Source organism: Balaenoptera ricei, chromosome 10 (assembly GCF_028023285.1).
Source record: "Balaenoptera ricei isolate mBalRic1 chromosome 10, mBalRic1.hap2, whole genome shotgun sequence".
NCBI classification, from domain to species: Eukaryota; Metazoa; Chordata; class Mammalia; order Artiodactyla; family Balaenopteridae; genus Balaenoptera; species Balaenoptera ricei.
In genome coordinates, this window is record NC_082648.1 from 3,831,642 (window position 1) to 3,903,730 (window position 72,089).

General features: G+C 43.3%; 1 protein-coding gene and 1 long non-coding RNA gene across 9 annotated transcripts; both read right to left on the bottom strand.

Moving 5' to 3' along the window:
- Positions 1 to 2,471: 2,471 nt before the first annotated feature.
- PARP11 (poly(ADP-ribose) polymerase family member 11) lies at positions 2,472 to 38,151 on the bottom strand. Of its 8 annotated transcripts, XM_059935130.1 has the most exons (10): positions 37,960 to 38,151; positions 37,354 to 37,409; positions 29,779 to 29,935; positions 20,868 to 20,996; positions 19,886 to 20,006; positions 17,490 to 17,565; positions 14,387 to 14,459; positions 14,177 to 14,307; positions 6,978 to 7,129; positions 4,982 to 5,453 (listed from the first exon to the last, which is right to left on the bottom strand). In XM_059935130.1, exons 4-10 carry the CDS (start codon positions 20,991 to 20,993, stop codon positions 5,137 to 5,139), a joined length of 996 nt encoding a protein of 331 aa, XP_059791113.1. In that variant the 5' UTR covers positions 20,994 to 20,996; positions 29,779 to 29,935; positions 37,354 to 37,409; positions 37,960 to 38,151; the 3' UTR covers positions 4,982 to 5,136. The 8 variants fall into 8 exon arrangements, with proteins under 8 accessions (XP_059791117.1, XP_059791115.1, XP_059791116.1 ...); XM_059935134.1 differs by lacking the exons at positions 4,982 to 5,453; positions 29,779 to 29,935; positions 37,354 to 37,409 and adding exons at positions 2,472 to 3,117; positions 4,817 to 4,917; XM_059935132.1 differs by lacking the exons at positions 4,982 to 5,453; positions 29,779 to 29,935; positions 37,354 to 37,409 and adding exons at positions 2,472 to 3,164; positions 4,817 to 4,917.
- A 23,712-nt stretch (positions 38,152 to 61,863) lies between these two features.
- On the bottom strand, positions 61,864 to 67,017 carry LOC132372359 (uncharacterized). Its single transcript, XR_009505178.1, has 4 exons — positions 66,794 to 67,017; positions 65,454 to 65,633; positions 65,068 to 65,133; positions 61,864 to 61,965 (listed from the first exon to the last, which is right to left on the bottom strand). It is a non-coding gene; the product is annotated as an uncharacterized LOC132372359 (long non-coding RNA).
- Positions 67,018 to 72,089: the final 5,072 nt, after the last annotated feature.

The window sequence follows — 72,089 nt, forward strand, 5'->3', positions numbered from 1 at the left end:
ACTGCCGGACGCACCCCGGGAACTCAGAGTCGTGAACTCAAGGAGGAACAGACTGAGTGGCGGGAGATTCGGGGAGAACCGGGTCAATCCCTTTCCCTTCCCATCCCAAACACTTGCCTCTTGGGCCTCAGTCAGGTCAGGTGTTGCCTAGAGAAATCCACCCACGGGCTTTTCTTCTAACAAGAGTCCAGTCAGTCTTTCACAAACTTCACCTTCTGAGAAGTGACCTTCCCCCTCTGGTGAGTTATCCAAGGTCACACGGAGCCAAACAGCAAAGCCAGAAAGAAAACTCAGATCAGCACTCTCAAGATGGGGCTTGATATGTATACGTACAGCTGATTCACTTTGTTATAAAGCAGAAACTAACACACCATTGTAAAGCAATTATACTCCAATAAAGATGTTAAAAAAAAAAAAGATGGGGCTTGATTTTTTTTTTTTTTTTTTTTTTTTTTTTTTTGGCTGCATGGCTTGCAGGAGTTTAGTTCCCAGACCAGGGATCAAACCCGTGCCCCTTGCAGTAGAAGCGTGGAGTCTTAACCTCTGGACCGCCAGGGAAGTTCCTTGATCTTTTTCTTAAAGGAATAAAGAGGAGGAACGGGGCCGGAACACTGACTCTCTCAGAATGCCATCGAGTGTGGACTTAGAATGCCTGCAGCTTCCACATGTGACCCAAGGAGATACTGAAGTGTAATGGGCCTCTCAGGACGAGGTGCTTCTTGAAAAGGACCGGGAAAAGACAAGAAGCACCAGCTGGATTTACGGTTATGATGGCAGCGACGATGTGCGCTCACTTCTGGATGCTGACTCTCCTGAGCTGGCTGAATAGTGAGGCGACAGTCGGAACCAGCTAGCTGTGCAGCCTCTCCACAGAAGGTACAGCGAAGCTAAAAAGCTGCAGGGAACACACATGTCTTTGGCAAGGCCCTATGCTCCCTTCTCACAAGAAGCCAGTGCTAACTTCTTAGATCCATAGCCACACAGGGAGAAAGTTCAAATAAAAGCCAAGTTCTTAGCCTGCAGGGCTGAGGAATGAAAGCCAGGAAATTAGAGTTGAGAAAACGCATTACATAATCTTACAGCAGGAGGCCGAGCTGAGTCACAGCAAGGAAGGGGCCGTCAGGTGTTAGGCATAAGCAAGACACCTTCCGACCTGGGATGGATGGAGCCCAGGGCAGCAGAGGAGGGGGGCGGGGGAAGAGAGGGACCAAAGCAGCTCCCCAGCCAGCTCCCAGCCTGGAGTCTGGGAAAACATGAGAAGAAAACTACTCCTGCGGAATAGTGAAGGTTAATGATGAACTATGAACATCTTTCCAAGACGTTTGGGGCTCACCTCTCCCTTATACATCACTCTCACTGACCAGGCAGCCCCCGAGAACCATGTACCTCATATTTCTTTAAAATGTTCCTTTCTTCCATCAGCGGTGCCCAAGCATCACGATCCAATTATTCACGGGGAGTGAAGCAGGGCGGCTTGTTTCACCAAACCTCTTCCTGCATTTAGTGCAAAGGGGTAAAATGAAGCAAAATCACTTTGCTAAAGCTTCTGATCAAAAATAATGTTTGACAAGCCTTTTGTTTTTCTTTTCCTTGCTATCTTTTCATTATCTTTCCTTTTTCTCTTTACAAGTACAGAACGTATACTTTCATTTAGAAGTGGACTGTTTTACGCAAAACAAAATGTTTGTTGAAAAATAAATAAAACATCCTTCCCTGGGGCCAAGAGGGCAGTCTGGGACGGAAGCACGACCAGGACCGCTCACTATTAAGACTGTTTTTAGCGCTGCTCCTGGTGACCCGGGAGGTGACCTCAAATACCTGGATGGCTTAGGCACAATTGTGTAAAGATGTCACTTTTCTACATCATCAAAGCTCAGGTGAATTTTCATCGTAATGAATCTCAATAATAGTCCAGCATTTAGACAGACTGGGACATGGTTTTAGCGAACGGAAAACTTGACTGTTTCCGTGGGTAGTAAGCCTTAGTCATTCTGCTTTGCATTTCTCCCAGCTCTACAATTAAGGTATCTTTGATACCTTCCTTTTTGGCCAACAGAAGCTTAAAAGATTAAGTGAAATGTCTAACGTTCTTCAAAAGGACATACCGGGAGTGGCTGGAGGTTGGTGGACTCAGGAAGCTTGCTCTTCGGGTGACCGCAGAACACCCTCCAGAACGCTCCTCTGGGCCAGGAGCCACCGAGACTAAAGGCGCCAGGCCTTGGTCTATTTCAGAATTTTCAGTTGCACGGAGTAAATGCTGTTCCCCACGGGTTATATGCTTAGCTAGTGCTCCTGATGATTCAAACTGAGAGCAAGGGTCTTCCCCCACCTGCAAGTCAGTTACATAAGAGTTACAGGAAACAAACACCTCCGGAGTCCATTAAGTTTGAGCTGAAAACTTGGGTTTAAATAATGCCAGGTGGAGACGAGACACAGAAATCACAGAAACAAATACATGGCACACACAGACCTCCAGGACCTGCTCCGGAAAGCTTTAATCACTCCATGTAGAAACAATACATTCATACATCCAAATAACTCCCAAGTCTTGACCAGCCTCACTGGAACAGTCTATTGTATTTTGTATTTGGCATTAATACAAAACCTTCCTGTTCATTACCGCCAAGATTTAGGAGACTGTTACTTATAAACACAGTTTTTTTTTTACCCTGAGGCTGATATTACCAAAGTGGAAAAGAAGAATTACTATCAGCTGGAGTGTATTTAATGCAGAATTTAAAAAATCATTTATTCATGACTCTGGAATGTTTCTCTCCCCACTCCCACCCCCAACACTATGTGATGACAAGAGAAAAGATGGCAAACGGCGGTGTCTGGTCTGATTACACTGATGACACGATTCTCAACTCGATCTACTGATGAAAACAAAGACACTAACATCGATGAACTCAACACTATCACGTTTAAAAAAGGGCATCACAATCAGCTCTTCCTTATAAAAGGGGAGCTGGTGTCGGTCTCAGACATGAATAACGGCACAGTTGTTACTTACAGTGTCTATGGCGGGGCACTCTGCCTACTAGAGATGAGCCAGGTAGCCACGTGCAGAGTTCACACCCGTTGCCTTGCAAGTTTCAACCTTGGGCTCTTAGTCTCCTGTAGATCAGATCGGCACGTGTCCAAAAGAGTAACAACCCCCAAAGCTACAACAGTTACCCCATTCAAGTGATGCAAGAGGCAATCATGTTAAATTGGAAAAAAAAAAAAAAAAGATAGCCGTGTTGAAGTGCGGACCATCTTAACATCATTTTGTATGCAAATAACAAGTAAGCAGAAGAGCGAGCGTTTCAGAATCTGACTCCCTGATGTCTCTACGGTCCTCTTTTGGGAGCGAGTCCGGAGCAGCAGTGTGCCACCTCCCACAAGGCAGCCTGGTGACTTTCCCGCCTGTATTTCCCTGATGACCTCAGCATGCTTCTAAGATGTGTCCTTTCTAAACACTAACAGCACTTGATCGAAACCGGCTGTTAGTCTGCACATCAGAATTGGGAAATCTTTTTTGTCACTTGACTGCAAAGTATTGGACGTGCAATTTCCTGAGTACTAGGTACTCCCTGTGCACGACTTACTTTCGGCTGCACAATCACGTGTATTCTGGGCTACGATGAGGATCTGGGGGTATGTGGCAGCTGAAGAATTACACACCTAATCATGCTCCCTACTCCTGATTTGTATTATTTCTAGATGCCTTCCCAGTTCAAGTGATGGAACAAGCGTCCCAGGCATAGACGTTTACTGGATTTTTCTTGAGAAGTTAAATTACGTTCACTACCTTTCAGCCCAAACTGACTGAAGATAATGGAGAGGGAATTTAGTATTAAACTGAGTTAGAAAAAGGTTTCCCAGAAAAGATACCAGTGTTCTTTTTTTTTCAGGTAGAATCATAGAAAATCAAGGTTGGAAAAACACTTAACAGTCATATGGCCAATTCCCCCACCTGACACCCAAACTCCTGTATAACATCTCTGCCTCGTTGTCGCCCAGCCTCTGCTAGAATAGTTTGAGGGGCAGGAAGCTGTTCCAACATCACTTAGCCCTCCTTAAAACAGAATAGCCAAACAGGTGCAGCAGGGAAACAAACTTCCACTGGGCATGAGTATGCATTATACCGAACTTTACAAGAGAGTTAGCAGATTGTCAATTGCTACTCAGAAGATTAAACCAGATTTGTTCCAAGCATCCCAGGCCTTCTGCAAATGATTCAAAATGGGGAGATACAATTTAGAAGTGTGAATTTTATAAATCATTGCTGAATAGCTGTGTGTTTGTGGGGGGCAGATAAAAAAATCTCTTAGAAGTAATCATTGTAGTGACCCCAAAACAAAGGGAAAGTATGTGTTTAAAATAATAAATAAAAGTTTCATTCTGAAGATGCAATAAAAACCTCGTGCAGTTAAGTCCTGGTACGAGAATTCAGGAGCGCAGGGGGATGACGCACGGGCTGATTACGGTCAGTTCAGCAGAAGAGAAGGAGAAGGGCAAGGCCGAGTGTGCGGCCTGCCGCCCGAAGGCATCGGGAGCAGGGCACCCTGTCTTGAGCCTCTCCTTCTGGCTTGTTTGGCAGCACTGCCAACGATTCTCTTGTTTCTATTTCTCTCAAGGTACTCAGGCTGCTTCAAGGTTTTAAATTCCACCCCCGCTTCGGAAGACTAACAAAGCAACACATAGATCGGTGGACAATCATTTCAGAACTCGTTTACAAAGGCTCAATTCCTCTGAAGGGACACCTTTATGTCTATGTTTTTATTTTTTGAACATACATATGAATAAGTCTATTTGAGCTGAAAACATTTACCCTGAAGACACGGATGTAAACTTTAAAGATGGAGGGACTCAGCTGATTGCGTTTTGAGCGCTGTCTTTCACCCCAGGTGTTAAAACAGCAATGGTATCGATCTGTAACAAACATGAGTAACAAACATGAGTAATGGACAAAAACAAAACAACAACAAACCAACCCTAAAGTCAGTATGTCTTTTTATAGGGAGGCCCCTTTCTTTCACATCTGCTTCAAAAGGATCAGATAATTAACATTGAGCAGCTAGGTGACCGGCAAGCAGATCTCCCTGCGAAAAAGAATAAAACTTCTCCGACCATGGAAGCTTGGAAATGAAATCAGTGAAAGTCTATCAAGTACTCGGGGTAGATCTGGTTGGCATCGAACACCACGAAGACCCTGGGATTCCAGGTGTCATCCACACAGCTGTCATACAAATTCACGTAGCTCCCGTCTTTGGAAGGAGGGCGCACGAATTTGGAGTCTCCGTTTATGTAATCTCCAATCAGCACTCGGGCAAGAAACATAGATTTGTACGTTCTAAACAGATGCTGCTGTTGCAGGTTTACGCCGTGAACCTGGAATGTGTTTCCGTGCTTTACGTCGTCTTTGCAGAAGCGGCTGGCATAAGCAGCATCTCGAGCAAAATAGGTTCCTTAAACGAAAAGGAGCCCGAAGAGCCAAGATTACTCCAAGGAGTGTATGAAACACAAGCAAAAAAAACACTGTGATTGTTAGGGGGAGAGACACACGGAATTGGGTAACAGGAATAGACATGGAATTTCCTCGCCAGTAGGTTTTAAAGAAAAGAACAGAAATCCGTCTGTTATGGACAGCTGTGATGCAGGCTGCCACTGGGATAGATCTGTTAGTACAGACCAGAATCCCCACCACCAACACCATCCCCGTGCCCACCAAAACGTAGCAACCAGACTTGTGTTTTCAAAAAGAGTCTTATAAAGAAATCCAATACGTAAGATGGATACAAATGGTTTCTGTGATTACAAGTGACAGGACCTGCCTTGTCACTGCTCGGACCTCCCTCCCACTTCTGTTTCCTTCCACCCTTTCCCCATCCACCACCCACCCATCTAAGCATCCACTGGAGAGCACAGTGAAACCATGGGTCTGCAGAGATGATTTCAAACCCCAAGAAACCACATTTCTGTGCTACAGGGTAACTGCTCAATAATATTTCTGGAGATGAGAGAACCCCATATCCAGGAAAAGATTTCTGGAGAGTGTGATGTTATTCACACCTGAACGTTCCAAAAGGACAAGCTCACTTGTCCGCTGCCTAAAGAGGAAACCTCCGTGAAGAATCCGACTCTTCCAAAATGGTAGGCCTAGGAGGCTGACATCATTAAGGGAATACTTAACCTAAAACATTTCGGAAATGAACTGCAAAGTCTATTACCCAAATCCGACGGGACTTAATGTAACACCTTTCTGATCCTCTTACAGTTAAATAAATGGGATGGCCTTTAAAGTCGTTATTTTTAAAATTAATTTACTCTTAAAAATGTAGCACCTCCTGATCCTGAGTGGTAGCCAGTTCTCTTGCTGGAGGTTAAGGTACAAAATAAGGACCAAGCAAAGAAATGTCCACCCCTTACCTTTTCCCCTCCCCTCTCTCCTTAATTTGCTTGAGTAGTGAGCACAAACTGGACAACTTAGACTTTCACAACATTAGAAAAAAGGTGAGGATTTCCCCCATTATTCCTTGATGCTCATTAATATTCCTACCTATCATTTTCTAAAAAACAAAACAAAACAAAAAATAGACCTATGTACAATGTACACATTAATTGATTTATTTTATAGTGCTCTATGTACTTGACATAAAACAGTTCAGTGTATGGGTTTATCCATGGAAGGGACTTATGCATGGAAAGTAAACGTCATAATGCAAAAATCAGCTAATCTGGACATGATGCCCCATCTGAGTGACTGGGACTTGGGGGGTTATCTAATCTGGTAGAGGTGTAAAAAGCTTTCCTTCCATCTTGCACACCCAGGAAGTGGCTTTTCGGTGTCTCAGAAACTCTGAGGGTGTGCCAGGAACCCAGTACAGTAACTTTTAACTTAGTGACTCTCAAGCCCCTGAGCTACAAACAGTCACTCCTCTCTCAGGAGAGGAGAGTCTCTTCTAGCGCTCCAACTGGATCCTGATAGTTACCTTTTCCAAAGAGAGCACCGTGTATACCATTGATTCTCCAATCAAAGTTATGAATGCAAATTGCTTCCACAAATTCACTGCTGGTGCCATGAAATAGCATCTGTTCATTAATCTGAGGCACGCCTCTTTTTTTCTTGAGCTGAACCTTTTTCCTAAAAACACAATACACAGACACAAAACACACAGATATCTACCATAAGTGGCATTATAAATTTTTCAAGGAGCAAACCTCAATAGAAAGGGTAAAACAGAACACAGTTCTTTAACATACATCATAAGTGGACAAATAGCACTGGAAAATAATAATCTCAAATGATCTTGCACACATAAATCATCTCATCAAAAATTATTAGTTAATATTGACACTGAATGTTGAAAATTATACCAAAAACTATAGGTATCCCAGACAATGCCCCATCATAGTAAAGTGACTGATCGCCTAAGCCAACCAAGCATTACAGATGCTTAAAAATGACACTACAAACAGTAAATAATACATAGTTCACAGAGTCTTTAAACAGTGAATTCCTCAAGCACGGACCATGCCTTAATCTTTTTATCCCCAGACTAGGACATGTTGGTTAAACTGAACTGAACTTTGCATCTTAGGGCTGGAAGGGACATGAAGCCATCCAGTTCAAACCTCTTGCCAATGGACAATTCTCTTCCAACACATAAAATGATATTCAATGTAGGACTTATTGTAATAGTAAAAAAACAAACAAACCGAAAACAGCCTAAAATTCTTTCACAGCAAAAGGAATAATTATATATTTATACATGAAAGTTAAAATAATGAACTAGATCTATATGTATTAACATAGATACCTCTTGAAAAATAATGTTTAATGTAAAAAGAATGATGCAAAAAGAGACCTATGTCTCAAAATAATAATGTGTATTGTAGAGGTATACAAACATAGGTAGTAAAAAATATAAAAACACGGATAAGAAGGTATCACAGCAACTTGAGGGGGAAAGAAGGAGGAGAGGATGGGGATGGGGGAAACATTCCACCTTGATCTCTAATGCTGTGTATCTTAAAAAAAAAAAAACCAAACAAAAAAACCCAGACACAAAGATGAAGAAAATGTCACAAATATTAAAATGTTAAATCTGATTGGGAGGTACATGGGTGTCTGTAAACTACTGGCTGCATTTTCATTTAAATATATTTCATTCAAAAGATGTCTTAAAGATTAGAAAGAACCCTCCCCTGTTAACTCCGTAACGAGAGCTGCCCCGTGCCTGCTCAGCTCACCCCGTGTCCGGCGCTCCCCGCTCCGCACGACAGCCGATATATTGGCCATCAGCTGTAATTGTGAGAAAGCCACCCCCCGACGGTGAACCAGAATCTGCCTCCCTGGTACTTCTACTCTCGGTCTTAGTTATTCCCTTCTGAACACAGAACAACCAAACGCTTAACACAAAACAACTCCAAATATCCAGGAATAACTCTGAACACCGATAGGCTTTTTTCCCCAGGTGAACAGACACCACTGTCTCAACTACTCCTCCCAGGGCACAGCTTCTAGGCCTTTCTCCACCCTGGACAGCCTTTAGTGGGCAGGAATCTGCTGGACACCTTCTATTCCGAAAATGCTGGGAAGAAAGAGAAACAGAGCCCAGATGTCGTGGGACGGCGCCCAGCTGAGCTCGCTCTGCACCAGGCGTCACGCTACTGATGGAAGCTTGTCGTCAGTTAAAGCTGCCGGGGCTTTCTCAAAGCAGGCTTCTCTCGGCTCGCTAGATTTGTGCAACTGATGTCTAAATCTCATGCAATAGGTTTATTTCAATTAAGCTTTATCTTGATATAGTAATTTTAAAAGTACAGAATTTATAAAGAGCAGGCAGCTTAGGGACTGTTCGGGGCTGGGGGGAAGGACACTTGCCCTTAAATGCCAAGAGAATGGAAATGTATATGGTCGTTCTCAGAGCCCTCTGGCAGCATGTATCAAAATTCAAATGCATATGCTTTCATCTACTGGAGACAGTCTTTTCAGACCATTAAGCATGACATTAGGAAGATGTGCATTAAACAAACATTTATTTCAGAAAAAGCCAGCATGTTTTCACAAAGAACAAATTATGCCAACTTTCTTTTTGGACCTTTATGTACTGTCTGCCTTGTTTTTTTTACAATGCACATTTGTTGCTTTTCTAACTAAGAAAGAAATCTTTTTAAGAGAAGATAATCATATTTGTTTAGACTCACTGTTTCAATCTTCCAAGGTCTTTCTGACTCCTGATTAATTCACCCTACAAGTAAGCTTCCCCTTCTAGTTTTGAATCTTCCACAAGTGTGATAAGCAAGCCTCCTACATTTTCATCCAAATTCCCGACAAGAGATGTGGAAGGGCTCAAGAAGAAAGCATGCATGCCATTCAAGTTACTCTTTGATAAGACTTTTAACCAGGTATTACTTTTTCCCTTTGTATGGTCACCCGGCACCCATCTCTCCATCTCGCCTCCATCGTAAGGGCCTTTCTCAACCACTCGTAGAAATCAAGTTACACTGTCTAAGGGGCTTATCCACCTACCACTATGGCAGTCCTCTTAGTTAGCGGAGCATCAGTGAATTCATTCTGGTTTTTTCTAAGTAAACATTTCTTTAACATACGTCCTTCAAATATTAAGCTTCACGGTCTATAATGACTAGAATCCACGCTATAATCAAGATATTCACTCATCACTACTTTGCAGGCACAGATTAGAATGAACTTTGGTTTCAAAATTCACTCGAGTCTCTCTTAGATAAGATAAATGAAGTGGTGGTTAGTGAAAGAGCCGGAAGTGTGGGCACCGAAATTCTGCTCAGCCACCGGATAGGTACAGCGTCTATGGGATGGGGTGGTCACAGCTCTGCACCCCCCATGGTGTGCACGGTTTACTTTAGTGCCCATCGCCAAGGCACCCAGGACACGCGGAGACTCACACTGTGACCTTGGTCTAGAAAGGCTAACATTGGGTTCCAGGGCCTCTTGGGCTCCAGTTAAACCTTCAGGGAAAGTCACAGGATTGAAACCAAACTAGGTTCTCCACCACCCTGCCCATCTTTGCCCAACCCCACATTCATCTCTGAACTTACTGAAAATGCTGTTGCACCCACTTCTCAAAGATGTCTTAAAAGTACCCTCCCCCCCAGGGACTAGGGTGCCAACCGGGCCAGGCTGGGTGTGCCCCACATTCCAAATGCAGCAGGAAGAGCTTCGCGCTCTGGACTGGAATAGGTTCGTCCAGTTTAGACCAGCGGTTCTCCCTCCTGGCTGAACACCGGAATCACTTGTAGACCTTTTTAAAGATAAAACTGTCAGAACGCAGAGGCTCTGATTCAGTGGCTCTGGGATGGGTGACAGATGCCCAGGTTAAAGAGCTTCCCCAGGTGATTTTGACAGGCAGCCAGGATGGAGAACCTCGCACCTAAATCAGCATTCTTAACAAAGCAGCAGCCTTCCCTGCTCTTATTTCCTGCTGCCTTATCCTTCCCCTCCCTGGACCAGTCCAACCGTCTCCCCTCACTGCTCTAGAATTGGGAGTGCTGGAATCAATCAAACATCGCCATGGTTCCCACCCCAAATCCGCACGTTCCCACGTCAGCTAAGCCCTCGACACTGATGGAGACCCCATGGTTCCCAGGTTAGCTCTTTCTCCCCGCCATGTTCCACAGCGGCTGTTTCCTGTCTCCCCTTTTCCTCTCTCTCCCTCACATGCCCCCCCTAGCACCTCATTCTCTGCAGGCGACCTCACTTCTTCCTTCCCCAAGGAAACAAAGTATCAGGAAGGAACTCCCTGACCTACCTCATCTCCGATCCCCTCCCCCTCCTCATCTGTAAATCTAACTGGACCACCCTGTCTCTCTCCTTCTGACCCACGTTCTCTGAGTCCCACCCCATTACCCTTCCCTCTCTCTGCTGTCTTTTAAACTCTCCCTCTGCGTAGGTTCTTTCCTATAATAATGTAAATATCCTCAGGTCTCTCCCATCTTTAAATTCGAAAAACAAAACCAAGCACCCTTCCCACGCCCACGTCACCATCTTCTCACATCTCTCACTCTCTTCACTGCCGAGCGCCTTGAAAGAGTTGTCAGCGTTTGCTGTACACACAGTATAGCATCTACCAACGTTGCTCTTGCCTAGGGTACCAAGGACATTTTATTGCAAAATCCAAAGGACGTTTTCAACATTCATCGTTCTTGGCATCTCTGCCGTATGTGACCCTGAGGACGACACATACTCGTGTCAACCACGTTCTTCCTTCGGCTCCTGTGATTCCACATTCTATGGGTTTTCTTCCACCTTATGTGGTTACTTCTCAGTTTCCTCCCTGGGCTTTCTCTTCCTCTGTTCATCCCTTCCAGAGTTTGGTCCTTACCCCCTTCTTTTCCTAATTGGCATAAAATACTTGGTCATCTTATCAATTCCTTTGGCTTCTATGACCTCACACTTCCCAGTAACTCCAAAACCTTTATCTCTGTCTACACTGCTCTCTTGAGCTCCCAACCCATGTATCAACTGCTAACCCCTCCCCGTCCTCCCCAGACCAAAACCTGTTCCTACCCATTTCCCTCAGTCGATTAGAACAAATAAGTCTGAATCCTTGGAGTTATCTTTCCCATCTCCCTTACCCACCCCATCATGCACATTAAATCAAGTACCAGGCAATATCATTCTATATCTCTAATATCTCAAAACAGTCCTCTTCACTGCAGTGGTACAGATAGCACCTTGGTTCAGGCCATCCCGTGTGTCACATTTGTAAAGACTGAAGCAATTTCCTAAGTCGGTCACCCTTCTGTGATCCCTTTAAGCCCGTTTCTCAGTCTCAGCACTGCTGACGCTTTGGGCTGGGGGGCGCTTTGTTGTGGGGCCCGTCCTGTGCACCGCAGGATGTTTAGCATACCTGCCCTCCGCCCCGCAGACGCAGTGGTACCCCCCAGCCTACACCGTGACGACCAAAAACAGCTCCAGTCATTGCCTAACATCCCCTAGTGGGCAAAATCACCCCTAACTGAGAACCGCTGCTTTAAACTCCTTCTCCACAGTGCAGCCTGATAAATTATTTTTCTAAAATGCAAATCAGCTCCATCACTCTCTTGCCTAAAGTCCTGCAATGGCTTTCCACTGTCCCAGGGAAAAAACCCAAACCCCTTAGTTTGTTTACAAGGCCCCGCGTGGCCTGGCCTGTGCCAACCCTCTGACCCAGACGCCAGGTCAGTCCAACTCATAAGGCTGATGGAGAAAATCACACGACCACCCAGTGGGTCTCCCACAAACCCCTGCATGCTCTACCTCCTGAGTACTTTTCTAGCACCTTCTCTCACCATCATCCTATCTTCTGTCCTATTTGAAACCCTCTCAATGTTCTGCATTCCCTCTTGTCATCGATCTCTGGCCCATGCTGCTCCCGATGCCTGGGGTGCCCTCCCCTCTCCTCCCGCATCCAGCCCAGACGACACCGGCTTAGGAAGTGCTCCGTGACACCCCACACACACCCTACTTCTGTCCAAGCTCTGGTCCTGTGCACTCTTACATCCCGAGCGCCTAGAACAGTGCCTGGCACAAAGCTGGTTCTGGAACATATTGCTGGAAGAAGGGAGGAAGGAAGGAAGGCCTGGACAACATGCAAACTGACATCTGCTGGACTCATGTGGGCTTCCCGCCTGTATAGTGAGTCACAGGTTACGTGACAATGGGGTGGACGACTTCATTTTCATCCTTCAGGCAGAGATCAGAATGACAGGCTGTCTTTAAAATGCGACTCAGTATTTTCTGCTGTCACGGCAGGTGGCAGGTTCATTTCCCATCACAGATTTCTATAGGCCGACCTCACATAACATCATGAATGGCATCTACAGAGTAAAAACATCTCCAGTGAGATTCTTAGTATATGATGTGTTGGGGATTCACTGGAACATTTCTACCACTAGGAATTAATTGAGGTCTCAAATTACGAGGAAGACTGATAGGAATTCCACCTCAGAGGCCCGATTAAGAAGAAGGAATTAAGTCTTCATCAGAACATTTTAGGAAAACTTACTTTATTCACTGAGAGAATAAGATCAAAGAAGACGGAGGCTTCCATCCTCCTCTACAAAAGAATCACCTAAACAAGACCTGAATAAAACCTAAACTCAGTTAAACTCAGTATTGTCAGAAATAAAAGTGGGCTGTGGCCAAAGACTCAAAATTACAAAGAATACAAGCTGAAAACCCTTATTTTATGATATAAACTATTATGAGAATAAAACCTGGAGTTTACTCAGGCTGTAGGAACTGACCTACCAGAAGCATGAAAGAATTCTGCATATTATCACCAAACAAAAGTCAGCCTGATTTTCAAGTATATGAGAATGAAATGAGTTAAGGCCTGGGATTCGCTTTAAAATACTTCAGCAACAACAATAGCATAGCAAAAGAGGAGATAGATTATGATGGTAAATCTAGATAAATGTTAAATCAGGATGATGGATACACAGGGTTCATGACATTAGACTCTATTATTTGAAATTTTCCTGACTAAACGTTAAATGCTTGTATTAAAAAATATTAGAAATCAAACCTTGAACACAGATTTAATAAAAGTATTTCAGAAAATCACTTAGTTTAAGTAATGCTTGTTATTCAGAAAAATACAGCACAATGTGTTCGTGTGGACAATACCTGTAAGTTTCTTGTAATGGGCTTTATTTTTAGGTTAAGTGCACACCAAGCAATCCAATGGGTCATTTCCAACCTAAATTGAGTAATGAATGGAGATTTTAAATCTAGAACATAAACTCCGGGCTAAGCAGGGAATTTGAAGGTACGTTTTACAATGTCCTTCAAAACTAAAAACAAGCAAATGACTCACAGGCTAGGAAGTCTGAGCCAACAAAGTCATAGTAACAGAACTAAACAGCTTCCCAGAAGCCCTGGTAATGCTGATTCAGCCACGACGCCCAGCTCGAAACTCTGAAAGCAGTGCAGAAGAGGCTGTCAGACAGTGTTGTACGGGACGCTGGTGCTGGCTTACGGAGCAGCTCTCCCTGAGGACGAGGAAGAGAGCTGAAAAACCAGGTCAAAACACGCACAGTGCGTCTACACAGCTCACGTGGTGGTGCCACTGACAATGAATACAATTAAACATTTGTGCTTCACTGTCTCTGAGACTGTAAAAGTCTCAGAGGCCAAGGAGGGGGTTCAGAGTAGAAACTGTCTCACCTGCAAAAGAACTCCCACAAGTCTAGGTTTTGAATTCTCTGAATTCTTTTAATTCTGTTGCGATCCACTGTTTTCCCAAAGAGACTAGCAACTCCATTGTATTCGTGTGTTTGATTGTGCAAAGGAATGAGCTGGAAAGAGAAGTTTGCACAGTTTTACTGGGGTCCTTTCCAATCTCTCCCACCTGCAGTTGGTCAGTGCGGCTCTCACCTGATAGGGCAGGTCGGTATTCACATTCTCCCAGTGGAGTGGCATGGGGATGGCCTCATTTTCACAGATATAACTTTAAATAGAAAAGACAAAACAAAATATTAGAAGCTGATTAGAATCACTGTCAATGACTTAGACGTTTTCTCCCAAGCTGAATTTTCATGCTGAGGTATTGTGACAAACGCAATTAAGTGTAGTCCTTGGTTTCTTTATTTTAAAATATTTATTGAATATCGGCTTGTGTGCAGCTTTTTAGGGGCTGAATTGAGAAATCTGATGGGAAACGTCTAATCCTACATAACATTAAGATTTCAAAAATAGTCGTTTAATTCAGTCTTGTTTTTCTTATTTTTTCAGAATTTCTTTTAAATGTAGGAAGATTTTAGGTGAAGAAAAGGAATTTCCAAGACGAAAATCAAAACTTCTTGATTAAAACAACAAACCTCTTTAACAGATGTATACTGACTATTAAATACCATCCAAAACCCTCGGCTGCACGTTCGACATCCTTCAAGATCTAATTCAAACCTAAACCCTTCTCTCCTTATTGTCCACTATCCCCCTGCACGGTCCGCATGAACTCACTCAGCGGAGAAGCCAGTAAAGTTATCCACCATGTTTAAGCCACTGGAAGTGAACACAGAAAAAGACAAGGATCTTGGGGAGCTTGATGGCAAAAGGCTGTAACTGATAATATTGATATGAATCCTTTCTGGTGACTGGAGGTTATGGAAGAAATTCATAAATTTCAAGTCTATCTTTAGCGTACTTTTTAACTCATTTCAACTTTGGGAAGATCACACAATCATATGATTTAAAGATGAATAGGTATAAAAAAGTGAACGGTGGACGGTTTCCCTCCCACTCCAGTCCTTGGTCTAGTTCTCACCTCTTGCCTCCATTCCAAGTAATCACTGTTTTTAGTCTCTTGGGTATTCTTCCAGAACTTCTCGAGGTTAACACAAGCCTTTTTTTTTTTTTTTTTTGCACACATGAATGGTAGCATAATCATGTGTCTTTTACAGCTGCTCTTTTTTTTCACTGACTATGTTCTTAGAGATCCTTCTATATCAGTAGGTAAGAGAGCATCCTAGCACAGAGCCTGGCACAGGGCAGACACTGCTGCATGGACACACCCCTACTGATGACAAGCCCCCTACTGATGACATTTAGCCTTTTTCAACTCTTTGCTACTGTTAAGGATGCTGCAAAGAACAAGTCTGTCCCTTTGTCATTGTACATGGCCACGTGCCAATTTTTAGGATAACATCTTTGAAATGGCATTTCTGAGTCAAAGAATATATTTATTCCTGATTTTGACAGAAACTGCCAAAGTGCCCTCCTCGAAGGCTATACTCATTGACATTTCCCCCAGAAATGTAGAGAATGCCTATTTGCCAACAACCTCTCCAAAGGAGTGTGTTGTCAAACTTGAGAATTTTTGTCAATCTGATGGTAAGAAATAATCTGGTATAATTTGTATTTCTCTTATTACGAGTGAGGTTGCATGAACTGTTCAAATTCTTCTAAGAATTCTTCTGTTCTCATCCTTCTAAGGGGTTGCTGGTCTTCTATTTAGAGATTCCGAAAAGTACTTCAAATACTATACAGATGAACCCTTTGACTGTGATACCGAGTAACAATACCTTTCCCAGGTTTTCTTTGTTTTTTTTGGTTTTTTACTTTGCCTGATGTATCTTTTAGCTATGGAAAAGATTTTTGTTTGTTTGTTTAATGTTTGTAGCCTTAGTTAACTGTAAATTCCTTGCCGATAGGAAATGTACTATTCACTTTGCATGTCAAAAAATGCTCAGTGTATTCCTGTAATAAATAAACATTTGTATATCAATACCTCGTCATCTTCATCACTCTTCTGTATCCTACCTAACTGTTCTTCCTCTTTTATTATCTTGCTTTTTGTCCTCTGTTGTGGTTAATTCCCTCCCTGTCCTATCTTTGTTCTATGGCTTGTATAGTCTGTGAGAGAACAAAGTGCTTGACCCCATTACGTGCTTCTCCCCACCAAAGGGTACCAGATATAATAACACACAGTTACAATAACAATTTTCCATTATTATGTCTCATTTTTCTCCCAGATTCCATACCCTTTGAAGATAAGTAATTCTTTTATTAAAACCCTTACACTTAAGAATGAGGATGTGATGTAGCTGGTAAGGAAGTAAGATTCTCTCCCTTCCACAGAAGTACTGGAGCATTCATTATATAAGTACTTGAGTAACTTTTAAATCATGACCCTAAAATGTAAGCCAAAAGTCTCAAGAAGCTAACTGACAGAAACTTTAAAAATTTCTGTCTTTAATCCTTTCAAAATATCTCCTTGAAAGGAACAAATGGGCATCTCCTACAATTCGCATGCTAGCATTGTTTCTGTTTCATTTTAAATTCTTTGAACAACAGGAATTTCAATACTTGATTGAGGAATTGTTCCAGAAAACAGGAGACATGCCCTTCAACTCCATTCATATGAATAACAAATATTTATTCTCTTGTGGCATTTATACCTCTCTTTTCAGGCTATAGACAGCAGGAGACAGAAAAAGGAAAACTTGCCACCCAGATCCAGGAAGCAGGAGGCTGTGCCCTTGTCCCACGCATCCCCATCTTCCCAGGTCCCCTTTAGTCACTACAGATTTGAAATTACTTCTAGGAGTTGCCCAATGGGGTTCAGTGGAGGTGAAGACAAAGTGGGTAATTACCTAGGATTTATGGCCCAAATAACTGGATGGTCCTGTGAGAGTCTTTCCAAGCTAATTAAAACTTACCTCAGTAGGTTATGTTAAGGATTTATAGCAGAGAGCATAAAGCATTTTGTAACTACCGTGCAAAGTGCTCTAAAGAATTGAAAAATACAAATATATAAGGGGAAATGAAAAGGACAACAGGAAAGGAAATGCCAGCAGAAAATAACAATACTGCTCTTGCATCAATGAATGTGAAATTCAGTACAGAAAAGATCAATATTAAGATTATTAAATAACCTACTGAAACATTTTCAGTTTATTTGTTCCTCTGTTAAATATTAAGGAAGAAAAGAGAGAGAAAAAGCCCACTCTTGCTTTCCACCCCATTCTCTCCACAATACCTGAAAGCACTGATAGAAAAAGGGGCTCTTTTTATTAAGCGCTGTTTTCCAGTGGTGAGATTCATCTGCTTCATTTCTGTGCAAAAAGACAAAGATGTTAGATAAGTCCACAGAAACACACTGTGCTGTAAATTGTCATGAAAATTTCTAGCCACACTACATGATGGTCAGGGAATCATGGAGCTTTGGGAGTAGCTACTAAGCACAGTATATTAGGGATACTTGACCAACATCTGTTTATCATGGCATAAAAATAAGCTTCATCGCTTGATCTAAGCTCACACAGGAGGAAGCTAACCTCATACACGGCTCAGTATGTAAGGTCTATCCCTTTCTGTACCATACTTGGGTTAAACTGACCTGAAAATAGGAGAGTTCTCAACTTAGGAAAATTAAGAGTACTAGAAAGAGAAAGAAATTACAGTACTGAATCTTCTGGTTGGCTTCTTAAGTGAAAAATGTTACTTTGATTTCTCCAAAAATTTTGGAAATGATAAAAAAGATATATTACCATGATAAAACGTGTACAATTCACAGAGTTTCAAAAATTTGTACATTTCTTGCCTTCTCTTTAAATTGTACACCTAAACCAAAAAAATAGAAAACCTAGCTAGACTCAACACAGACTTATATGGAAGATTCTAGTGATGAAAGACTAATGAACTAACTAAAGTATCATTTTCTTCTTTCCTCTGTTCCTCAGCTGTGGCAATATTTACTAGGCCCCCCTCTTCATTCCCACAAAGTTAGGTGCTAAGTCTTAATGTGAGATTCTTGTCAGTTTACCTTGCCTAACTGGCATCATTCCACGCCAAGGTAAAGGGGTTCACCCATCCAGGCCAATGCTGTGTGAAGTGTGTTTGCCCTTTCCGTATTCTCCTAGGCTCTGCACACACTGGCGTGACCACCGTGCAGGAAAAAAGAAAGGTCATCCCAGCACATGCAGTGAAGCCTGTGCTGCGTTCTTCTTATACTACCTCGTTTTGAGTTTGCTTTTCACCATTTTTATAGAGAAGCCGAGCTGGCTTGGGGCAGAACCATGGGGGCTAACTTTACAAGTGGTACATGGGAAATGCTAATACCTGTACCTCTGAAGCAGTGTCATCACACAGAGGAGCGGGAGCTGGTGCTATTATATGTGACCCCTATTCTTTGATGAAGACTTAAATAAACTGCACCGTCTGAGAGAAATCTTCCAAAAAATACAGCTTACGAGAAAATATTCTTTCAGAAAATGCGGCTTGCTGGGCTACTACCAAAAGCTCTGACAAACTCCGTCCTCTACATGAAGCTTGATGTCTGCACATTGTGATGTCTCAGTATGGCTTCAAAACTGACAGGTGTACACGAGACTGAAGTGTCTGCCGACACCTTCCGTCTAAGACAAATGTCAGGCCCCCTTAAAGGCAGCCTATTTGCCTAATGTCGTAAAATATGCTTAGTCAGGAGTAAGAATCTAATGGCTTTAACTCTTGATTTAAAAAAAATACTAACTCTGGGGGCACAACAGTCATTAGAGATCTGATTGCATCAGTGTCTTAGTGGACAAATCTCCTGCAGCATGTCTGGGCCTTGGCTCCTCCAAGGGAATCTCCTAGGGTTTCAACACCCTCCCTCACCACAGTATAGCACTGACTCTGTCATAACGACTCTACTCACAGAAAATAGGAAAGAACATCTACAGGACTGAGCTGTGTGGCAGCCCAAAGGCGCTTTTGTTAAGAAAGCCTCCCCTCCAGGTTTTGTTTGCCTCTAAGCGGTAAACAGCTGAGGCTGGCAGCTTGAAACTGCAGGGTGAGTCCAACAGGTTTCTCATAGGGTCCCTAAAAACATGCCCATGTATCATGGATGAAATACAAAGCGGGGCTGATTTCCAGATTAGCTGGTTAATCTGTGAAAGAGCCAACAAAATCAGAAAGTGGCAGGCGGCAATGTCCGTTGAAGAGTAGTTTTCTAGGAAAGACACCAAGAGATGGGTCATTCAGCTGAACTTTGGTCTTAAAACTCAATCCAGCTACCTATGACTCTGTCGTGTAACCTCTCTGATTGATCCTTAAAATATCTGACTGATCCTACCTATTTCAAAAGGCTGAGAGGATGATGAATAAAACAATGGCTTAGAGGTGTTCTGTGTTCCTTAGAAGAGAAGTATTACAGGAAAATACAGGACAATCTCCATATATGTTAGTATCTATAAGCATATAAATAACCTTTATAAAAGGAATGTTGCTCAAAAAGATTTTAAATCTTGAATTTTTGTACAGGTATTTTTATGTGTTACAAAAAGTATTTACTCTGCTGTCTGCAAGTATGTCAACTAATCCTGATTTTCAGAACTGCAGATTTCACCATATCAACATACTAAGAACACACAACTATTAGGGAAAAAAACATACCTGCAAAGTCTATCTTGTAGCTGAATTTGGAAGTAGTAAAAGAAATGGAGCCACAAGGGTTTGTTTTGAAGCTTTTTTCGATATCTTCACTGCTAACTGAACACTGAATGTTGGTATCCGGCTTTAAGACAAACCAGAAAGTTCATTTACCAGCTGTTCACAGGAATGGCTTGGCCACAAAGGCAGTAATGGGGGACGGAGACCAAGATTGGAGGGACAGAGGAAACTTACTAATCACCTGTTCTAGTTCCCAACACACGGGGAGAATCACAGCTAAGACAGCATATGGAAAATAGCTTAAGGATTTCCAGCAAAGAAACTTCAACAACTGGTTATAAGGACTTTTTCCAAAGTACTACAGTGTTTCCAAATTATTGCCAAAATTACACATCTTAAGTGGCTCAAATCAAATCTTCTTTAAGTAGCCTTGTAAGCAAAAAAAAAAAAAAAAAAAAAGTCCACAAGCTCTTGAGTATGGGTTCAAGTCTCAGCTTAACCGTTAACGAGCTGTGTGACTCAAGACCAATTACAGTAACTTTTCTGAGTTGCACTGTCTTTGGCTGTAAGACAGAGTGCTAGAATATGCTTTCAGGTTGCTGTGAGGCTGGAGGAGAAGACATCTCTACACCCCCTAACCTAATACCAGGAGCACAGAGGCGTTTAAGACCGGCTTGGTTGCTTCCCCTTCCCTTTGTCCACCAAACCAGGCCTGGCCTTGCTCACATGTGCCGAGACCATGTACCCCTCAGTCACACTTGCACTCTGGACACACCGAAAACACACACCATTTCTTCTAAGTAAACACTGTGAAAACCTGGGGAAAGGAAAAGGACCAGAAGAATTTCTGATTTTTCTTTTCGTTTCGCCCTCTGACTTCCCTGAGGTTTGATTTCTTTCGGGTGTTGCCCGTACTCCTTTTTCACACTGGCACAATGGTGCTCCGTGAGTCCAAACCCCGCCTGCTCCGCCGGAGGGGCGCTACCTGAAACATGTGCCACTTCCCGCACTCCGCCAGGTAAAACCAGCCCCACTGCGTGTCTGACGTGTCCATCTCATCCATCTCGCTGTTTGTAGTCTTGGATAAGAATTCTTCTGCTCTGTGAAACATCTCCTGAAATGCCGGGAAGAGGGAGAGGAAGAAATCGTTTTCTTAATAACCAGTGTGCTTTTCACATATCATTTTTCTTCTCACAAAGAGCTGTATTCCAACAGTGATGTTGACAAATAGCATTCTATCTCGCATACTGGCTCTGAAGATAAACATATTAAAATGTTAAATTATCACATCTGCACATCTTTCTTGGACATGGGCCATAACATTCCAGTTTTTTAGCAGCAACTGCTACAGAAACGATTTGGGTGTTTTGGGTTAATTGCTTATAAGAAAAATTCCATAGTGGACTGTTTAGAAAGAAAAAGGAAAGATTCAGTTTGGGATTATGAAATAAACCACAAATTTACTTTTTTGTTTAAACTGTCCACGATCTGATTAAAAAATCTGGTCTTTATTTTAAAAAATGTTCACTATCCTCACACTTAACAAATAACACAATCAGACACTTAGGTGGATATATCAATGTCCACACAACCACTTAAGTAAGCTGTATCAGCACCTATAAGCACTCCAGATTCTCAGTTTAGTGCCAAGAAATTTCTGTCTTATCAAATGTTCACGTATTTGGTCAAAAGGATCCACTATCACAACTAGTTAAGACCAAATACAACTGATTTTTGTTTTAAATATTCATATTCCGGGAATTCCCTGGCGGCCCAGGGGTTAGGACTAGGCGCTTTCACTGCCGGGGCCTGGGTTCAATCCCTCGTTGGGGAACTAAGATCCTGCAAGCCGTTCGGCACGGCCAAATAAATATTCATATTTCATTTAGTGGCACAGAAAGATGTTTATAGCATATAGTGTTGAGTACAAAGAAAGTTACGATAAATAGAAATAGTATGATCCGATTTTAATAAAAAATACATCTATATTTACCCACATGAATGTTTGTGTACGTGTCTGTATATGTATGTGTGGGTATACGCATATGTACATACACACAGAAAACGTCTGGATGGATACATAAACATTTATCATAGTTTTTCCTGAATATTAGGATAATAATAATATTAATCCTTATAGGGCTCTTACTATGTGCCAGGTGCTGTCCTCAGTACTGCACAAGTAATAAGTCACTTGGGCCTCACAACAACCCTTTAAGATATGTACTATTAATACCTCAAATTTATAAATGAGGAGGTCACACAACGGGGATGCCAGGATTCAAACCCAGGCAGTCTGGATCCAAGGTCTGTCCATGTAAGCACCATAGGCTACTACCTTATACTTCCTTATCAATGACTTTATAATCTTGCCTATATTATGTACACATTATTTTTGAAAAGTTTTAAACATTTTTGGGTGGAGACTGTGATGAAAAGGAGGTCATCAGAAAAGGGGCGAAGACGTTAGTCAAAGAAGATTCAACTTTATCTGGAATGTGGCTTTCTGTTCTCATTCTTTAAGGGTTTTTAAATTATTAATTTAAATTTGCACAGCTAACACATGAAAATCTCTCCTTGCAAAAAACCAGAACATTCAAGATAAAGCTAAAGACTCTTTTTGACTATCACTTCCATTCCTGGTACCTCTCACCTTCCTTCGCCAGGGTTAATCAATACTGTTTGCTTACTGTGCAATTTTCACGCTTTGCTCTGTGTGGGTGTGTTTCATCATATACACACATATAAACTTATATGGTTTCTGCTGATTTGTTAAAAATTTGATTTCCTATATCTCTTTTTCTTTAACAAAGAATATGTACTATACTTGGGTAATTTGGAAAATATTTGTTTTAAATTTCATTGTTTAAAGTGTACAGAGGTGGTGTAACCTGGGATAAGCTTCCATGGCCTTGTTAAGGCCACAGCTTCCTCCTCACAGAGCCTGGATGAAAGGCTCCTTCCTCCCGGGGCTGCTGGGAGAGGTGATGCTTGGTCCTGCAGCAAAGTACCAGGCACAGCACCTGAGCTCAGGGAATGGGGGCTTGTTATTTTCTCATTCACGTTTGGAAACTCTCTCCAAGGGATGCTTTGTGATTATGTTCGGGATTTTTCCTTCATGTTTTAAAGTGGACTGGTGACTAAGAAATGAAAACCAGAACACCCTAGGAGCAAGAGCTGCAGATTTGGGGCCCGCTATTTACCTTATGTATTTTAACCCAATAAAAAAGGCAATGATTTAAAATTTAAGATCAGTTGTGTAGGTTAACTATTCACAACACCTGCTCTTCCTTCTATGACTTATTGTTCACATAATTTGCTCATTTTACTCTGAGAGACAAAGAAAGCGAGAGTGACTTAAATTTAGTTTTTCTTCTGAAAATAACCAGAAAAATTTGGAAGGATGAGATTCAAGGAAATAGTTAAGATAAATATGTGGCTTATGAGTTCCATCTAGGAGAAAAGGGAACGGGAAATAGGAAAGCCCCCTTTACACAGCATACATGCAACATGTGTGCTTTGCTACGTCACACTGTTCCCAAGACCGCACCGTGAGCCAGGTTACAAGTGGACGTGTTTCACCAAAGTCCCTTCAGAGCGTCCTGTCATGAGCAGCTCTCGCGGGGGGAGGTGGGCAGGATAGACTCGTCTCACATTCATCCCTATGCGGAGAGGGCAGCACCACAGACAGCTACCACTGCCCTGAAGCGCTTCAAATTTTATAAAATTCCTTGTCAGTTTACACAAATTTTTTCCTGTACAACCCAAGGCACAGGAGAAGTCATTCTCCAATTAACTTTAGGGAGAAAAAACCAAAGCAGAGAAGATACAATTATGTTGTCTAGAATCATGGAGCTGGCAGTTCAAAGAAGATTCTAGAAACACCCGAGGCCTCCGGACCGTCAGCTCTTCCCTAAGCTATCGGCCCCCTGCCTCCTTTTCCTACATGGACAGTTGTTCCTTCTCTCCTCTGGGGCCAAAGCTGAATGTGACTGCTTTGCTTCACAGATGCTATGGCTTTCTTTCCAAAGACTCAGACACAGTTCGTAAGACTGACTCTTATGGTTTGCTACAAGTTCATCCTCCAAAGGAATGGCTATTCTGTATAATTAGGCTCAAAGAGTTAAGTCAAGCTTCAACGAACAACTTTAAAATACTGTAACCAGAGTATTAATGGATCTAGGATAGAATACATTTACAGGCAACAAAAGGAGTGTGCACCAGTTGTCCACCAGGGAAAAGGCAGTGAATGAATGTTAGTGGAATGAATTAGATCAGCCACAACACCATCATCTGCCTTGCTTTTCCGGTTTTTAATTGGCAGACGATGATACTTCCTGCACTTCAGGCTGAGGAGGACAAAAAAGCTAGTATAAATTGGAAAAGCGTTTTGTAAATTTTCCAGTGCAATGGGTACGCTGGTGGAGCTTGTCTGCAACGCTAACTATTCCAACCGGAATACTTATGCAGCCTGGGAGCAATCAACCTGGATCATCAAATTGAAAGGCCAGGTGGGAGATGGGCTTAAAATCAAAATCCTGGTCTATGGGAGAAAAATAATACCACCTTCCAGTTTGGTTAAAACCTTTCTGATGAGTTTATTAAAATAAACAAAATATAATCTATTTTGTTAGGATAAACATAACACCTTGAGGAAATCATAGCTGGTAATGAAAACTTCCTTGTCTCTTATAGGAAGAAGGTCCAAAACTGGATACTGAAAGCTTACAAACAGGGTGGAACTTTTGGAATGACGGAGTAAGGAGTGCAGTGGGCCCCTCCCCAGCAAAACTGCATTTTAACTGGTGGACATTATTTAAAAGAACAACAACATTTAAAGTCTCTGGAAATTGTCTTAAGATCATCTAGCGAATAGAGAAATATTTATTCAGGAAAATCTACTAAATCTCCAGAACAGGCAAGAGTCTGGCATTTGGGCCGAGATCTGGTCCACCACTCCCCACCCCACCCGCTCAGTGTTGCAGACGAGAAGACAGGGGCTCCCTTTCCCTCCAGCTCCCAATCTGGGCCTATTTCACTCTGGAAGGGTCAGGCTGCCCACAAGTGGAGAAGGTCTACTCCGGGCAGGCAACACAGAGGACCAATCTCCTTTCCTCTACCCGGTCCCCACTCATTTGGTGGAAGCTCCAGTCCAGGCCCAACCGGCTGTGAACACTGGGCCCTGATTGCTCCCACCCAGGTACAGGGCGGTTTCTAGGGTAGTGGTTTCACGGCAGGAGGGGTAAGTCAAGTAGACCAGGGGCTGCCACCACCCCTCCCACCCAGGGTGTCACTCTGGGAAGAGTGGGCTCCCAACTCCAGCTCCAGTGACACAGGGGTTCTACTGCAGGAGGAAAAGCACATCCTAAGGACAAAGAGATCCATGACTCTGCCTGAGGGGACTGATTCTACGTGTAACGGAGTGTAGAGAACCTCACGTCTAAGAGCATTATCGAAAAAAATGGAAATCTTTGATGAAAAACAATTAAGGAGAGGCCTGAAGGCTCTGATACAAGCAGAATGGCACAGTAGGCAGAAATTTAATATAGAGAACCAGGGACAGCCAAGAAAGCCCTCCTGGGATTATAGTCAACGGTGGGAGTCGGGAAGGCTGTGCACAAGCTCTAGGCGGTATCTACCCAGGAGCGGTCAGAGCAGGTCATGGGGCAGACGTGACAGCATTCCCAAGGCTGCACGCAGACCCATCAACACAGGGGGGTGGCCTCACTGGCACAAGGGGGTTAAACATAACCTCTGACCAAACACTGAGCGAACTATCCTTTCTCCACTGAGTCTTACTTTTATAGAAAATCAGTTGTCTGTTTGTTTGTGGGCCTATTTCTGGACCCTCTATTCTGTTCTAATAAACATTTTCTCTATCTTGATACCAATACTACACTGTAGTGTTAGCACTCCAAATTTATTCTTCTTTTTCAGAAGTGCTTTGGCTAGTCTAGATCTTTTCAATTTTGATTGGGATTGCATAGTGACCTATCTGGAAGAATTGGCATCTCAACAGTATTGAGTATTCCAACCCATGAATGAGGTACATCTCTTGACTTATTTAGGTCTTACTTAACTGTTTCAATGTTTTACAGTTTTCAGTGTACAGTCCTGCATATCACTTATGCAAGATTCACGACTAAGTATTTCATATTTTTGATACCATTGCAAATGGAATTGCATTTTAAATTTCAATTTCTGATTGAATGTTGCTAGTACATAGTGATACACTGATTTTTGGATATGGTTCCTGTATCCAGCAACCTTACTAAACTCACTTATTAGTTCTAGGAGATTTTTGGACATTCCATCAGATTTTCTATAGGCATTAGATAGCTAGCTAGCTAGCTTTACTTCTTTCTTCTAGCATATAGATGCCTGTTATTTCTTTCTCATGCCTTACTGCACTGGTTGTAATCTCCAGTACAATGCTGAATAAAGAACAGGCATTATTTCCTTGTTCCTGATCTTAGTGGGGAAGCATTTGGCCTTTGACTACTAAGTTTGATATTAGATACAGGTATTTTGCAGATGCACCTTGTGTCAGGGGTCCCCAAGACCACTCTCTGGTTCACAAGAACTCACAGGACTCAGAAATTGTTCTACTCATGGTTACAGTTTATTACAGTAAAAATATACAAAGTGAAATAAACACAGGGGAAAAAGTAGGTGGGATGAAGTCCAGAGGAAACCATGTACAAGCTTCCAAGCGGCCCCCCCAAGTGGAGTCACACAGGACACGCTTAATTCTCCCAGCAACCATGTGTGACAAGTGCAAAGTGCTGCCAATCAGGAGTGTTCACCTGAGCCTAGGTGTCCAGGGTTTGTATTGGGAGTTGGTCATGTAAGCCTATAGCGCCTTTGTGAATGACCTCAGCTGCTGAAGTTCCAGATCTCCAGAGGCAAGGAACTCACCATAAATCACACTTCTAGTATAAACTTTCTGGACAGACTGGTGGAGGATGGCTGAAGTTTTCAGGCGTGCAGATACACTCATGAGACAAACCATTCCAGGAGTTCAGTTCTCTGGAGCTAGGCAAAGGACAGTCATAGAAACAGGCCTTTCTTGAGAATGTGCAGGGTTTGAGCAACCGAGGCCTGCTGAGTTAACATTTTCTGCACACCCCGTATCAGGCTGAACAAGTTCTCTTCTTGTCCAAGGTTGCTGAGGGTCTGTATCAGGAATAGATACTGGATTTTGTCAAATGCTTTTTCTGCATGCATTGAAATAATCACACAGTTTTTCATTTTAGTTTGCTTATATAATGAGTTACACTGATTTCTGTTCAAATATTAAACAAACCTTGCATTTTGGGGATAAACATCATTTGATAATGATGCATTAACCTTCTTATATACCGTTAGGTTTGATTTGCAAAAATTTTGTTTAGAATTTTTGCATCTATGTTCATTAGGGATATTGGCCTGTAGTTGTCTTTTAATGTCTTTGACTGGTTTTGGAATTAGGGTAATGCCAGTTTCATAGAGTGAGTTGTGAAGTATTACCTTCGTTTCTATATTCTGAAAGTTTGTGCAGAAAGGTATTATTTCTTCCTTAAATGTTTGTTAGAATTCGCCAGTGAAACCACTGGGCCTAGAGTTTTCTTTGTGGGTAGGCTTTTTCTTTAAATTTAAATTCTTTGGTAGATATTGGGCCATTCATGTGATTTATTTCTTCTTGAGGGAGCTCTGGTAGTTTGTGTCTTACAAAATATGTCCATTTCATCTCAGCTGTCACACTGATTGACATTAAGTTGTTCATAACATTCCATTATTATCCTTTAACGTTTGTAGAATATGTAGTGATATTATCTCTCTCATTCTCAATATCGGTAATTTGTATTCCTCTTTTTCTTTTTCCTTTTGGTTTCATTTTCTCTGTTGTTTTCATTTCAGTGCTTTGCACTCTAAACTTTATTTCTTTGCTCCTGCTTGAGCTTAATTTGCTCTTCTCTCATTTCTTAAGGAGGAAGCTGTGGTCATTGATTTGTGACATTTCTTTTTTGACATAAGCATCAGTATAGCTATAAATTTCCTTCTAAGAACTGTTTTAGCAGCATACCACAAATTTGATATGCTTTTATATGTTCTATTTTCCCTTTTTATTTCTTTGATCAATGGGTTATTTTAGAGCGTGCTATTTATTTACCAATACTTGAGGATTTTACAGATCTTTTTTATTGAATTCTAATTTAATTCCATTTTAATCAGATAGTGTACTTTATAAGACCTGAATTCTTTTAAATGTATTGGGACTCCTTTTATGGCCCAGAATATGGTCTATCTTGTTAAATGTTCTCTGTGTAGTTGAAAAAAGTGTGTACTCAGCTGTTGCTGGTGTACTGGTCTATAAATATTAATTAGGGCAAGTTGGTTGATAATGTTCAAGTCTTCTACATCCTTGCTTATTTCTACCTACTAATTCTATCAATTATTGAGAGAGGAGTATTAAAATCTCCAACTATAATGGGATTTGCCTATTTCTCCTTACAGCTCTATTAGTTTTGCTTCATGTATCTTGACACTCTGTTATTAGGTGTATAAATGTTTAGGATTGTTAGTGATTAACGGACCTCTTTATCATTAGGAAATGACATTCTTTATCACTAATAATATTATCTCTGAAACCTACTTTAATATTAACATACCACGCAAGCTTTCTCTCTAGTGTTAGCACTGTATATCTCTATTTATCCTACTTGTGTCTTTACATTCAATGTGTGTTTCTTGTAGACAACTTACAGTTGGGTCCTGCTTTCTAATCCAATCTGACAATCTGCCTTCTAATTGGGGTGTTTAGAGCATTTATTTTGGTATGATTATTGATATGGTTAGGTTTAAGTTTATCATCTTGCTTGGTCCCATCTGTTCTTTGCTCCCCTTATCATATACCTTCTTTTCGGGATTTCACTTTATCTCCTTTGGTGGCTTATAACTCTTTGTGTGTCTACACACACTGTTTATTTCTTCACTTTCCATGCATGCCAAAACCCACTCTAATTTAGCTTTCTAGCTTCTGGGCTAATATCTTCCACCACCATCTCTCTCTCTCTCTCCCACACACACACACACACACAAGGAGGCGCTTGCTAGGATCTCCAATGAGCTTCAAGTTACCAAATCCTATGCACTTTTATCAGACCTTGTCTTATTTGACCTCTCAGTAACATTTCACAGTTTACCCACTGTCCTGCGTTACTTTTTTCTTGGTTTCCATTAAATCACTCTCTCCAGATCATCTTAGATTTCTGGCCACAAACTCTCCATCCTCTGCAACTTTACTTCGGTTCAGCCTATAACTTGTAGGTTACTGGGGCTCAGTCTTAGCCCTTTTTTGTCTTTCTCAGCATCTTTAAAACATGCTCCTCAAGAATTAGGAAGTAGTTCAAAGGTATTTTTCACAGAAAAAAAGTAATGAAAGAAATTTGATCACATACAGTTTGCAAAGCTGAAATATAAGATTAATTACAATTTTCACAAAAATCCTTTTATTTTCATAACACCTCAATATGTTCAGTCTGTGTTACTGAGTTCATATCAGCTAGTGTTCAGCAAATACAATGGTGTAAAACCAAATAAATTTTCACATAATCTTCTAACAGAGCCCCAAGTCAATTTGCTTTGTTGATAAGGATAGAGAAGCGACCAAGACTAAAGGGGCATTACCCAGCTAAAACAGGTAAAAGTCTGAATATTGCTGAGAAGCTGTCAATCCAAATTTAATGCCCAATTTAATTGTTGTTACAAAAAAAATAAACAAACTATTAACAAAATTTCTTTATTAAATGACTCTGTTGGAAGTCACATCTTATCAATGGCACATGACATAGAAAAGCAATTATTATCACTTGAGTGTTTCAACATGTGTTTAGTTTTAAAACTGAACAAACTACCTGAGCAAAAATACAAATCCGTTCTTGCAGTACACGTAGTATGTAACGGGGTAGAAATACTCCACAACTTTTTGTTCTGCTTGTGGGTGGAAGCTCACGGTACAAGGGAAGTCAGTTTTCATTCAGGCGGTGATATTTCTGTGAGCTGTGACACGGGCTGAAAAAGGTGCAATCCATTCAAAACTGACAGAGCATGAGCTATACGAATAGCAAGGAAAGGTGCGGCTGGGTTCCTAAAAGATGTTTTAAACATCTGGGACAGTCAGAAGGCACCAACGTGCCTCCTGATTGTAGCCGAGTGTGGAAGGAAACAGTGAAAACTGAATACCAGCAAATCTTGACAACTCAGAGTACGTGCTCTCAGATGCTGAGGAAAGCAATGGCAGTGTGTGCAAGATTACTCTTCCCACCTAAGTTTACTAGCTGCCAAGGACAGAAGTGCTGACAAGAGTTTCTGAAAGGAGGGATGAGATAAAAACGTTTCTTCATGATGCTAATAATACCAATGGTCATTCTTGATTTCCAGAGGCCTGCTGAAGTGGATGCTGAAATACAGTCAGCATCATAAATACCTGGAACCTACTATTTCAAGGCCAAAATACCCCAAATTTTCATGCTGAGAGTAAGACACCAGATTTCCCAAAGTCAGCAAACTATGCTGCAAATGGCTCAGTGGCTAGGCTGTGATTTCTTCCCGGAATCTGATGGTTTTCTTTACTCATCAGAGAGTGAGACTGACTTTACTATTGTGGCTGTATAAAGAACACAGCCAACGCTACAAGAAAACATGAACAGATATTTTCCGGAGACTGAAGTAGTCCCAGAATCCATTCGCTCCCTGCTTCCAAACATTCCGGCTGGTTGAAACATCCACCCCTACAGTTAGTTAATATTATAAGTGTATCAATTTGGCAACTGACAGAGCACTAGGAATAGTCTTCAGGGACTAGGAAGAGTCCCAGAATTCCCATAATTTCTCAGTCTGTGTTTTCTCTTGTTATTCCAAAACATCTAACAGGGCCAGCAAACACTAGTTGCAAATCTTGACAATCTATAATTACAGCATGAGATTTCCTATTTTAATAGAAATATAGGGTAAAAAATTCAAGTGTCTGGGTCTAACCTACATCTCAAGCTACCTATCAAGTTAGATACTTTGTAAGAGGCTGCAAAAATGTCATCTTTTTAACAGTAAAAACATTATTCATTTTTAAAATACGTAATATAAACAATAAAATATTGTTTAAAATTGGTGATCTGCATGGGTGCTGAAAATCTGAGAAACACTGCCCTAGGGATCTCACTTGCTCCCAAGATTTTAAAAGCCGTCTGTCTATACAGGCTGAGGCCATAAATGGCCATTTCTAGCCCAGCCTTCTCCTCTGAGCTCCACTCACTTATCCAACTGCCCCTTTGACTTTTTACTTGAATGCCTCACAGGCACATTAAACCTATCACAGGCCCCAAACCAAACTCCTGGTCCCCTCCACATCTCCCCCTTTCCCAGTCTCCCCATCTCAGGGAAAGTGGCCCTTCTTCCCGGCTGCCTGTGCCAGGAACCCAGCCTCCATCACTCAAAGTGCAGCCTGGGTTGACCCACTCCTCTCTCTCCCCCGCTTAGTCCAAGCCCCCTTCACCCTCACCCTGGACTACACTGTACGTTCCTAAGTGTCTTTGAACAGACCTCCTGATGCTCCCTGTGTGAGCTTTTAATCGCTGCTGGAACAAATTACCACCAACGTAGTGGCTTAAAGGAACACAATTTCTTATGTTACAGTTCTGCTGAAGTCTGACGTGGCACTCACCGGACTAAAATCAACTAGCGATTCCTGTCTGGAGGCTGTCGGCTGGGGGGGGGCGTGGGCGGGAATCTATTTCCTTGGCTTTTCCTGCTTCTAGAAGCTTATCACATTCCTTGTTTCGTGGTCCCCTTCATCTCCAAAGCCAGCAACCTTGTATATCTTTGTTGTTTTTAATTCATTTTTATTGGATTAGAGTTGCTTTACAATGCTGTGTTAGTTTCTACTGTACAGCAAAGTGAATCAGCTGTACATATACATATATCCCCTCTTTTTTGGCTTTCCTTCCCATTTAGGTCACCACAGAGCACCGAGTAGAGTTCCCTGTGCTATACAGTAGGTTCTCATTAGTTATCTATTTTATACATAGTATCAGTAGTGTATATATGTCAACCCAATCTCCCAGTTCCCCCCCGCCCTTGGCATCTTTGATTATCCTCCCATCCTCACATCGACTCACTTCTGTCTGCATCTTCTAAGGATACTTTTAAGGACCCTTGTGATTCCACTGGGTCCACCTGGATAATCCAAGGTAATCTCCCTGTCAGTAGTCGGCTGATCAGCAGTCTTAACGTCCCTTTGCTCTGGGACCGAACACATTCCCAGTTCCCAGTGACGCAGACACGGTTATCTGTGGCAGGCCATCATCTGCCTCGTACACTCTCTAATAAATAACTCGTGTTCCACACAGCAGCGACAATGATCTTTTTCAAAACGCAAGTATGTTCATGTCACTTCCTGTGTAAAACACTTCGATGGCCCCCACTCCTCCAAGGATAAGGTTCAAACCCTAAACATGTGCCACAAAGCCACACATGGCCTGTTCCTACCTACCTGCTGGCCCTAACTCCTGGTTCACCGCATTCCAGCCACACACGGCTTCGCTCACAAGCTCCTTTCTGCCTCGGGGCCTTTGCTCAGGCTGTTTCTGCTGTCTGAACAGCCCTCCTCCCCTCCCACCCAGCCTTTACGTGGCTAACTCTTGCTCAATCCCTCAGATCTCTGTAGAAGTACTTTCACTGGGTGGCCTGACCTGATCTCCAAGTCCAGCACTAGCTCCTCCTATTACACGTCATCGTACTTTTTCTTTCAGAGCTTCTACTACAATTGGAGCTCAATGTTACTGTGTAACTATCGGCTTAATGTCGCCACCCTGCGCAGACTGCAAACCGGTGTGGGCTGGGCCTATTCTGCTCTGCTCACCACTGTAAACCCTTGGATTCAGAGCTGACTGGTTTATAGTAGGTGCTAAATAAATACATAAGTGCCCTCAGACGTTATTTCCAAAGCAGGTCTAACTCTTAAGAGGGGGAGCTGCATGAGCCAAAGACCTCGGCATCCTGCTTGAGCATCAGGCCAGGCGGGCCACAATGGGCAAACTGCCTCACCCCATCCCTCAGGCCTCAACCACAAACACGTGTCTCCAGCCTGCTTCCCAAACTCTGTTTTGTCCCCTGATACCAAAAACTACTAGACTCATTCCTTAGCCTTGTGCAGCACCCGCCACGCCAACCCTGGAAAGGCCACAGTATTTCTCTCCTCCTGCTCGTGGGCTGCATCACTAGAAAAGTTCCAAACGCACAGGAGATGGTGTCACAAAAACGTCAAGGTTTCCTGCAGTTCGAGAACCCTTCCTTTAGCTCTGAGTCCCTGTGACTCTCCCACAGGGTCTTTTCTACTCACTTTAAAGCCTAGATCCTAAGTTGGACTGGGAAGAGTATCTGTTCTGGAGCCAGAAAGTTCTGGGTTTAGAACCTGGCTGTCCTCATTCAGAAAGTGCACCCAACTTTGAGCCTTAGTCTCACCGCTAAAAAAGAGAACAATAATTTATAAATCCCCACCTCAGAGGTACTGGATGACCCCATACTCTATTTAGACTGACCCCAGCCACCAAACACTGGCACGTCACACTCCTCTGTCAGCTCAGCTAAACCCACTGCTAGAACAATTACAAAGAACGCCAAGAAGATAAAGCTGTCAGTTATGAACCTGTGAGTGTACGCTGGCCCTAAGAACACATCTTCATAGACACTACATTCTCTAGAACTTTCACTGCCAGGAACACATCCTACCTCTGTCCCCCTCCAGCCCGAAGGTACGCCTATAGAACATACTGCCTCTTCAGACAGGCTGTCGCACAGATGCCAGCTGCTGTCCTCGCAGCGCCCCACCCTCATCCTCTCGCGATGTCCTCACCGAGACGACCACGGGACATGCACTTTGTCCACGTCACTCCTCCATCCAAGCTGTAGTGGCCATTCTCTCACTTCCATGGCCGTTGGCCATGTTGCTTCCTCTGCCCTTCCCGCAAGACCACTTCTGGGACTTGGACACCTAGCTCAAGTGTAACTTGCTTCAACAAACCTTCCCAGGCCCCCAGACACCCTCTGGTAACACTGTCCCCACTCAAACTGTATCTCCAGGCCCTGGAGGGCACGCTATGACTTGGTCCAGGTTTGCCCTGCTCCTCCCTAGTGCCTGGAATGGTGTTTTCCAGACAATAGATGTTTATTCAGTGTTTGTTGACTGACTGCGTGAAATAATGACTCATGACTGAGGGAGCTGGATTTAGACATACTGACTTTGAACTCTCGGAGGGACAACCAGTAGAGCTGTCCGTCACCCAGTTCAGAAAGGGGGTCAGGACTAAAGATGTACATTTGGCAGGCAGAGTCACTAAAGAGGTATCTGAAGCCTTGGGGCTCACCAAAAAAGGATGTGCCGAGAGAAGAAAAAGCTTAAGGTGGCACATTTCAGGGGCAGAAGAAGGCAGTGCAGCTCACCCAAGATTACGATTCAAGGATGAAGCACAGAAAGGAGAAGCAATCCAAAGGAATACAGTCCCAGGAAATCAAAAAAAGAGAGTTTTGAGAAAACCTCCAGTGGCATTACTGTTGCAAATTGACAGAAGAGAGGGAGGTGTGCAGGTGGCCGCTGTGCGTGGTGATTCGAAAACTCTTGGTGACCCCCTAGCAAGTGCAGGTGCTGGGGCAGAGGCGGGGCTGGGGGTGCTGAGGTCTGAGTACGAAGGGCAAGTGTAAGACTATTCTCTCAAGAGGCTGGACAGAGGAAGGAGGGAATCATAGTGCCAAGGGAGCGTGGAAGCAGCTGTGAATATAAAACAACAGAGAAAAGGGAGGCTCAGCGGGTAAAGCGCTGGACCAACGCTATCACTGCCCCGACCCAGCGGCAGGGTGGTGGCGGAGAGGACACGGGTGCTAAACGACTCTGTGGCTCACCCACCTGCGAGATCTGGGGGAAGTCACTTCCTTCTCCCTTAGCTAACTCATTAGATTGTTCTAATCATATGAATTAATAAGCGGAAAGGAACTCTGAAGAATTTATCACTCTTCACAAAGTAAGGTCCTATCACTGCAACAGATGATTTGTTATCGAAACAGATGTTTGTCATTTTTCATTTTCTATTGTCAGAGAGAAACTGAAACTCCCTCCTATGTAATGCTGATACTGACTCCATTTCCTGCAAAAAGGGGGAAGACAGCGGCAAAGAGGGGGAAGACAGCAGCAAAGAGACAGAAAAAGGCAGGGCGAAGTCAGGGTACACAGAGTCAAGGCAGTGACGGCATCCCATCCAACTCCTTCCTACAGATCTGCCATTTTCCTACACTGGGGGACGTAAGCCCAGGGCCACCTGCCCCGGGTGGGTGGAGAACTGCCAGGATTTCACACCAGAACTGAGTGCCTGCTGCCCTGTCAACCTGCTTCTGCCTCGGCAGGGACCTCAAGGGGCCTGGTCGGTGAAAGGCTTGAACGGAATCATCACTGACCTCGTGACTGTCTTGAAAAATAAAATAAAATGGTGCACTGAGATAAAGTTTATTTATAGCTCCTTGGTTATCTTGTTTTGGGTTCCCCCGCCCAAGAAAATGTTCCAAGTTCAATGGTGATTTTCCATACTCAAACCATGTCATGGAGACTTCCCACGTAGAAGGGGCGACTGCTTCTGAGCATTATCATGGCCAGAGTCAGTGTAGTATTTCCTCAAAACACTTGCGAGCGGAATACAGTATCACACAGAAGGCGTATTTGCAAGAGGAGATAAATTTGCAGATCACAGGTGGCATATCAAAGTCATGGAAGCTACTAAAAAAATACAGGGAGAAACTAGCAGAAGTCTTCAGTTAAAGCAGTCCTCTATGGCCTTCCTCCACAAAGCAGAATTTATTGTATCATTCAATAGAAAGAAATGGTAAACAGTAATTTAAATTGGTGGGTAATACAAAAGTCATCTGTATTTATCTTTAGGATGCACTGTGGGTTTTTTTTTTATCTTTCCAATTGTGTTTGGCTTCGAGAAGCATTAAAATTAATTTTCATTCCACGAGCACAGCTGGACAGACTATTCAGATGCCTCTTCTATTCAAAGAAACTAACAAATTACAAGAGGAAATCCATATGCAGAATGTTCACTGTACTTTTACAATATGAAACTGCCCTTATTGACAACATTCATACGCTCAGAGGAAGAAAAACAGTACCGGTAAGAAAACACAGGAGCATTAAGATCTATCAGAGCAGTGTGATAAGGGTCAAAAGAAGAATGTGGGCTTGTAGGTGGAAGGTTCACCACTATTAACAAAAGGCAGTCTGCTCTACTGAAATCAAGCAAAATCATTAGGGAGATTTCAGAGAAAACCAAGCCTTCCTTCCAAAGAAGTGAGATAATGCTATAACAAAGCAAATATATGAGATACTCATTAATGCCTTTATAATCCTCACAAACACATGAGTGATCCAATAGCCAGTTCTGATGTATATGTGATGGAGGAGGGAGAATGAACCACGGGAGCAAAGGACTCTTCCTAGTATTGATGCAATCACTTTGTTAATTCAGTGGATATTTACTGAGTGCCTACTGTATGTCTGGCTCTGTTCCCTAGTCTGAGGATACCGTAGTAAACAAAACAGACAAAAATCTCTGCCCATATGGAGCTTCTAACACGGTGAAGGACTTAAGACATGTGACTTTGGGCAAGACATGTACTTGGATGACTAAAGGGCATGTTATGGAGAAACCAGGAAGGAGAAGGACTGCCAATAAAAACTGAATACAACACAAACACACACATACACACATATAATAATAGAAAATGAAACTTACTGATGACAGATAGTGAAACTGAATATATAAGCAGAGAGCACATTCTCACAATTTGAAATTATTTTTGCTAAGATCAAAACCCAGCAATTACTTTCCTCTGATGTGGCCTTAAAGGATTGTATGTTTGAACCAAAAAAAAAAAAGTGGGGGGGGGGAGGCTCTTATATGATGACCATCGCTATTCGATGGCCTGGGATGTAACCATGATACACAACCAAAAAAATCCAGACCAACAGACTAGTTTCTACCGGGTAAAACCGTAAAAACAGAAGCAAATTTACTGACAAACTCTCTAACTTATCTGGAAATATATGCCAGGAATGGAAAAAAAAAGAAGTAATGATTACAGCAAAGGAGTTACTGCAAATATGGAAACAGGGTTATTAAACTAAATTTAGGAAGTTATCTCAGCACGTGGGGTAGTTGCACATATTTAGGCCAACAATATGCTGATACGTGATTCTGCCATTTTTCCAGTCAACTCAAAGGCGTAAATAGTGTCTATTTGCCGTGTAACTAGGCGATTTCACCTCTAACGGGAGATTAATGGAATACTCTTGGCAAGCGGATTCCACTCTTTGAAGGCTGCATATTAAATAAATGAATGTACAAAAGCAAGGTAAACAAAAATGCATGCAGACACAATGCAAATACCGGAGGGAGACACAAGACTTGCAGTGGAAAAGCTCCAGGTCATCAGTTTCTGTCCACTGGAAAAAAAAAAATCTAAGAACCTCACCACCTAGAGGCTTAGAACACACGCTCGACCACCCCAGTTTTCCATGGCTGTCCACCAGGAAGGGAAAAGGAGCCCCGGCGGTTCCCCTTAGGCCCATTTCAGGACCCGGAGGGCGAGTCCCCTCGCTTTGGACGGGGATGGGGGTGGGGCTGGCGGGTACACCTGAGCCTAAGTCAGTCACAGGTCCGAAGCCTAGGAACTCCAGCCAGAGAGCAAAACGCCAAGTTTACAAAGACGGTGGAGGGACGGGGGCGGAGAAACCACAGCGAGTCCAATCACTGGGATGGGACAGCCGCACGGCGCTGGGGACCCACCGAGCCGTCTCTCACTACTCGCAAGGCGGCTGCCCGAGCCGCCGGGGCCGGGGCCTTCGCGTCCCCGGAACTCAACAGCCGGTCGGCGCGGCCTGGGAGGGTGGGGGGCGGGGGGTGGGGGGTGGGGGGCGTAGTTCCCGGGAACCCCGCCCGTCCTCTCCCGTCAACCCCGCCCATCGGTCCGCCCCGTCCCGCCCGGCTACTCACCGGATTCGCTTCCCACATAACGGTGGCGAAATCGAGCGGAGAGAGCCTGGCGGAAGGGGCTGGCCGCGGGGCCGGGGTGCTGGGTTTTTCCCGAGGGCCCGGGGTGCGAAAGGACGGAGAGGCAACCTCCACGCCAGCCTCCCCGTCACAAACCGGCGTCTTCGAACCCCCTCGAACCTCCCGACTTCCGGCCGAAGCCGGCCAACCAGCGCCAGCCCCGCCCCGCCCCGCCCCCGGAAGCTCCCCCCCGCCCCTGCCTCTCCCTTCCGGCCTCGGCGCGGAGTGGGCGGGGCCTGTGAGGGTCTGGGTCGTAATGCGGTTGTTAAAGGGCTACCAGTCCAGCCACCCTCCGGGGCTGCATCCCTTCTGCAAAGTCCCCTCCAAGTGATCCTCAAGCCTCGATATTTATTGATGACCTCCGATACTTATTGATCACCGTATAGGGAGTGTAGTGGCCAAGAGGCAGACAGGCCTGGGAATTAATAGCCTGTGGGACAAGCTTCCGACTCGGTTTCCTCGTGCTCAGAATGGAGGTGATAATAATAGTATCTAAGGGTGTGGTGTGATCAGAAGGCACCTAGCATGGTGTTTGGTATACAGTAAGTGCTCAATGAGTGACGGTTATTTGCCAGACACTGACACTGTGCTAGGCTCTGCAACGAGCAAGAGTGACCCATATGCAGTCCTCATGGAGCTTAGAGTCTAGAGAAAAAAGTGAGAAGTAATTTAGATAAAATTAAAAGGTGCAGGATGGTCTACAGGTAGTATGGCAAGTACAGGGTTCTTTGAGAGGGTGCCTACCTAGGACAGGGTGTCTGCCGCCCCCCAGTCCAACCCCCCCACCAAGAAGTTTAAGCCAAAACTTCAAGGATGCCCTCCTATTGAAGTTACCTGAGCTACAAAAGGGGAAGAATCTTCCAGGCAAAGAAGTACCATCTACCCATAGGAAATGAAAAAGGAACAGTTTAAGCTCCTTCTGAATTTTTCTACACCTCCACACATTAAAATTTTTTTACTTGATCAAAGAATACCTACAGATTTTTTCACCTACTATGATATAGATATCTTTCATTCCAATATGTAGAGTAATTCTATTTCAAAGTAGTGGGGAAAGAAAGGATTATTCGAGAAGTGATACTGGAGCAACTGGCTTAGCATTTGGCAAAAATTAAAGAGGGAAAAAAAAGGTAAAGTGAAGATCCCTATCCCAATCCATTTACCAGAATAAATTAGAGAGTGCAAATTTACACACTATTCTTTTATTTTTTTTAAAGATTTATTATTTATTTATTTATTTATTTTTGGCTGTATTGGGTCTTAGTTGCTCACACACTATTCTTGAGTCTAGTTTGGCAATATGTAACAAAATTTGAAATTTCCATAATCTTTTATTAAACAATTCCATTTCTAGGAACTAATTTCAAGAAGGTAAATAGACAAATGTACACAATAATCTGTACAAGAATGTTTATTGCTATATATTTTGGAATAGTAAAAAATTGAAAACGACTTAACTATCACAATGGATTATTTCAAGTGTATATGTGTGTAACGTGTGTACGAACTATGAAGTGCTATGTGTATGTATCTTGCATCCTACCATGCTGAAAATGTCTTATTAGTTTTAATAGCTTGTCAGCCGATCTCTCTGCAATTTCTATGTTAACAATCACATCACTTACAAATAATGCAGTTTTCACTCTTCGTATTGCATTGGCCAAAATTTCAGAAAATTTTTGAAGAATCTTTGTTGCTGCACGGGTTTTCTCTTGTTGCGGTGAGCGGGGGCTACTCTTCATTGCGCGGGCTTCTCATTGCTGTGGCTTCTCTTCTTGCAGAGCATGGGCTCTAGCATGCGGGCTTCAGTAGTTGTGGCCACTAGGGCTCAGTAGTTGTGGCCACTAGGGCTCAGTAGTTGTGGCTCGTGGGCTCTAGAGCGCAGGCTCAGTAGTTGTGGCACACAGGCTTAGTTGCTCCGCGGCATGTGGGATCTTCCCAGACCAGGGCTTGAACCCGTGTCCCCTGCATTGGTAGGCGGATTCTTAACCACTGCGCCACCAGGGAAGCCCCTGGATATTCTTTAAATACACTATCATCTTCAAAGAAATTTCTTTCTATTCCTAGTTCACTATAAGCTTTTAATTGGGAAAGGATGTTAAATTTATCAACTGTCTCTTGAGCTCTATCACTATATTCCTTTTTTATTCTGACTCATTAATATAATGAACTATACTAGTAGGTTTTCTAATGTTCAACCCATCCCTACCTTCTTGAAATAAACTCTGCTTAGTCACATATTCATTATTCTTTGAAAAAACTACTGCATTCAATTTGTTAATCTTTTATTTAGGAATAAAATTTATTTATAAGTCATGAAATTGATCCATTGTTATCGGTGGGTTTTGGTGATTGTCTTTAAGTTTTGCAAAGTGAACAGTAGCAATTTAAATAATTTAGGAACTAGCTCTTCTTCGAAGGTGGACTGGATTTTTACAAAGCAAGTTTAACTGAAAAGATTAGGATGAAGTCCTTAACTTTTTGTGGGGTTGGAGCTATACTTCATTTCCTTGAAGCCTTCGGGTTGCCTGGGCTGGTGGTCAGAGAGGGAGATGGAGAGAACACAACTGACGTAGATATATCTCAGGTGGATATGTTTTTAAAATATACTGCCATATCCCTAATATGAAGAGAACACATTTCATAAACTGAAAAGAGCTGTGAAAAGTCTGGTAATCATCTTTATTCTTGTTATTCTGGATTTATGACCACTGTTAGAGAGCAAGTGTGGGAAGAGACCTTAGATCCTTTAGTCCAGGGGTCACAAACAGAGCTAATGAGCTTTAGCCCACAAAGTATTTTAAAAGTTTTGATAAGTGCCCACCATTTTAAAACGGAAATTTCACATTAAATAATGTGTTTCTCCAGCTTCCCTTACACACCATCCTCCTGTGCCAACGACTGGTCATACTGACCCCTTTGGACTGGGAACGGGTTCTTAGCTTTACCTGAGTTACCAGACCTGTATCTCTTTTCCTCGTTTAAATTACCTTCCTGGGCCCCTTAGGTATTTGGGTTCATAACTGATGGTAATCCACCTCTTATTTTGCTTAGGAAGTGGAATGGATCCAGGACTTTCTAGAATGTTCTCATAGGAAACAACGTCATGCACTTTCCCATAACTTTTTCCAGGGAGGGTTCAGACATGGGGCTCAGCCTCCCATGGTCTTCCAAGAGATGACTCTCTGTGACATGGTCTGGGGCTGGGACGGCTTCCCTCTGCATCATCGTTCCGGGCTAAGTGCCACAGCTGTAGAAACTATGCATCCTGACCACGGTCACTAGTTTTCTCAGGAAAGCCAGACAAATAGAAGACATTTCCCTTTATCTTTCTTGTGTCCTATGTGTGTTCTGGGTGGTGATGTCTTAAACTCCGCTAAGCCCAGCCCAGGGATCCTGAGGGAGGGCAACCTCTCTCGCACCTGGTTGAGTTGATTAGATCTTGGAATGCTAGGAGAGCAGGGAGGAATTGCCCAAGGGGAAAGGAGAGGGGGGGAAAAGGAGCAGAGGAGACCTATCTTATGTCTGGAAAGCAAGAAAATAATCAGATGGAGAAAACAGGCAGATGAAGGAAGAGACTGGCAAGGTCAATTTGTGGGGGGTCGGGGGGGGAATCAACCTCCCCTAAGACAACAGAAAGAGAAGAAAGAACCAAGTAACTGGTGAGATTCACGATATAGTATTATCTATTATTTGAATGTTATTTTCATAATTGTTTTTATTTTTAACGGCCACATGGACAGCCAGAAATGGAGGGGGCTAGCTAGGAATGTATATGGGGGACGGGCTGTTTTCGACAGAAAGGGGGAAGCAGGAGACGGGAAGAGGCACAGGGAGAGATGAGGGGCCGCGAGAGGGTCCAGGTGTGAGGGAGAAAAAGCTGCATTTGTGCCCATCGGCCCTGAATATAAAGACCCAGCCTCAGTCTGAAAAAGAGCCAACAGTGAGGCAGCGCCAGAATCAGCCCTGCTGCTGGGGTCTGACAGTTAACAACTCCAGCAGGAACTAAGAGGTGAAATAAGCAGATGAAACATTTGCTGAAGCCGAGATAGGCATCCCTGGGTAGGAATTTTTTTTCAAAAAATCAGAATGAATCCTGTAAATCTTCCTAATTAGGAAACAGGACAAGGAATTAAATTCAACTGGAAAAAAAAAATGAAGTGCTAAATAATTCACTCACACTGAACGGAGAGGCTCTCTTGCAAATACCACTGATGATTAGTTTTTGCTGCTGGGAGGGGTGGGCAGGGGGGGAAGATGTAGGCACAGTGATAGACATCAGCATGCAGCTCACAGCAGCAGTCAAAAGCAGCAGCTGAGATGTGTGGCCATCCTAATTAGAGGATGGAGAATTCTGAAAAGGCTCTTGGGCTGTGACATTCCTGGCTGGGGCTTTCCTTCCAGGAATGCCACTTTAGGGTTTTGGTCATCGCATTGTCAAAAAGGACTTAATAGGAATGATCTGGAAAGAGAGAACAGAAACGACTTAGCATGTGAGAAGCTTCAAGGTGAAAAGCAGAAAGCAGGAAAGCACGTCAATAAGATATCATTTTTAAAATTAGGAGAGAGGGAGGCAAGCACAAGCCTTGAGTGGTGGAAAGGGAGGCTGGAGGGGGGGACTTTCGCCATTTCCTAAGAATCACATCCAGGGAGGTCAGGAAACCACAGCAGATTATCTGAGTTGCTCTTCAGTTCTTCATTCAGCAACTATTTAGCAAGCTCCCTCAATGTTCCAGGCACTGTCCCTAGCTTCCTAGGCTATATCAGTGAACAAAATAGAGGAAAATCCCTACCCTTGTGGAATTTACGTGCTGGGGAAGGTGAGGTGGGGCAGGCTTGGGGCTTGGGTGTTGGGGGGATGGACACAGAAAACGTGATGTAACAAATAAGCACATTGTATAGTATGCTGTAAGGTGATAAGAGCTATAGAAAAAACATAGATACGGGTAAGGGATGTTGAGAGTATTCAAGATGGTCCTCATTGAGAAGCTAAGATTTGAGGAAGTAAGGGAGCAAGCTGAGTGATATCTGGGCAAAGAGGATTCCATGCAGAGGGAACAGCTGGCCAGAGTTTCTGAGAGAGAGAGAGAGAGAGAGAGCGCGCGCACACGAGTGTATATATGTGTGTGTGTGTGTGTGTGTGTGTGTGTGTGTGTGTTTGAGGAGAAGGTGTGCAGATGGAACAGGGCCTGGTATAACACGAAGTGAGGGCCTGACACTGTTATAAGCTCTTTATGTAATTAACAAATAGAATTCTCACAGCGACCCTGTAAAGTAGGTACTCTCTTTAACCCCTTCTACCTGAAAAGAAACTGAGGCACAGAGATATTATTTAACCTGTCCAAAAACAAGAATCTGAACCTCGGTGCCTGGCTTCAGGACCTGTGCTCCTGCTCACTACTCTGTGTGGTTTCCACACGTCCACTTCTACCACCAGCCCCGAGCACCCAATCGCAACTGGAATTCAAGTACTCCGCTAGGACAGATTTATGTTCTTTTTAAAAAAAGCAGTGTCGTTCCCTGCTTCATCACCTACAACCCTCTCCCTGGCCCTTTGCTCCCTTCTCTACCAACACTAGAACTGCCTCTCCTGCAAGTTCATCCCTGCGGTCCATTGCTTCTGCCCAGAAAATTAAATAACTCTCTATGGATAGAGCTTCCGTTCAGCTTGGGAGGGGGAGCTGGGGAGCAGTGAAGGGGTGCTTCTGTGGATTAAGAATGCCCTACAGATCTTGAGGAGGCAGGGTGGAGCATCCATTGCATTTAAAAACTAGATCTCGCCTTTCCTTCTACTCCATCAGGCGCTGTGTGGGGCTGTGTGTTTGTAGCTGTTCACTCAAGACAAAGCACCTTTATACCAAAAACCACTGAATTATGCAATTTAAATGGAGGAATTGTATGGTATGTGGGTTATAGCTCAATAAGGCTGTTAAAACAATCAATTTTTTTAAAAGATAGGATCTTGGCTTTCCCCTCCCTGGTTTACCCTCCTCCTGACCTCTATCCTCAGGGACCCAGAACCACACTCAGAAAGATGTTCACGGTTCCTCAGCCCCAAGCACAAAAGTTGCAACTTTGTTTTGACTCTGAGGGTTACAGCTTTATGCCAAGGAAGACAAACGACTCTTTCCCATTATAACTTCAGTATCAATTTTCCTTACGAGAAAAAATAATTCTAACATTTTAATGTTAAAACAAACACGTACTTATTATGGAGTAGAAGGCAATATTCACATACATGAGGGTTTGGAGCAGTTTCTTGCTCGTGGTTAGCTGCTCCCAGCTGGGGGTGGGGAGGCGCCCTGCCTCTCTGCCACTATGGGATGTGCCATGTTAATGTCCAGGACAGTCAGGAGATTCAGGGGCTGATCCAAGTTCTGGTTCTGATGCGCTGAATGGTGTTAAGCAAGTCACATCCCTTTTGGGGCCTCTGTTTCTCATCTGATGAGATAAGTGGACCAGGTAATCTCCAAGGTGGCTGCCAGCTCTCGCAGCCCATGATTTGATGCCATAAGGAGATGCTGGGGTCAGATATGTCAGGCAAAGATACAGGAAGCAAAAGATACACTCTGTGCCTTTGAGGAACTTTTCATTTACTGGAGGAGACTAAAAAGAGAGCCACATGTAAGACTTGACAAAGATATAAGATAAACCATGTAAAGAATGCAAGAGACAGGAAGTAGCTGAGAATCAGGTGTGATCAGATCTCTGGTCCAGTTCACCTTGCTTTGACTCACCTGTGCACCTAAAGCAACAAGGAGGCTCTTACCCTGCCGAGTCCTGGATCTCATGGGCTGGGTACCCCTAATACAAAGGCACACCTTATCGATCTTGTGGATGGCCTCAAATCACCAAATAAGAAACTCTCAGAGGAGAAAAGGGATCTTAGCATCATCCAATCCAAACACCTCCATCTCCATTTAGCATTTGGGAGGATGCTTGTCTTGTGCTTATAATAATTTGATAGAATATCCTCAACGTTATCCTCGATCCTGAATAATCCTGAAACAAGAACAGGAATGCACATAATATCCTTCTCTTCAAAGCCCAGTGGGTTAAATAAGAAATGGTTTAAGACAAGTCTTGTCACTGGCATAGACTTGAACACTATCTGCCCAGCAACCACTTCTCAAAAATCAGTGCCCTAAAAAAAAATTAAGTTCTTACACCACTTTGTAGGATATTTGTGCATTTTCCTATCTAGTTCCATTTACTCTCTGGGGCTGTTTCTGAACATCTCTGCAAGTCTCCGGTCACAAGCCTTTGCATCAAGTCTTAACCTGCCCTGAGTTCTAAAAAAATTGAAATGAAAAGGAAATAGATGAGAAAAATCACTATGATTTCTCCCATTCAATTTGTTCATTTTCATTCTTCCTGGGAGCTCTGGCCTCCTGGATTAATACTCACTCTGGAGACTAGACTAAAAATTGATATCTCTGGGTGTGATCTTGGGGAAGGCCTGCCTGGATGATACACGGGTATTAAACATTTGGCCCCAAGAAGTTTCTTCCAATCCAAATATTCTGGGGTCCAGAAAAGAATGGTGGTCCCTCATAGATTATTCAAAATTGGGTTGTTACTCCCAGGCTGGAAAAACGCGCTCATTGCATCACTAGATGGCGCTGGCAGACAGGCAAGAATGGCTCTGATGTTAAAATGTGAGCACAAACTTTCTAATAAACCAGAGAATTCCTTTGTTTCTGGATGACCAAGATCAGCTTTTGTCAAGCACATGTCAGAATAGCTTTCTGGAATAGCGATAATCTAACTGTACTGTTTTACCCTAAATCAGCAAAATGGTCAGGACTGAATGAAAGCAGTATAATATACTTCTGGGTAAAAGTATTAGTAAAGAACTATAAATCTCTTAACTAAGTAGGGTCCAAAAACAGAGTTGGTGATAAGGTTGACATTCTTATTCTGATACAGATGGGTCTTTGCCAGTGAGATGATGCGGACCTGAATTCGGGTAGCCCCAAATGAAATTAGGAATTAAAGTAGGAACTCTCCTACTTCCCAAGAAACCATATTGTTTTAACAAATCTGGATCTGTGTGAGGATTATTTGATGGGTCAGTTGATGAATAATTCACTATTTGAACTCTAACGACTAACCAAGTTCCGATAAGTGAACATCTAAGCGGGGTCGGGATTTTGGATTTGGAGGGAAGCATATGTGGCCTCTGCCTCCCTCTCAGCTCCCACGGTAACCACTTCCACATTAACGAGGGCTCGTCCAGTCTGTTTAAACTCTCATGGTAATTGCAAACTGACCACTGTCTTATATTTCCAGAGAGTTCCAACAGTTAGAAAGTTCGTCCTCAGATTGCGCCAAAGCCTGGCCCTTCATAACTTCTACTCATGGATCCCGTTCTGCCGTTTTTTTATATGACTTCTCCTTGAATATGTGATGATTTCGGCCTTCTCAGCCTAAAATAGTATCAGTTTCTTCAACCATTTTTCATATAACATAGTTTCTGCATCTTTCTTGGTTACTTTTCTCTGATTTATCTTCAAATATGTTTTGATCCCATAGCCAGCAGGCCCCTTAGTTGCCTTGATTTAAGCACTATGTATCAATAAATGCAGCCAAAATTTGGTTAACTCTCTTCACTGTTTTTTCGATGGAGCCTGTGGGCAACTAAAACCCCCAGGTCATTCCCATGGGTGTGGTAGGTCAGATCGGCCCAATCCTTGGATATGCAATTGATTTTTAGAATTAAAATGCAGGTGTTAAGCTCTGTGATACGATGTGGATTTAAGCTCATAGCTGTGGTCTGTCAAAATTACACACGATCATTTCATTCCGACTCTGGTGCCAGACAAACCTGGATTCAAAATTTTGTTCCTCCCCTCCTGAGCTGTGTCATCTTAAGCAAACGATTCATCTCAAATCATCAATTTCCTCATCTCTAAAATAGAGATAACATTCCTACCTGCCTCCCAGGGTGGTACGATTTAAGTGTGATAATTCTGTGGGAAAAGTATGTTTAACATAATTCACAGAACACAGCAAGGGTCCTTCATATTCGCTGTTCCTCCTTGCCCATGTCATGTGAAAATCTGATAAGTATCCCCTGTAAGACAAAAATACTCTCAGGGAAGAGTAAAGAGAGACTTCCATGGCTCACCACCATAGCGTCCTTTCAGGCTGATATACACACTAATCAGCAGTCTTTAGGTCCAAGTCTTACACCAGCCATGGCTGTTCCTGCTGGCTGTGAGCCAGTTCACGTCTTAGCCACAAGGAGATTATGATGGATCTTGTCAAGCGCCGTGCTGAAAGCAAGTATGGTTTTGACGCCACTGCTTTCTACTAGTCCAACATCCCCATCAAAAAAAGGAATAAATGAAGACGTGTTTTGTTTTCTGAGATTTCGGGTTGGCTCTGAGCGATCTCTGCTTTTCTAAAGACTTACAAAGAGTCTACTTAATAATCTGTTCAGTTGATGGGTTAAAGTGGTCAAATTGTGGGTTATTTCCCCCTTCGTTTCTATCATTATAATAATGGTTGTGGAGTAAATAGCTTTTTAAAATTCTGTTCTAGAATATTCTGCCAGGGATAATTGTCAAGCTGACTGGCTTATCGTTTTTATAATGTGCCCCTTTCCCCCTTTTTTGAGAATGGGGACAACTTTGTTCTTCTCTTGTCTGTTAACAGTTCTGCTATTCTCCATGCTTTTTCAAACATTATTGACAAGGGTTCTGGGAGTTCTTTGAGCAACCTGGGATGTGATTTGTCTAAGTCTGGAGATTTGAATTTATTAAGGGGGCAGGGGCGGGGAAAAAACACCACACTAGTTTCTAGCTCTGGCTTTTCCCTTTATCTGCTGAGTGCACGCGGGCAGGTTTTGATTTTATTTCAGCTGTAATTTCCCCATCTGGGAAATAGGCATTTGGACCAGATGAAGTTGAAGGCCCCTTCAAGGTCTGATGGTCTCTGCTCTATGTCTCGAGCCAGCTAACATTTTCTAACTAACTGTTCTCATTTATCTTGGCTTTCAGTGTCCTCTCAGTAAAATTGTTCTACCTTTTATTTTTAATTGAAGTATAGTTGATTTACAATGTCGTGTTAGTTTCAGGTGTACAGCACAGTGATTCAGAGATATATATACGTGTGTATATATATGTATATACGTATATATATTTTCAGATTCTTTTCCCTTATAGGTTATTACAAAATATTGAGTATAGTTCCCTGTGCTGTAAGTAGGTCCTCCTTTTTTTGTTTTGAGGATACATTTTGGTTTAGAATCCAAACACCTCAGTGTGCCACTCAGAGCTGACATACCTGGCCTGACATTTCATCCCACCCATGTTCCCCGGGTACCAGCCTTCTCTCCATTCAGGTGGGCATGTCCACTTTTCTGTGTGTGTGTGCTCCTCCCCATCCTTTTGCTAAGGTCACTTCCCCAAGGTGGACTATTATTCCCAGCCACCTCGCTCAGTCAGATTCTACTCCTCCTTTAAGACCCAGTTCCCATTACCAATTCCCTTGGGAAGTGTTTCCGCACCACTCCCAGCCCCAGGCTCTCCTTCCTCTAAATTTCTGATGCACTCAGTGCAAATCATCTGGCCCTTCCTCATGACAATCCTTGTGGCATCTGGGTGTGGGTGTGTTGTTGAATTCTATAGTTGTTGATTTACCCTTGTTGAGCAATGCCCGGGGTGCTCAATAAACCCTCGTGGATGTTGAATGAATTCCAGGCCATTATCATCACCAACAAACACAAGAAAGAATGCTCAACATCACTAATCATTAGAGAAATGCAAATCAAAACTACAATGAGGTATCACCTGACACCAGTCACAATGGCTATCATCAAAAAATCTACAAACAATAAATGCAGGAGAGGGTGTGGAGAAAAGGGAACCCTCCTGCACTGTTGGTGGGAATGTAAAGTGATACAGCCACTATGGAGAACAGTATGGAGGTTCCTTAAAAAACTAAAAATAGAACTACCATATGACCCAGCAATCCCACTACTGGGCATATACCCTGAGAAAACCATAATTCAAAGAGTCATGTACCACAATGTTCATTGCAGCACTATTTACAATAGCCAGGACATGGAAGCAACCTAAGTGTCCATCGACAGATGAATGGATAAAGAAGATGTGGCACATATATACAATGGAATATTACTCAGCCATAAAAAGAAACGAAATTGAGTTATTTGTAGTGAGGTGGATGGACCTAGAGTCTGTCATACAGAGTGAAGTAAGTCAGAAACAAATACCGTATGCTAACACATATATATGGAATCCAAAAAAAAAAAAAAAAAAGGTCATGAAGAACCTAGGGGCAGGACAGGAATAAAGACGCAGACATAGAGAATGGACCTGAGGACACGGGGAGGGGGAAGGGTAAGCTGGGACGAAGTGAGAGAGTGGCATGGACATATATACACTACCAAATGTAAAACAGATAGCTAGTGGGAAGCAGCTGCATAGCACAGGGAGATCAGCTCGGTGCTTTGTGACCACCTAGAGGGGTGGGATAGGGAGGGTGGGAGGGAGAGGCAAGAGGGAGGGGATATGGGGATATCTGATTCACTTTGTTATAAAGCAGAAACTAACACACCATTGTAAAGCAATTACACTCCAATAAAGATGTTAAAAAAATTTTTAAAAATTTTAAAAACCAAAAAAAAAAAAACCTGTAGGCTGTAAAAAAAAAAAAGAACATCGAGGAAATTCCCTAACACAGGGAAGTGCCTTTTTCATCTTAGGAGTCAAGGAAAGGTGAGCTCCAGTAGTTGAACTCTTGACCTCTTGATACATTTCAAGACAAAAAAGGGATTCTAGTACACAGTTGATAATGAAGCCCAAACTGGCTCACTTTCTTCCGGAAGCCAGTGCAGATTAGGGATTGGAGAAAAGTTGCTGAATGTACAAAATTACTAATTGGTTCAGGATGGAGCCTGACTCATTGGTGCCTATTCTGGTCCAACCTTTCCTATACCTAAAGCTTTGGGTCGGAGGCCAGGTTTATACTTACCTAATAAATAGTATAGTTACATTTCTTAGTTAAGGGGGAACTACTTCTGTGTGTCCTACATCAGCACCAGGTGTACATCCCAGCAGACGTGGATTGTGCAAAGACATTAGGACATGGAAAGGCAGGATGGGTTCTCCCCCGCACCCCATTTGTGAGACACTTGTCCGTAGTAAGTTGTAAACTGTAGTGAGTAATCTTAACAGAACACTTCAGGATCACACCACTGTCATAAAAGTACTAGAGTTGTGAGGAAAGACTTGTGATGAGATTGTAACAAAGGAAAAGTAAAGTCTTTCCAAAAATAAGCTACTCACATGCTCAGGAAGCATGTCAGAAACACATGCACTGGGCATTCCCCAGGGACCAGACCCTGCTGCAGACATGGCGTTAGGGATGCGGAGATACAGAAAAGATTCAGAGACTTTGCTTACAAGAAGTTCACAGTCTTGGGGGAGAGGTTGCCAAACAAACTGTGATATGAGGAGAGCTGTGACGGTGATTAGTGAGGCTACAGTCCAGAACTTAGGAGGAAGTGAACATCTCTCTTCCTGTGGGGACTGGCCTGGGCCATACTAGCAAACACCACCTCCCCGCTCCTGAGACCTCCCCACACGGGGCAGAAGAGTCTCTCTCACTTCCCTGGGGTCACTACCTCTGCCTTAGGGGGGAGTCTTCCATCTCCAGGGGAAGTCAGGGACGGAGAGGCCCGCATCGCTTACTGCTATAATGAAGCTGCAAACGAACAAGTCACTCCCAGCTTGTAAAGCAGTGTTTGTACAGTGCTTTCATTGCCCTGGTTGGGGGTGATAAACGCAAATTTCCCAGGCAAAGAGAAGTGAAACCGGTGCTTAGTAAGCTCGTAATAGATGGCAGTGTTTATAACTGTTAAACATAATGATAACACTGGAACTCCTTCCAGGAAAGCAAAAGTAAAAGTGTGTGAAGGAACAGCCCGGCCACATGTGTTGCTGGATGGGTCGCCAGGCGTGGGAACATAAACTCCTGCACCCTGGCTCCCTTTCATGTAACAATCATCCAGAAATTACACCACCTAAGCCACAGCACCTCCTGTTCCCAAACCTTGTCACTAGGAGCTAAGGAAGTACTTTCCCTGGGAAATCCTACGCCTGGGAAGCCAGCCTTATCCCTCCCGCGCCTGAACCCCTGACCCTCATCCCCCCAGCTTTCCAGGCTGCAAATTCCAGGCAGCCCATTGCCTGGATCCCGGCTGTCCCACAGTCTTTCCCCTTCCTTTCCAGCTTGGTCTCTGATACTTCCCACTCCCCTGCTGGATCTTTCAAGGGAGGAGGGTAAGATCAGCCCCTCCTTCCTCCTGAGCAAGTGAAGGGCAAGGTCAGGCTTCCAGGGGCCCCGGGACAGGACCGGGCTGCTTTGCGAGCCCCTGAGCATCTGCACAGCCGGCCTCCCACCAGCAGGAGGCTCCGTTCCTGCCTCTTTCCACCCCCAGAGGCTCTCCTGAGACAGGAATGGAGGTAGTCCAGGTCCTCTTGGAACCAGCACATCACTAGTGCAGGATGAGAAGGGATGGGTTGCAGGATTTCCTCCCACCGGGAAGCCCCTCATCACCACGGTGGTGAACAAATGCTCATTAAACCCCATCAGGGGATCCCAATGATGTAGAAACATGCGTTCAGGGGAGCAGATGGGGCATGGGGCCCTGGCTCTGCCCTGTACCAGCTCTTGGTCTTGGGCCGGTGAATGTCTCTGAGCCTCCTTTTCCGCATTTATAAAATAGGGACAGTAATTATGTACCTCATCAATTTGTTCTGAAGATTAAATCTGATCACGCACATCAAGCACGGGGCCCAAGATTGGCATATTTCACGTACTATTGGCAATATCTGTTTTATTACGTGAAAATGGCTGGTCCCTTAAGTGGAGAGGTGATCTTTTTTAAACTTTATTTTCTGCACTTTAATGTATTGATGAATATATTAATCAATGCATAAAAAAATAAGTACATGTATCTTTAAAATATAAGAAAAACAGAAGTTCTCTCCCAGAGTAAAAATTTTCACTGGTGCGTTAGCTCTAAAAGGCTTAATAAGACCTTCTCTAAGAGCGTAAGAGGAGTACATAGCAGGAGGGGTCATGAAGCTGTCCTGTTCTACTGTGGCTAAAGGTTTTGGCTGTGCGTGTCCATGAAGGCCTTCGTAACGTGGTTCTAGGAGGATGCTTTAGGACCCAAAGCACAATGTGTTATTATTTCCCAAATGATGCAGTGTCCAGCCCTGAAGTCACCATCCGCAAGAGGAAACTGTCGGACTTCTCACGTTGAATAGAGCTCTGTTAGAACGGCCCCCCCCCCTCCAGAGACACACGTTTGCATCCAGACTTAGAGACAAGTGGGGAAAGTAAGTCAAAAAGAGAATGAGGAAAGCAACACAAGACCGATACCTATACCTTCTGCTTCACGCTGTCTCGTGCGAGCCGTGGAGGCTCCCACCCAGACAGATCTGGGAGATGTTAGGACACCGTGCATCTCCTTTTCCCGTGTCCTTGTTGTGCACCATCTTGCCGGGAGGCTCTGGGACAAGTGAAGGGTCTGGACACGTCCTGCAGCTGCCGGATCTGCTGGGAGGAAGCCCAGACCGAAACACCCTGGGCCGCGTGTGGGCGTGGTGACCGCCGTCTCCACCATCTCGCCCTCTCCAAGGGTCCCTTTCCTGATGCCATCCTCCCACTCCCTTAAAATGTCTTGCTTGGTCCTTGGAGGCACCGTATGGCTTTTCCTCTGTTTGCTCATTTGGTAGGGACACCACTTCAACACGTGGAACCTCCCACCCACCTGCTGGCTCCACTTTGCCCTTTAATCACATCTTAAGCCCCCGCGACTGGCATCTGCCCACCTTCCTCTACTGCAGCTCTTCCCTCGAAAGCCGGGGGCCTTCTTCTTCTCAATCTGGAGACTTTCTAAGCCACCATCCCCATCTGCGTGGCCTCCGGAGGCTGGTGGCCCAGTTGGCAGCTCCCTCCTTCAAGCGATGCTCTCCACTCCTTTGCAGGCTCCGTTGTCTCCACTTCTTCAGGCAAGAAAGCAAGTTTGAACCGACAAAGCAAGGCTCTTTGCTTCCTCTTCCACCCCAGTACGTGCGCACACACACAGACACAGACACAGACACACACACAGACACACATGGCTCCCTGAGTGGGGGGTTCCTGCAAGGCGCCCCCTTGGCCCAGGCTCCTCTGCTGCCCTCTTTCTCAGAGGGTTCACCCCGTCCCAGGTTTTCAGGCTCTGATGGAAGCTTCCACAGTCTTCATTTCTTTGTGACTCCCAGCTCTCCTGTGTCTCATGGTTTAAAGGTCTGTCCTCTAGATTCAGTTACTGGAACTAAAGACGTCTCCCCTTACCACCCTCTCCATGGGCCTTTGGTCCTGGCTCCTGAGTGGTCCCCTCCCTGCAGGCCCCATGTTCAGCCTGGTGACCAGCCTGGCTATAGAAGCTCCGGTCACCCCGTGTACCAGCCTATCTGTCTCTGCCTTTATACCATCCCCAGGGATGGGCTGGCCTGCTCCCCACGTGTGTGCGGGATCCCAGCCCTCAAATCCACTCACTGGCCCAGCAGTTCTCCCCTCGCCCCCCACCCCAGGCTCCAGTGGCTCTGCCTCACGAGCGTTCAGACCTGCTCCCGCCTTAGAAACAAACACACACAGGAAACCTCCTCTAACCCCATTTTCTCCTCCACCATGTCCTGCTCGCTTCTCTCCTTCCCTTCGCGGCAAAACTCCTTGAAATGGTTTTCATACTCACACTCTCCAGTCTTCCCTCCGCCGTTCTCTCTGTTGAACTCATTCTATCTAGGATTTCATGGCCCCGCCCACTGTCCAGGTCCCTCCCACACATCCCACCACTGCCGAAGCTGTCCTTACCCAGATCACAGCGACCCGTCCGCCACACAGCCGAGGGCCACTCCCAGGCCTCCTCACCCGGGGCCCCGGGGCGGCGTCTGACAGAGCTGATCACCCCATTCTTCCTTAACGTACTTTCCTCTTCGGATCGTCAGTCTTGCTTCCTGGACACCCCTTTTCTGTCTCCTTTGCTGACTCTAGCATCTTTCCTGCTTCTCAGTATCAGAACGCCCAAGGCCCAGTCCCCGGTCCTCTCCCCTTTCCTAAGTACTCCCTCTTCCTTCGTGAGCTCATCCAGTCGATGGTCTTAAATATAATCAATACGCTTGTGATACCCTCATTTATAATCATGCATGTACATGCAAATTTCCTATTCACGGTCTCTACTTCACTGTTTAATGGGCATCTGAATATACCGCAAACTAACTCCTGGTCTTGCTTACCAAAGCCTGCTCTTCCCACCACATTCCCTAACTCAGTGAATGGCCTCCTTCTGGTTGCTCAGGGGAGAATCTTAGAGTTTCTTTCTTCTTTCTTTTCTTTCTTTCTTTCTTTTCTTTCTTTTTTCTCTTTTTCTTTCCTTTCTTTCTTCCTTTCTTTCCTTTTTCTTTCTTTCTTCCTTCCTTTTCTTTCTTTCCTTTCTTTCTCCCTCCTTCCTTCCTTCCCTCCCTTCCTCTCTGTTCCTCCCCCCCCCCCCCATACTCTAATTCTTCTGCAAATCCTACTCTCTTTACCTTCAAAATATGTACACACTATAACCACATCTCACCTCTTCCAAGGCTGCTCCCTAGACCATCCACTGTGTAATAGCCTCCTAACCGGACTCCCTGCTTCTACCGTGTTGCCTACACTATTCTCAGCAGAGCTCTCAGAGTGATCCCGTTAAAATGTAAGTCTGATCATGTCACCTCCCTGCCTCCCAGGACAATCAGAGCAAAAATCGAGTGTTGACACTGACCTGCAAGCCCCTCCATGGCCTGGGGCCACGTGGCCCATCCACCCCTTTTCCAACCACTCTCTCCCTTGACTGCTCCTCTCCAGCTACCCGGGCTCCGCTCCACCTCAAACACACGCTGGCCCTGGTCCCACTTCCAGGTCTGTACGGGGTTCTCCCCAGATACCTACAGGGCTTGCTTCCTGACTCCCTTCAAGGTCTCTATCCAAATATCATCTTCCTGGTGGAGAGGCTCCAATTACAGGCAGACCTCATTGTATTATGCTTTGCTTTATCGCTCTTCACAGATACTGCATTTTTCACAAATTGAAGGTTGGTGGCAACGCTGCGTCAACCAAGTCTGTCGGCACCATTCTCCCGACAGCATTTGCTCACTTCATGTCTCCGTGCCACATCTGGGTAATTCTCATAGTATTTCAAACTTTATCATTATTATATTTGTGGTGGTTGACCTGTGATCCATAATCTTCGAGGTTACCATTGCAAGAAGAATGCAACTTGCCGAAGGCTCAGATGATGGTTAGCACCTTTTAGGAATAAAGTATTTTTTAATGAATGTCTGTACATTGTTTTTCTAGACATAATGTTATTGCACACTTAATCATCTACAATATAGTGTGAACAGAACTTTCCTATGCACTGGGACACCAAAAACTTCATGGGACTTGCTTTATTGCGATCCTCACTTTATTGCTGTGGTCTGGAACCGAACCCGCATTAACTCTGAGCTCGGACTACACTCTATTTAAATATCCCCCTTGGCAGTCTCAAAGCTCCCTAACTCCCTTCCTCTGCTTGAGTTTTTCCACAGCCTTATCATCAACTGACATTATACATATTTCCTTTTTAGTCTTATTTGTTTGGTTGTTTATGGTCTGTCTTTCCCTATAAAAAAGTAAGCTCCATGATGGCAGGAATTTCTGTCTGTCTCATTCACTTCTGAATCCTCATGGCCTAAAATGTGTCTGACAGGTAGTGGACACATAATACATATGTGTCAAATGACTGAATGAATGAATTTCTCCCTTCAAAATGATTTTCATATTTCCCCCTACATTTGTCATTCAAACTTACTAGCCCCAGTTTTGGACTTACCTCCTCAGGTCTGTATTACTGTAATAGCCTACACTCTGGTGTCCTTATAAGAACAGGACCAAGAGCAGGAAACAGGTTCTTGATCCCCAGCCTGGTTCTCCCCACTGTCTGGCCTATTTATCCTACGTACATTTTTACTGTTCTGTCCGTAGCATCCAGCTGTGAGGGTGGGCTTAGCCAGAGATTCTGGGACAGCACAGAGCTTGATCATGCCTGAGACCCCCGTTTAAACAGTCACAGGAACAAACTCTTTTGCCCACTGTTGGAGGTTACAAAGTCTTAAATGATACTCTTATTAGACACTGTGGTTTAAGAAACAGTACAGAGAGTTGAGTACATAACTGGGAACAGAGCCTGGGACAAACTAAGGAAAACAAGCACATTCTTTTGGGGACATGTTGAGTTTCTGGGAGCCCCCTTTCCAGGGCAATAATGAGGCTGAATTGAGTGTAAGAGACATATCTGTGATTTTCATATCCTTTGCTCCCTTCTTTTGCATATGGCAGCAGCCTTTCTCTCTGAAACCAGGAAAACCAGTAGAGCATCAGCACGGCCTAGGGCATTGCAAATGCAAATACCAGCAGGACCAAGTAGAGGATGTAAATGAGGATAGAATCGGAGATTATGGCAACCTGGAGGGGGCATGTTCTCTCTAAAGGGATCGCCATTATTCAGCTTGGCCAGTGGTCGCCATGGGGAGAAATGTGGGTCCAGAGATTTTCAGAAGAAGCTGGAAATCTGGAATTTGATGTAAAATCTCCTACATTGTAAATGTTGGTAATATATTCAAAAATTTTAAAATACAGTGTGGTCCAAAAAACACATCTCTGGGCTGGATTGTCCTGTGAGCTGCTTACCTACAACCTGTTATGTAGAAAAAAGCATGAGCGGCAGAATCATATTGATTCTGAGTTCAACCCTTGGCTCTACCTTTTGGACCACGAACAAAGTTATTTCAAGTTACTTAACCTGAGCTTCATTTTTTTCCACCTTTAAAATTGGGATGGTGTTTCCAGGATTGATATGAAGATTAAATGAAACCACCTGGTTGGTACTCAATACGAATTTCCCTTCTTTCTCCATCTCTCCTCTCCCCTCTTTCTCACTGCACAATAAACAGGAAAGAATAGCTCCTCCACATGCGTATTTGAAGCAAGTTAAGCAACATTTTTCATCATTTGTCATATGTTTTTCTAAGAAAATGGACCACGAGGAGCCTAAATGCCCACTTCCAGTGTCTTATCAGACCTCGTTTGCATCCGTGATGAGAAGCAAGCCTAAACAGGAGCTTTTTGGTTGCTGTTGTTATTGTGTTTTATTCTATTATGTTGGTGTTTTGTTGTTTAAAGGATAAGAGGACAGAGGATGTACTAAAGAAACATTCTTCCTGCAACCTAAAAATCCATCAACAGATGAATGGATAAAGAAGATGTATATACAGTGGAATACTACTATATATACATAAAAAAGAATGAAATAATGCCATTTGCAGCAACATGGATGGGCCTAGAGATTTTCATACTAAGTGAAGTAAGTCAGAGAAAGACAAATATCATATGATATCACTTATATGTGGAATCTAAAATAATGATACAAGTGAACTTATTTATAAAACAGAAATAGACTCACAGACATAGAAAACAAATTTATTGTTACCAAAGGGGAAAGGGGATCAGGAAGGATAAATTAGGAGTTTGGGATTAGCAGATACACACTGCTGTATATAAAATAAATAAACAACAAGGACCTATTGCATAGCACAGGGAACTGTATTCAATATCTTATAATGAACTATAATGGAAAAGAATCTGAAAAAGAATATATATATGTATATATATACATATATATAACTGAATCACTTTGCTGTACGCCTGAAACTAACACAGCATTGTAAATCAACTATCCTTCAACTTAAAAAAAAATTCTTCCCGAAATTAAATTCTGACAGTACAATCTCCCTTTGCTTCATTGTCGGGATTGAGATTTCTGTTTCCTTTTTGAAGCGATTGCAATCTAACTCTTTAATAACCCAGGTTAAGGTTTGCTGGGGATCAAAGTTAAACTCAAACGGTGCAAACAGAAATCTCGATCCCGACAATGAAGCAAAGGGAAGACTCAGAGCCAGCGAAGGAAGCCCTCCAGCAGCCTCAGGTTCTCAAAGAGCCTTTACAACAGTGCAAGGGAGGAGCACAGAACAAGAGAACAGCAAAGAGTGTCATGGGTTTGTAGCCATCGTGTTAGCAAGGCTGGGGCTCAGAATCTAGCTGAGACTTGCAAAAAATGCTCCGGAACAGCTAAAAGAGCTTTGTGTGAGTGTGCTTTGAGCTGGGAGAATAGGGAAGGGCCAGGGGCAGATGGTGTTACGCTAGAAGATGACAGATACAAAGCAGAGTTGCTCCACTCCTAAGTAGCTGTCATCTCCTCTATCTCCAAGAGGGATCTTCAACATGGTTAAAAGGAAACTACAGCCCTAGGTGTGAAGCTCTGCAGGAAGTAAATACCTGGCCTCTTTAAATAAGCTCAGGTCTCCAGGTCCTGACAAATCTCATCCCTGGGGATGACAGAACTTGTAGGTTTCATCACAGAACCATTGTCTGCAATCTTGCAGGAATCTCAGGAGTGATGCCAAAGGATTAGTGATGGGAAACGGTCCGAGTTATCAAAAGGGGGAATATGTAGGTTCCGGAAAGTTTGCATCGTTGAGTTTAACTTTGATCCCCAGCGAACCTTAACCTGGCTTATTAAACAGTTAGATTGTAATCGCTTCAAAAAGGAAGCAGAAATCTCAAAAAGCCAGCACAAGTTTGTATACAACAAACCACATCATACTAACATCATTTCATATTTTTTTCTTTCTTGAAAGGTTATCAAAAATCACCAGGTTGTCCCAGAGGTACTGAACCTTTCAGCAGGGGTTTGGGCAAAGTTTCTCATGGTAAGATGAATAGATAAGGAAGAGATGATCTCCAGCTGGGTAAAGGCACAACTAGGCAACCCACTGTATCCAGAAAGCACTGGATGATTGAGCCAAGTCATCCAAAAAAAGGTGTACAGTACAAGATGCCTCTGATCCTTCTGTGGGGACCGGTTCTGTTAAATATCTTTCAATGACATGAACGGTAGGCCAACATATAAATGAGGGCTGACACAAAATGGAAACATATAAGTAATACACAGCATGGCAGAAACAGGATACGGTTTGCTAAGCAAGGAGCCAAAACAAACACACGGAATTTAATGGGGGAAAATGAAAGATTTTCATTTTGATTAAAAAAAAAAAAGACTCAGTTATTCAAACTATTGACGAGAGTTCATGTGAAAAAAAAGAAGTCTTGAGGATTTTAGTTAACAGAAAGCTCAATTTTCTGACAAATTTCTGACATGGCTCCAAAAAACTAATGCTTGTCATGGCCACATGACAAGATGGTGCGCACCTGGTTGGCTGCCCGCCTCAGAGCATCTGGGTTTGTCCCAGGCACCATGCTTCTCCTTCACATTCAGCTTTGTGGGCCTCTGTAATTTTTTTTTTTTTTTAATTACAAAAGAAAAGTATAGTCACGGTAGAAAACCTACAAATGTAGAAAGGTGAAAAGAAGAAAACAAAAATGATCTAACTGTCACCATTTAGTGATAACTACTGGTATCGTTTTCGCATGTGTCCTTCAAGTTTTTTTGTGTGTGAGATAGAGGAATACGGAGGGAAATTTTTTTCTTTTTTAAATTAACATCATATCCTGAATTCCTCCCCCCAACTCATTATATATTCTTTGAAAACACAGTTTTAACAGTCACACCACCCATTATCATATGCACATGCCTTAATTTGTTTAAATTGACTCACTCATGGACATTTAAGCTGTTTCCATTTGGAGGCGGTGGCAAGGAGGTGGCACCAGATTTGAAAAGGATATTGACCAAGGAGTGGGCACCCCAGGGAGGCCAGCCTGTTTAGGGAAAGGTCTTAGAGGGACAGTTAAAAAGCTGAGCATGTTTATCCCAGGGAAAGGCCCTGATGGCCATCTTCAAACCCTTGATTTGCTGTCAAGGGTGGACGGGAGTGAATTCGTTTTGTGTCGTTCCCGAAGGTTGAACTAAGACAAGTGGAAAAAGGTTGGAGGGAGTCTGATTTCAGCTCTATCTCTAACTGTCACTGCTGCCTGCCCAAGGACCGAGATGCTTTGAGAGGAAGTAACCCCTCCATCACGGAAAGTGTTCAAGCCAAGACAGGATGGCCACCTGGTGCCGGAATTTGTAGATAGGACTCCTCCGCTGAGTGGGAGACTGAAATAATAACCTCCAAGATTCCCTCCAACTGGAAGATTTCATGCTTCTTTCTTACCCTCCTTTGAGCCCACTCACAGGAAGAATTTATGGCAGATAGGGAGTAAAGAAGTCGATGTCATTAATTTTACTGCTGGAGGAAGAGTTGTAGCTCAGAGATGCAACACACATCTTTGTCCTCTGTACCGGCTCACATCTAGACAGCATTTTACAGTCAACAAAGCCTTTTTCACGTAGACCTTATAACGTGATTCTTGTAACAGTTTTGTGAAGTGGGTGTTGTCATAAGTGTTCTCACCTTTAGTTACTATGGCTTTACAAGGTATTTCGATCTCTAGTTGGGCACGTGTCCCCAATTTTTTTCCCTTCCAAAATTGTCTGAGCTATTCTTGGCCCCTTTTTCCCTCCCATATTAATTTTTGTATAAGCTTTTCAAGTGCCTGGGAAAAAACTCATTTCCATTTTGATTGTAATTGCCCTGAATTCATAGACTTAAATTGGAGGAGCACGAATGCTATCGGGTCTCTCCATCCATTTATTTGGGGGTGGCCTCTTCCTCAGTAACCTGCCCCACCCCATCCCCTTTCTTATTGGAAGAACACACTTCCCACGATAGAGACTGAAAATATGAGATGCTTTCTCAGCCTCCCTTGCTGGTAGGCATGACCTCACAACTTAATCCCGGGGAGTGCAACTAGAGGTGACATTCTACAAGAACAGTTTGATAAACACGGATGTGTGAAGAGATACTTCTTTTACTTCCTTCAGAATGAGGCTGTACGAAGGGGACTTTACACTGTAGCTAATACAACCAACCTGCAGCCATGAGAGGACAAATCTGAGGGTAGAAGCCCTGCCGCAGAAAGATGGAAAGATCCTGAGCATCTGATGACATCTTTGCGTTGCAGGACTGACCTGCACCTGCCTGTGCTGGACTTCTTGTTACACCAAATAATAAATATTCTCATAGTTAAGACATTTCTGGTTGGCATGTGTTCCTTGCATGTGAAAGCATCCTAATTAATATACTATGTCTTTTTTCATTTCCTTCAATAATATTCCATCTGCTTCTCCACAAGCACCTTCTTCATTTTTGTGAATAAGACATTTTAAAAAATTACATTCCTAATTGTCTAAGACTGGTGATTAGGTAGGCTACTGATTTGTTTGTTGGTCTTACATCCAGCTTAGTGATCACTCTTATTCATTCCAAAAGTTTCTCTATAAAATTTCTTACAGACTATCATATCATCTGCTAATAAAGACCGTTTTCTTTTTGCTTTTAAATTCTGTATCTGATTGTATTAGCTAAGACTTCTGGTACAGGACTGAAAAGAAGCAGTCAGAGTGAGCAGTTCTGTTTCCCCCTGACTTGGACATGGGTGCTTATTGAGTTCCACTTCTCAGGACCCCTGCAAGGCAAAACTCCAGGGGCCCAGCTCACATTACTTTGCCACTAGATGTGATTTTGTAATATATTTTAAATTTATTTATTTATTTATATTTATTTTTGGCTGTGTTGGGTCTTCGTTTCTGTGCTGTAATATATTTTAATACATATTCTTTACTAGGTTAACGTGTTCCTTTTTCCTGTCAGTTGGGATTAGGCTTGGCTGAGAGTAACACAAAAAGACTAAGTGGCAGTGGATTAAACAAGATAGAAATTTATTTTTCATGCTCAAGAAATCCAGTCCGTTTGGGACATCTCAGACATCCAGGTTCTTCTTATCATGCTGTGCTGCCGTCTGAATGTAAAGGGTAAAACTGTATGCTTTTCTCAAGGGATGAAGAAAAAACATTCAATAAAATTTATCATTGACTTAACGAATTTTTTTAAAACTTAATAAACTAGGCCTAGAAAGTATGGCTCAGATTGCTAATTTCACCCTGGTATTCATTCTCCCTTTATTCCATTGTAAAAAAAAATCTTAATCCTTTCTTCTGAATTTTCCATTTTATTTGCATAAATGTATCATTTTCTCTTATGATCTGTTTAACATCCCTTCTAAGGCAATATAGTTCTGTTCCCCTTTTTATTCTTGGTATTGTTTATTCATGCCTTTTTCTTTATTATGCTTACTAGACTATTTTCTTTTATTCAAAAAATCAAATTTTAATTTTATTGATCTTTTGTATTGTTAGTTTTCTAGCTCACCCTTATATTTTCCTTCCTTCTCTTTTTAGGGTCTTCCTGTTTTTTACCCCCCTTGCTTCTTGAATTGACTGTAGACTCATTTACTTTTTACCTTTCTTTCTTTTTATAAATTAAATTTAGGTCTTAATTGAACCTTATAAGTCTACGCTAACTGCATCACATGTGTTTATGTGGTCCTTTCCTTTTTTCTTAGTTTAAACTATTTTGGACTTTATGATTTCTTCTTGAACCCAAAAGTTATTTAGGAGAGCATTTTTAAGCTACCAAACATGCTTTATTCTCCACTTACTAAAAAAAAAAAAAAAAAAAAAAAAACCAAAAAAACAAAACAAAACAAAAACCTCTTTCCCTGGCTTGTAGGTATCGAATTTAATTGCATAGTGATCAGAAAATATGTATGATATAGATTCTTGGAAAATTGTCAAAATCTTCTTTGTGACATGGTCAAGTTTGCAAATGTTCCATGTTAACATGAAAATCAATTATAATCTTTATTTATTGTGGGGGGGTTCTGTATAAAGCTGTTAAATAAATTTACATATATTTTCTTCAAATATTCTATAGTCTTACAAAGTTTTTTTTTACGATTCATCATTTTCTATTGGAAGAATGTTAAAAATCTATTATTTGTATAAAATGATCAGTTTCCCCCTTTTATATCATTTGAAGCCATGTTGTTCAGTGTATGCCAAGTCATGGTTGCTACATCATCTTGGCAGATGACTCATTTTTTACTATATGGTGTCTCTCTTTTTCCTTATTTTTTTGCCATAAATTCCATTTTGTCTGATATTAATATTGCTGCTCAACGTTCTTTTGGAATTTGAATGATCTGTCTTCTCTCTTGCCCACCCTTTGTTTTCAGTCTTTTGGATTGATACTGTTTCAGGTGTATTTTTCCTGTCACTAGTATATGGTTGGATCTCTTTCTCTTTCTCTCTCATTCATTTTGATAATCTCTGCTTTCAGTTGTTGCCTTTAATCCAACTACAAGTACAGAATTATGAGTTCTTATTATCTTATTTTGTTTATTTTTAATGAATGAAATTTCTTTTTCATCTCTTTGATTATCTTAAATTTTCTATTTAAGCCTTCATCAGACTGCTTTGTAAAATTATTTTCAGTTGGCGTGAATTATTGATTCTGTTGATTGTTTTTCTTAGCACTCATTTCTTATGTATATTCTGGAAAGTTTGCAGGCTCACTTTATACGGGAGGCTTTTTGTTTTGTTCCCTCTCTCTTGCATCCACTTGAAAAGCTTTGTGGATGCTTCCACCCAGCACCCTGCGCCCTCAGTCCATAGCCAGGTTTACGATGGTTTTCTGGGGTCTCCTGCCCCACAGTGAGAATAAGAACATTGCAGAGTCACTCACAGAACCTGGATCAGTTCCTTGTTGGGAGCCTGGGTCCCACCTCCCTCATCCTACATCTTCTGGGAGAGTCAGACCCCGTCTTCGGACAGTTAGCCTGCTTCCACCATCCTTCGCGTGGACACTTAGCTTCTGTTACCCCAAAAGAGCCAGGCTCCTTTCTGCTGTGGCCTGCAAGGCCGTGGTTTCATCCCTCCTCACTGCTTTGAGTGATCCATAAAGATATTTTTTCTTCTTTTTGAGTTTGGCTATATCTTTTCAGGTTTGTTTTTTCTTTTTATACTTTGTCTTTCATTGCTTTGTGCTTAGAGCACAGGGAATATGGAGAAATATGAAATGAAGGGGAGCCTACTTGACTGGAGGGCCATTTCATATCACCTTTTTCTTAAAATGTAAAATAGAAACCCCTTGGGCTGGCACTCAAGGTCTTTTGCAATCCAGATGCAGTCCACTCCACTGCGGGCGTCCTGGACTCTGCCCACTTGAAGTTAACTGCTGCTTCCTGAACATAGCACGTGCTCTCATTCTTCTGCGTATTTGTATGTGCTGTTTCTTCTGTCAGGATGGCCACTCTGCCACATGTGTAATCTCCAAGACCTTGATCAAAAACCGTTTCACCTGGGAAGTTGGCTTCAGATCCTCTAGGCTAAGTTATTTCTTCTCCATACAATGCACTCAACACATGTGTACTGAGTGAATGAATGAATGAATGAATGAATCATATGGTGTAAAAGATTGAGTAGACACAAGTACATGTGGTTTACAGCCATAATGTTACCTCCATGGTCAGTTGTTTATCTAAAGGTCTGCTCTGATCAACTGTAGTGTATCATACTGATCAAGTGCATTTAGAAATAAGGGGAAAACAGTGGAGACAGTTTTTCCATGAAGCTTGTCTTACATCATGGCCATTATGCTAACTCCGCATGAAGCTGGTTAGGATAATGCATATCCCTTTTGTAAAAGTGTGACTTTTACAACTATTAAGGCAACATGATTAGGGACCAACTGTCTCATTTCCTTCCTCAATATCAGGGTATCCTTTTAAAGAACAGATGTTACCCTGAGCTCTATTTTTTTATTTTTAGAAAAGTTTAAAATATGATGGAAAAAGCTTAACGACTTCAAGCTCTAGTATGCTTAACTGTTGTAACACTATAAAAACCCAATTGTATCTTTCTATTCATTATGATTTCATCTCAGGAGAAAGGTTACTTTTGTTGCTTTTTTTTTTTTTTTTTGCTCCCTTTTTGACAGGGGAAAGATAATTTATCAAGGAAAGTGGTACCAAATGGCATGTTTTTTGAGCAAAAATATTTACCTAATTGTCCAGCTTTTTGGGAATCCTTCAGGATACTATTTCTTCCTCAGGAACAGAATGAAGGCTCTGTGACATGCAAGAAACAAAAAGGGTTTCAGTCTGGTGGGAGTTCCTTGCACTTTCTTTTCCTCCAGCTTGGTTGCACAGCTACGGCAAAAACAGAAGATTCAAAAATGAGTAGCATTTTTGTTCTAAAAACATCTAAAATTCATCTCAAACCTGTATCTCTTCTGGGCAGAGAAATGCAATCCATTCTAACAAGTAATTAAACAAACAAACAAATGCCTAAAACCACAGTCTCCTCTGGCGCCTGTCTACACCCGCTTCTTGCCTGTACCTCTTCCCCCAAAGCCCAGCCACGGTGACCCCCTCTCCCACAAGCCCACCTTCCCCTGGTCCAGCACCGTCACGGCAGGGCTCCTGTGTCTGGCCTAGGCACGTGTTGGGTAAAACTTCATATGCAAAAAATGGGGAAGATAATTCAGAAGCGAAGGTGAACTTATCATCCCATTTAACTCCAGAAATTTGTTCCCTCTTGCCAGGAGTCGTCACAGACTTCTGAAAACCTGAAATTTAATTTATGTGAGATTTTTTCTTCTTCCTAGTGATTCAGAAAAAAAAGAAACCCTAAATTTTTCTCCAGATTGCTATTTCCTCTGCATTCCTAATCTGAGCTCAAAGCTTTATTCATTTAACATTATTTAACAGAAGATGGTTAACTACTTACTCTGCTCTTTGCACTATTTCTCATAGATACTTTGAAGCCGTCGTGGGGCTTCAAAGGGAAGGATTTGGAGTTTCGACAATTGAGAATTCTGAATCGATTTCAACGTCTACAGAAAGGATCCAAATTGGATAAACTGTCTTTTCTCCTTGTATAACCAGCCATCTCACTGTACTTGAGAGATTGTAGTCCCTCCCAGAGAAGGGGATGAGGGAGTGGGACATGGGGATTTTTTTTGCTTAAAGAAAAAATATCTGGAAATATCTTTTTGCTTATTGGCTTGGTCCTTTGTGCTAAGCGACTATGAATTTTTGAAGAGGAGAACAAAATTCACAATATATGTACGTCCAACCATTATGTTGTGCACCTTCAACTTATACAGTGATGCATGTCAATTATATCTCAATAAAACTCTGGGGAAAAAAAAGACAGAGGAGAGCAAACAATAGTCACGAAGAAAAAGAAGCACTGTCTAAAGAGGATGCATCAATCAGCTCTGAAACAGGTAACTGTGGTACATTTCATCTCTTTTCATTTCAAATCACATTTACGAGCATCTGCTAAGTGCCAGGTGCTGAGCTGAGTTCTAGACCAGTGCCGCCCAATAGAGATATAATGCAAGCCACGTATGTAATTTGGAAGTTTCTAGTAGCCACATTAAAATGATTAAAGGGAAATAAGTTTTGCAAATTTTCAAATATTAGAAAAAATATAAAGATTAAAAAATAACATTTCAAACTTTGGAAAGATTTTTTTTAAAAAAAGAAATAGGTGAATGTGGTCTGGCCCTGCTGACCTTCCCCCCAGCCCACTGCTCCCAGCCCCTTTCCTGAACTTCGGCCTCCCTGGCCTTCCAGGTCCTCCCACAAACCAGTCTTTTCCCCTGGGATATTCCACAGCTCAGGTCTCTGCCTGGTGTCCCCTCCCCATCTCTGCCACTGCTTCTTGTCGTTTGGTAAAGAGAATGCAGTGATAGATGGCCGACAGGAGCTGGATGGGTACCCAGTATCTGGGGGTGTTCACACTTGATCAAGTGGGGAACGATGCTTTCATCCAGGTACGTAGAATGGATCCTCGTGATGGAATTTTGGACTCCATGATGATAGGACTTTCATCTACGATTGTGTAGATTGTTCTTGACGTAGAACTTGAAGCTGAGGGGTGAGTGAGATGGTAAACCCATCTGCACTCTGCTCACCAAGCCACGCCCCCCGGCACAGAGCGGTCTCCTCCTGAAGGAAGGGCTGACTTTTCTCCTTTTCACAAAGCCACTGACCTAGCCAGTGGCAGCTTTGTGCTGAAGGGGGATCTGGGGGCTGGGGAGAGGTCTTGCCAGCCCCTCTTAAGATGCATCTCACAAGTGGCCCCCTGCATTGTCTCTGTATAAGTTCTGTGGAGTCGAGGAGATACATATTTGTGTATTTGTGATCATTCTTAGGTCTTGACCTTGAGATTCTCTCAGGGAGAAACAGAAAAAGAATAGAAACATCAATCATTTCAATAAATCTTATTTTGGGCCCAACATGAACCATCTCTCCTCAAAACTCTGGTTCCCTGGAATTCAGATGGGGTTTCCACAACAACAGGAGACATGAGAGTCTCAGACTCTCTCAGAGGGAGTATTACTAAGAATTAGGGGAGGACAGAGTCCCATCCAGATGAAGGAGGCCTTCTGGAGAAAGGTCCGAGGGACATAGCCATTGGATATCACTGTCCTGATGGTATAAAACCTCCCCTACGATATCATACCCACTGTATAAACTCACACCATTCATTTAAAAACCCCTACCCATTTAAGCAACATTAGAAAATTTCCAAAACATCCCCTTCCCTTCTTCCTTCTTCCCATCTGCCAATAATCAACCATTTAAAAAAAAAAAAAAATTAGTGCCTGCTACGTGCCAGCAGGTACAAGGGGCCACAGTCAGTCTCTGGTCTCATAGATCTTAACAGAAGTTTCCAAGGTGGTTTCTCCAAACAGAAGATTTTAGGTCTGAGATGATCTCGGGGAATTTGATGCTCCGATTTCCAGAATCCCCGGATCCCCCTTCATGCTCTGTAATGTGTTGCCAAATGCTGAAGGCACTTAGTTCTAAGTCGCTGATTACATGTCAAGGAGAGCAAGGTGCCCAGCCCCTCCCCAAAAAGGATGAAGCTACTTCTTCCCTGTGCTCGCTCACCGCCTGGGAAGTGCATTCAGATTTCCCAAACACCAAGTCGGTGACACTGACCTCCAGGACAGGACTTTATCAAACTTCCTCTCCGAGCCTCGGTTGCTAAGCACACCATTTAGGTCTTCTTCACTCACTCTCCTTCATCAAAGCTTTTAGGCCATCTGTAGCCTCCTATTTATTGCTTTAATGTCAGATGTTGGTTGAGCTTCTGTGTTAATTTTGCAATCAGTTTGGATAAACAACAAAAATGATAAGACACAATCCCTACCACATTTGAACTCATGGACCAGTTGGGGAGGAAGAAAGTATGTAAACCATTTCAGTTCAGGGTGATAAGAGCCACAGCAAATCCTACAGAAAGACAGAAAACATAGCTCTTAACTTTAGCTGATGCAATTGGGGAGGCTTCGTGGAGCAGTCATTTTGAGCTGAATCTTAGAGTATAAATAGGAATTAACCAGGTGGGGAGGTGAGGGAAGACAAGTCCAGGCAGAGGGAACAGTGTGTGCAAAATGCCAAGGAGGGTGTGCTGGACGGTCCACGGAGACACACCCTCCCTCCAGGGCAGTCTTCTCTATCTGAGCACCTGGGAACTAATGAGACATGTTACCTGCCCTCTCTCCTACACCCAACACACAGTGGTGGGACGGGCATGGAATAACCACTAGAGACACTCCCATTCCAAAAGGGGGGAAACAGGAGACATACGGGAGTCCCTGGTCTAAAGCAACTCTGAAATCTGATGGGAACATGTGGTCCGTTCCCTGATTAGAGACCAAGCCCTGGAAATTACCTGCTGCGGTCTTGGTTCTGTCCTAACAGCCATTCTTCCTTTTCCTGAAAAGGTAACCTGTATTTGCAACTGAGACATTTTCTCAGACTATTTTCAGGCTGTAAAAGTTTGGGGGTCCAAAGACCTTTTTCTTTTTTTTTTTTGGTATGTTCTCAGTCTCCTGCAGTCTAAGCTAGTGGTGTTTCTGCTTGTACAATTTTCTTAAAACCTTTGGAAACCTCCTATGAATCTTACTGTGGTTCATGCCATTAGAAAAATAAAAAGTCACATCCACAAACCTCTTGGGGATAAATCATTCTCTCCCTTTGGCTTCTGCCAAAGCTACCAAGGATTCTTAAAACTCCTGGATTTTGTTTGTTTGTTTTCATTTTTGTTTTTGTTTTTGAATGAATAGTTCTCTAAGGCATTACTTTAAATCTTTCCAAGGTCTTATCAAAGGACTTTACAATCATACTCTCAATTTTGTCTTTACACCATGTTTTTCTGCCCCTTCCCTGAATTTTATTTTTTTCCAGAAGCTATTCTTGATTTAACATGGATTTCCATCTGGAGAGGCAGGAGACTTTCCAAACTGTGCAGAGTCTGTCTCCTTTATATTTAACTTTTTTGTTTCCTTGAGCTTCTCTCTCTCCTCTCAAATTTTAATATAAGCAGCAAGAAGAAGTCAGGGTGACCTTTAACCCTGCCTGGAAATCTTAGCTAGATCACCCAACCCAAAGGGTGCACTTTCTATTTTCCCCATTATTGCAGGCAAGAGTGTTACTCAACTTTCTGCCTCTGCATAATGGACCCTCTTCTCTCTAGTTGCCAGTAACATGTCCCTCATTTTTCTTTAATCCTGATAGCTAGCTTTCTCGAGGGACACCAGGCTTCTGCTAACAGCCTCTTTGAGACCCTTTAGATTTTTACTAATACTGTCCTCAAGGTCCTTCCAGCTGCCGTCCTCCACTGTCCCAAAGCCACTCTCATATTTTTAGGTGTTTTGTGACAGCAGCCACTGCACTTGTCTCCCACCTTCTGCACCCCGACTTTGGACTCCCTTGTCTATTTCCGCCCCCGGCTGCCGCCCATGAAGCCTGCTTCCCGTTCCTTTCCATGCTGTGGGTAGACGATTTTCTTCCAGAACTTCGACTCCTTCTGAAGGTCCTGGGAAATCCTTCCAATATATCCCTCCAAAGATCGGTTCCCCAGAGGAGCTGTCTTGGGAAAGAGCTGAAAGACAGGCTTAGTCAAAGTTTTTATTGGAGGCTGTCTTCAAAAAACAAACAAACAAATACCTTTTCAGGGTACCAAATATTTCATCGGGAGAAAAGCATCAAAATTCTGTGGGAAACATTTTTAATTCTCTGTTTGAAAGCAAAACCCAGACAGTGAGATCCATTTCTAACATCTCAGGAGAGAGAAAGAAAAAAATGTGGGCTTAAATTTCTGTTAGGCTAATGTAGGTTATTATCGTTTTACTTTTATTTTCAAACATTAGCTTGACAGTAGAAGGAGTGCATGGCCAAGTGGGGAAGGCTAAGGACTCATGCAGACCTGGGCAAGTTTCCTAAGGCCACAAACCTCAGTTTCTCCATCTCTAAAGTGGAATTATAATTACATTTACCTCCGAAGGTTGACGTGAGGGTTAGAGGAGATACAAAGTATGTAAAGTAGCAGAAGCAGAACATCCAGCGGATGGTCACTCACCTCCTCTGGCCTCATTAATACGGAAACTACAGAAGTGACTCCTCATGGTTCCTCTGAAACCTCCACTGGTCGTTCCTGAAGCTTCTGGAACCAGGAGTCTGTGTTCCCACTCCCCGGGGAGGACGCTTTGCTGGGGAGGAGTTGGGGGAAGGCAGCTTCCCTCTTGCCCTCTTAGGAATTAGGATCTCTCCCATACTAAAAAAAATCCCAAGTTTAGGACTACGGAATGTGGACATCTCCAGGGACCACATTGAATCTGTTCCCAAAGGACTATTTCAGGGAAGAAACAAGACCCATTTAATTTTATGTCTGCCTTAAATCCACCCTTGATGTCATCTTTCTGGGTTTCTCTCCTCCACAGCCCAAATCTCTTCCATGCTGCTTCCCAGGAGAAGCCTTCAACTCTGTCTCCCAAGCAGCCCTGAAGCAAGAGGCTGGAAGCCAGTCTAGCCCCTGCAACCAGCAGCAGGTCCCGGCTCCCACTGTGGCATCAAGCTGGGAAAAGCATGGGATTGGGAAAAGGAGAGAATGACAAAGGTGAAAATGAGCTTCAGAGAAGGAGTTTTAGGAGAGTAGAGAGGAAGCATTGTTTGGAAGCACGATGACGTACCCAGGTGGGAAGAAGTTCTTGGGGGTAGATGTGAACAAAAGCAGAGACACAGGAGAGGGGTTTGAAGGGGAGGAGTATGAAATACACTCGAGGGAAAAGCTGCGAAAGGAGGGAGTCCGAGGAGGAGTTAGTCAGACTTGCTGGGATTCTGGCAGGTTCCTCTCCCTACTTTTCCCCACCTTCCTCTGGATGATTCCACCTTTTTAGACACTCTGTCTTCTTTGCCCCCTTCTGGCTTAGCTCGGCTCAGGTTGTCTCTCTCTGGAGATGACGCAGCCTCTTGGTCAACCGGCCCCTCCCCGCGCCCCTGCCCCTACCCATGCAGCTCACAGCCCCCGTGACCTCTTTCAGTCTGATCTAGTCCCCGACCCACCTCCGACCCCAAGCCCCTTGGCGGATCCCGCACCTCCCAGATCGGAGGTGGATCCCACACCCTCAGGGTCAGGTCTGAGCCCCTCATCATGGTGCATCAGTCTTCTGTGATCTGACCTCCCAGCCTCATCTCCCTCCATCGTCCGCTCCAGCCTCTCTGCGGAGCCCATCGCCCAGAGCCTGCCTGGCCCCCGTCCCCTGTCCTGCGTTGGTTCTGCCTCTCACTCTGTCCTTTCTCTCTCTCTGGCCGACTTACATGCATTTGAGCACACGGGGCGTTTCCCCTTCACGTCAGATCCATTTGCCCTGCTTCCCCAGCGAGTTCCCGTTTGGTTTTCACGTTTCGGCTCAGACACCCTCTTCTCCTTGACGCCTTCCCTGCCGGTACCACCCCTCACCCCCGCCGAAGCTGACCCAGGCACACCCACGCTGGCTTCTGTTTTCCTGCTTGCTCGGCACCAGCTTGCCTCTGATGCTTCCGGATGGAGACGCTGCCTTATTCTCATCTAGGATGGTTTCCGGAAGGATTCCCACACTGACAGAGTGAATGGATGGATGGACCCTCACCTGGCGGCAAAGAAGAGGTGGTCGGTGGGGAAAGAAGAGGTGGCGGGGGGAGCCAGTGAAGGAAGGAGGTTTGGTGAGGAGGAAGGTGCGAGA

Coding starts and splice junctions, on each gene's coding strand:
- PARP11 (XM_059935128.1), bottom strand. Junction 14,460..17,489: donor TTTTCTATCAGTGCTTTCAG/GTATTGTGGAGA, acceptor TTCTATTTAAAG/TTATATCTGTGAAAATGAGG. Junction 14,308..14,386: donor ATACCGACCTGCCCTATCAG/GTGAGAGCCGCA, acceptor TTCTCTTTCCAG/CTCATTCCTTTGCACAATCA.